Source organism: Trichosurus vulpecula, chromosome 2, assembly GCF_011100635.1.
Source record: "Trichosurus vulpecula isolate mTriVul1 chromosome 2, mTriVul1.pri, whole genome shotgun sequence".
In the NCBI taxonomy this organism is placed as follows: Eukaryota; Metazoa; Chordata; class Mammalia; order Diprotodontia; family Phalangeridae; genus Trichosurus; species Trichosurus vulpecula.
Window position 1 is genome coordinate 1,108,950 of NC_050574.1, and position 69,718 is coordinate 1,178,667.

The 69,718-nt window shown below is 51.1% G+C and overlaps 3 protein-coding genes across 3 annotated transcripts in view; all 3 read left to right on the top strand.

Annotated features, from left to right (window-relative positions):
- Nucleotides 1-6,850, top strand: part of LOC118835900 (NACHT, LRR and PYD domains-containing protein 3-like) — a 17,975-nt gene extending 11,125 nt beyond the window's left edge. The window contains exons 5-9 of the mRNA XM_036743195.1: nt 672-842; nt 1,499-1,669; nt 2,121-2,291; nt 5,918-6,088; nt 6,236-6,850. Coding sequence (XP_036599090.1) covers nt 672-842; nt 1,499-1,669; nt 2,121-2,291; nt 5,918-6,088; nt 6,236-6,362 — 811 coding nt within the window. The 3' untranslated portion in view covers nt 6,363-6,850. The remainder of the gene's footprint in view (nt 1-671; nt 843-1,498; nt 1,670-2,120; nt 2,292-5,917; nt 6,089-6,235) is intronic.
- A 14,277-nt stretch (nt 6,851-21,127) lies between these two features.
- LOC118835922 (zinc finger protein 850-like) lies at nt 21,128-39,030 on the top strand. The gene is made up of 3 exons (XM_036743218.1): nt 21,128-21,171; nt 27,974-29,406; nt 38,053-39,030. Exons 2-3 carry the CDS (start codon nt 28,139-28,141, stop codon nt 38,822-38,824), a joined length of 2,040 nt encoding a protein of 679 aa, XP_036599113.1. The 5' UTR covers nt 21,128-21,171; nt 27,974-28,138; the 3' UTR covers nt 38,825-39,030.
- Nucleotides 39,031-45,104: 6,074 nt separating this feature from the next.
- On the top strand, nt 45,105-46,448 carry LOC118835247 (zinc finger protein 501-like). The gene has a single exon (XM_036742443.1). It carries the CDS (start codon nt 45,105-45,107, stop codon nt 46,314-46,316), a length of 1,212 nt encoding a protein of 403 aa, XP_036598338.1. The 3' UTR covers nt 46,317-46,448.
- Nucleotides 46,449-69,718: the final 23,270 nt, after the last annotated feature.

Consider the following 69,718-nt stretch of genomic DNA (forward strand, 5'->3'; position numbering starts at 1 on the left):
TTTTATAGACGAGGAAGAAGAAGGGACCAGTGCAAATGTGTCATACAGTGAGTCTCTCAGCTTTGGAACTCAAACCTCTTGTCTGCGCCCCTTTGGCACTGAGTTTCTGGGCTCTGCCTCCCAGCAGGATCTTGGCACTGGACACATTCAGGCCTCCAATGGCAAGAAAGCTTTCCTCTATTCCGGAGTTCTTAAGACCATGTTTCTTGCTGTGCAGAAATCAACAGCAGCCTGAAATGGCATTGGAGTCACAACCAGAACCTGAGACACCCATGGCCTCTAGAGCCTCTGGACTTCAGCCTAGTAGGGACCAGGAACACCCAAGAGCGGACTTTCCCTGGCTGAAAAGGAGCTGTCGAGAAGCAGCCAGTTGGCTCGATGGGCAACTCACTCACCTGAGAGTGGGAAGAGAGCTGAGTTCAAACCTACCTCAGACAATTCTGAGCTGTATAACCCTGGACAAGTCCTTTACTTATCTTTTTGGTCTCAGTGTTCTCACCTGTAAAATGGAGGTGATAATGCTAGCACTCACTTCGAGGGTTGTTGTGAAGCCCAAATGAGACATGAGCAATGCGCTTAGCAGACCTGAGAATCCTGTTTAATTGTAGCAGCGGCTGCTGCTGCAAAATGATGAACGTTTGTTCCTCGTTTTTTGTGCGTCTGTCTCCTAGTCTGAAGAAATGCCACCTCAGCGAGGAGTCATGTGAGGGACTTGGTTCTGTCCTGGGCATCAGCCAGACCCTGCAGTGGCTGGACCTGAGCTTTAATGCTCTGGGAGACCAAGGCGTCGGGCTGCTGTGTTGGGGCCTGCGGCAGGCCAGCTGCCAACTGCAGACACTCAGGTTAGTCTGTGGAAGCCATTCCTTTGCCCAGGGCCCCTATCAGGGGGTCCTACCTGGCATGGAGGCTTGTTGGCAAGTGGCATGGTAAGAGTGAGTTCCCCAACCCTAGAAGTATCCCAACCCAGGTTGGAAGGTCCCTCTCCTGACTCCTGGGATGGGGGGCTTCTGCAGAGAGCAGGAACCACTGTAGTTACTTCCAGGTCTGAGGTGATGGACATGAGGACCTAGAAGCTTCAGCAGGTGGAGGATTTCCTTTCTTAGGAGGTCTTGGGTGGGCTGGCTTCTTCATTAAGTTGTTTGGTGATTTCTTTGGGGAAAGAGCACCCCTAGGAAATACACTCTCTCCACCTGCTCTGCACCCGAGGACCTTGGAGAGGGAAAGTCAGTGTACCAGGGTCCTCTAGCCAGTGGAAGTCAGAGGTGGGACTTGGGCTTCCTGACTCAGAGGCTAGGGCTCTAAGCACCGAACCACACTGTCTTTCACTCTAGCAGCTTCAGCTCAATGGAGTGATTTCCCCATCCCAGCCCTGCTGGGTGGCTAGCAAGGTGGTGAAGGGTTATGAGAAAACTCTTCTGCCTTGGCCTCTGACCTGGGGTGGGAGGTGGGGAGGGCCCAGGCAGAAACCCCCAGGGACCCCTGGCAGTTCCCTGTGTAGGTTGGGAAATTGCAGCCTCACTGGCCAATGCTGCCTTGACCTGGCCTCGGTGCTCAGCCTGGGACCCAAGCTGCTCTGGCTCCACCTGAAGAACAATGCCCTCGGAGACTCGGGCTTGCAGTGGCTGTGCCAAGGCCTCAGGGCCCCCCACTGCAGGCTGAGGAAACTCAAGTAAGATGAGCCCCCCTCCCTCTTTTCTTCCCTCTGCCAAGGGGCAGTCTTGGGCACCTGGAGAGGGAAGGAAGGGGCTGGGATGTGTGACTGCCTATGGGAGGGGGAGGAGAGGGGAGGGGAAGGGAGGAGGGGGCTGGAGCCCATGTGACTGCCCATGGGAGTGGGGGATTTGGAAGGGGCCCTGGGCCAGTTGGCCAGGATCCCTGCGATTGGGAGCAGAAGCAGCCTCTGGCATGGTGCCTTGGAGTGGGAGTGGAGGATGTCCAGGGCATTTGAGTCCCCGCAGGCTGCTTGATGCCCTTCCTGCCCCTCACTCTGAGGGCTGAATGGTCCTAAGACCATCACTCAATGCCAGCATGGAAGAGATGGGGTGAGGGGGGGGAAAGGGGCATCCCTCTGCTCTGCCCCTCCCGCCCCCACTCCAGCACTTGTTCACCCCCTCCCCCAGCCTGGTCAACTGCCGCCTCACCGCTGCCTGCAGCCCCAGCATCTCCTCTGTCCTCAGTGTTCCCAACAGCATTGAGTTCCTCCTCCTCAGTGGCAATGACTTGGAAGACATGGGGATTCGGGAGCTGTGTCAGGGCCTGAGGCACCCCAACTGTAGAGTGTGGGAGCTGAAGTAAGTGATCTCCATCTTCCTCAGGTGGAATGTGCCCAGCTTCTTCCTCTGAGGCTCCTCTGACAAAGACTTGAGGTCCCTCTCTCCACCTGCCTTCCTCTAGACTCATCAGTGAGGCTCATGGACAGAATGTAGATTCAAAAGACCTGGCTATCAGACACTGGCCCTAGGCAGGTCAGACCCAGGCGGCTCTGGGCCTGAGTGTCCCCATCTGTAAAATGGGCTGTGTCTGTGTAGGGCTTTGCAAACCTGGCAGTGCTGTGTCCTGGCTGTTGGGACCATTCTTTCTCTGCCTCTGTGAGGTTCTGCCCATTCTTGGTGCTGGATGTTCTGAGGCATCTCTACAGACAAGCTGCATAGGGAGGGCCTTTGGACTTCAGTCTGGGATGGTAGCGGTGTGCTAGGCTCCATCTAGAGGTGGCCTACCTTCAGTTACAATGACCAGATCCAGTGGTGTAGCCCTATTACCCTTTTCTGTGGCTCCATGAAAGGATGTCTCTAGTTTAAGAGGGATCCTGTGAATGGTCTGCTCATGTTTTCTCTTCAATGCTCTTCCTTGTTTTTGGTGAGGAAGGTTCATCTTTCCAGAGATGCCAGAGGGTCATGTCTTCTGGGCTTCATTGACATTGCAGGGGCCAAATCTATTACAATCCGTGTTACAGTTCTGAGAGTGGTCACCTAGACTGAGATGGCATAGGAGCTAATTACTTCTAACACACTTTTGCTGTTTAGATTTCAGGATGCCACTGAATCACTGGACATAGGCCGCCCCAGTTTGGTCCTTGATGTGGCTTGTTTAGGGGATACCAAGGGTTTGTAGTAATCTCCTTCATCTCTGAATCGATAAGTCTTTCCATGGTGGGTGTTCAGAATTTTGCTTTTCCCTGGTTGTGCCAAAGACTTTATGGTACTATGAGGTAGAGGAGCTGCTTCTGGCAGGGACCAGACCTCTCATGCTGTCCCTGAGCCTTCAGGACTTTATAGGACAGGCGGACATGCCATACTCAGTTCTATTCACCTGTGGTGACCATAGATTTAGTGCTGAGCAAAACCACCCTAGTCTCCATCCCTCCTTCCCTTCTCCTCTCTCTCCTCTGTCTTTTTGTCTTTGTCTCTCAATTTGTCTTTCCCTATTCTCTGTCTCTCCTCTCTCTCTCTCTCTCTCTCTCTCTCTCTCTCTCTCTCTCTCTCTCTCTCTCTCTCTCTTCCTCCCTCCCTCCCCTTTCTCTGTCTCTGTGTCTGTCTGTCTCTCTCCTCTCCTCTATCTGTCTCCCTCTTTCTGTCTCTCTCTTTGTGTCTCCTAATTTCTTAATTTCTCATGCCCCTTCAGGACAGTTTGTGAGCAAAGATGAATTGCTTATTTTGTATTTTGTGCTCTGTTGACTCCCCCTATCACCCTAACCTTTTGGCTTCTCCTCTGGGAGGCTGAGGATTGGTATTTCAGGGGATTTGATCTGGTACGTCATGCCTTCATCTGAGCACAATGAGGCACCCCTGAAGCCCCACACCACCCTATTTCAGTCAGTCCCCTCTTTATCAAGGGCTTACTATGTGCCAGGCACTGAATGCTGAGGACAAAGAAAGGTTAAAAAATCGCAAACAAATAGGGGCAGCTAGGTGGCGCCTGGAGTCAGGAGGACCTGAGTTCAAATGTGACCTCAGACACTTGACACACTTACTAGCTGTGTGACCTTGGGCAGGTCACTTAACTCCAATTGCCCTGCCTTCCCCCTTGCAAAAAAAACCAAACAAACCCCAAAACAAATAAACCATTGTCCCTGCCCCCAGGGAGCTCACAGTCTAGTGAGGGAGACAATATATAAATAATGAGGTGCATAGGACATACATTTAGATGTGATTTTAGCTGAGTCTAGAAGGAAGTCTGGGAAACAAAGAGGTGGTGATGGGGAAGGAGAGCATTACAGGCATGGAGGCAGCCAGTGGGGAGATGGTATGCACTGAACAAGGAAGAAGAGCACGCCCAGAGGAATAAGGTGTAAGAAACCTGGAAAGGGAGAAGAGGGTTAGGTTTGAAGAGTGTTGAATGTCAAGCAGAGTGTTTTATGTTGGATCCTGGAGGCCATAGGGAGCCACTGGAGTATACTAAGTGGAGGGAAGTATGTGTGACATGATCAGACCTGTGTTTTAGGAAAATCACTTTGGTGACTAGAGGATGGATTAGAATGGAGAGATACCTGAGGCAGACAGACTCCCCACCTTCCTCCCAGCAGCTATTACAGTAATCCAGGTGTGGGGTGATGAGGGCCTGCACCAGGGTGGAGCAGTGTCAGAGGGGACAAGGGGGCCTATTAGAGAGATGCTGCAGAGGTGAAATCGGCCAGAGGTGATGCAGAGGTGAAATGGACCAGAGATGTTGCAGAGATAAAATGGATCAGAGATGGTGCAGAGGTGAAAGTGACCAGGGATGCTACAGAGGTGAAATGGGCCAGAGGTGATGCAGAGGTGAAATGGACTAGAGATGCTAAGGAGGTGAAATCGACAGTCATTAGCAACATATTGGATGGGGGTGGGGTGGGGCGGTGAGAGTGAAGAGTCCAAAAGGACTCCTAAGTTGGGAGCCTAAGGCACCGGGAGGATGGGGGTGCCCTCCACAGCAATAGGGAAAATAGGAGGAGGGAGGATTTGGGGAAGAGATGAGTTTTATTTTGGACATAGTAAGTTTAAGATTTCTATTGGACATCATTCAGTTCTAGATCTGAACACAGTTCTTCCTGTTCAAAGCTTAATTAGCACCTTTGCTGCCTCTAGGCATATGTCTTACTTGCATTTGCTGGTGTGAGTGAATAATTTTATAATTTTATTTGCTTTTTTTTTGGTGGGGGGAGGGTTTAGGACTATGACTTGCTAAGTATGTATGGAGATCTCCCACAGAGATCTGTGGGAAGAGTCTATGTTGCTTCTAAAAACTTTTGCCTTCACAGTTCAACGTTTAGGCCTTTTAAGCCATTAGACTTTGACTGAAGTCTCCCTGCCTTCCCCACCCACCCACTACACACACACACACCCCTTCTCCTCCACCCCAAATGACGAGCAGGGAGAGAGGTGCTGTTATCATCCCAGTCTTACAGATAGGATTCTGAGACCCAGAGGCATGACAGACTCCTGGGTGTCTCCTAGCTGGGAAGGGAAGTCAGGTACTCCTGTCTCCCAGCCTGGCACTCCAGTTACTGCCCTAATCCCCACCTTCTTCTTAGGGTCAGATAGCTTCACCAAGAAAAGGAACCTGATGGCCCAGGACGGGGGAGGAGGGCAAGAGTCTGGAACCAGGATGGGAAGACACGAGGGTTGGGGCATTTAATAGAAGAAGTCTAAGGATGCTTCAGATTCATTTCATAACCCTAGACAGGTTCTTTGTGGCTGTCTCCAGTAACCTCCTCCAGGACAGGAGGGCCCTTCTAGTTCTGCTGTGTCCAGAGGTTGGACATTCCTTCTTTCCCTACCTTGCCCCAAATTCCTCTCTTATACCCCCTCCCTTAAGCTCCTCCTTTCCCCTGGGTCCCCATCCATCCACCCATCCTTCTCTCCCCCATGCTGCCCCCTCTGTCCCTCCCCCCAACCCCAGCCTCCCAGCTCTGCCCCCAGTAGCCCTCTCCTTGCCCCTGCAGGGTCCAGATGTGTGGGCTCACCTGGATGGGCTGTGAGGCCCTGGCCTCCACGCTGTGCAGTTGCCCCAGCCTGAGACGTCTGGACCTCAGTGACAGCTCCCTGGGGGAGGAAGGCACGAAGTGGCTTTGCTGGGGCCTGAGGCAACCCAGCTGTCGGCTGCAAAGCCTCAGGTGGGTGTGGTGAGGGCGGCCTGCTGAGGTGGGAGTGCAAGGGGCACAGCGGGTGGGACTGGGGGTGCCCATTGGGAAGTCCAGAGTCCGGGGACTTGGTTTTTCACCTGAGGCTCTCCCTCTGATGCTGGCTCTGAATCTCGGCAGGTTGTTCAGGTCGGTCCTGAGCGAGGCAGCCAAGGCTGAGCTGGAAGCTGTGGCCAGAGCCAAGGTTGGCATGGAGATCTCCTACCAGAGTAGCGGTTGGAGTGGGTTACACTTCATGGAGTGCTGAGCCTCCTCTGATCAGGGGCTGAGCAGACGGAGCAGGAGGAGGTGGCCTTGCCTCTCCCCGCCCTGGGTGAATGGGTTTCGGTGTCTCTGAAGTTTGGACTCCTCTTGTTTGGCTCCCCGGGGTAGGATCTCAGAGCCCCCAGCTGCCTTTTGTTTCCCATCCCTCTCCAGGAGCTGTGGCTCCCTATTACCTCCAGGATAAAGCACAATGGCCAATGCAGATGGAGGTGAGCATTTGAACCCCAGAGGCATAGACCTAGGGTACCTCTACATCAGTGGACAAGAACCACCAACACAGCCCAGCTCCAAGGTGGAGGAGCCTGGCCCCACAGAAGAGATGGGACAAGCCACATACGTTGCTTCTTAGCAGAGGTGGAGGCCCATGTGTGTGAAACAGTGTATTCAACACCAGATTTTTTTTAATTATTTATCAGTCTGCTGAAAATATTTCCTACTTTTCAAAATTCCTTCTAGTAAGGAGTGGCTGTCTGGGAGGCGCAGAGTGGAAAATGTAGGCGATATAAAAATAAAACAGCAATAAACCTGATCTTTTGAAACAGGTCTAGAGTTCGGGCTACCCCAGTTTTTCACCCCCGAGATCTCTCCCAAGTAGACAAGGTGGGTGAAGAGAAGGCAACATGAGCCCCAGGGCAAGGACATGGGCTCTCACAGCCCCATTCCTGGTCCACCTGAGCCTGAAGGCTGCTTTGCCACAACCTCTTATCTGTAAAATAAGCCACTTTTTATGTATTTCCTTCCCTGGATCTCACAAGAAGCCTGGGAGGTGGGTACTTAGGGAGGGAGCTGAGGCCCACGGAAGGCAGGGTGGGGCTTGCCAGCTCTGCGGTCACCCTCTCTGTGGTAGGTGGGCTGGCCGCCCGGTCAGTCTACAAGCATCCTTCCAGATCGTTATGGGGCTTCCTTCTTCCTTCCACAGATTGCCAAGGGGAGAGGCAGTGGTGGGGGATCCTTAGGAGCCCCTTGGTCTCAGGTGGCAGAGTGCAGGGTGGGGTAGAGTAGGGCCCTAAGCCTCGACCTCAGGCCCCCAGCCCTGGCAGGGCCAGACCCTGCTCTGTGGGAGCAGAGACTGGGAGAAGGAGCCTTGGGCCCTAGTGCTGGGCCAGTCTCAAAGGAAGGCAGGCATCTCTCCCAGGGCCCTGCCTCCAGACAGCCTTACCCCTCTAAGGATGTCATCGTCTATCTGGGAAATGTGTCCAGGTCACTTTTGAGCCTTATGCTGGAGGACTTAACTCATTCATCTGTGCCACTGCCCTCCTGGGGCCCTACACACGGTAGAGGCTTAGTCACAGCTCACATGAGCTGCATATAATGTGCGCTGTGGGCTCCATGACTCTTCAAGTCTCTTTCTTGCTCTCAACATGTGATTCTGACCCACCATCATGTCCCATTTCCTTAACCCTGCTTCACGGAGGGGGGACCTATGTGCACACCCAGTGATGACCCAGATGTGGGGGCAAGGGAGATAACAGAGGAGAAACAGGTGGGCAGTCCCAGGGTGCCACTGGGAGCCTGGGCTTGGAAGCCTTGCTGGCCTCCAGCCTGGGGCAGGTCTGTGGAAGATGATACCAGAGAAGGCTGGAACCTGGGGAGGTGGCCTTAATGAGATTATAGGCTCTACAGAGGAGCGACAGGAGGTGGGGGTGGACAGGAGCGTGTGTGTGGAGGGAGCTGTTCAGTGAGGGAGATTTCCAGGACAGGAGCCTTTTCTGGGGGGCATCTCCCAATGATCCACACCCCACAGAGCTAACCTGGGGTCCCAGGGTATGGCACTGCCCCCAATGACTGATGGGCTGTCCAAGACACCAGGGGCCACAGTGTCGTCCAAGAGATCTGGGCCTCACCTCTCAGTGTTGGCCCTTTAGGAAGGACAGTGCTCATCTGGCAGACCCCAGAAGGCAGGTCCACCTTTTGGACTGGAGGGTACAAACCTCCAGGATGGCAGTCAAACCCTGAGCATCTAGGAAGCACTCGGGAAAAAGGCAGCTGGTGGGGCAGCAGATACAGCTCTGGCCCTGGAGTCAGGAAGACCTGAGTTCAAATCCAGCCTCAGATACTTGCTAGCTGTAGCACCCTGGCTAAGTCACTTAACCTTTGTCTGTCTCATTCTCCTCAATTGGCGATAATGATAGCATCTACCTCCCAAGGCTGTTGCGAGGATCAAATAAAATCTTTTTAGCTGCTTCTTTTTAGCCCAGCACGTTGTAGATGCTTGATAAATGCTCATTCCTTTCCCAAAAGGGGATTCACTGGAACGGCAAGGGGCTCCAGCTCCTTTGGAGAGTAGAGGAGAAGCTAATGGAGATTTGGGAGCTTTTTATGCTTCTGTATTTGGTTATAGGCTCTTGGGAGTCCCATACTCCTCCCACATATTCTGTGGTCCTCTGAGGAAAGACTGTCCTATACCTGTTTTGCATTTGCTAACGTTAGCGTTTATACAGGAACTAGAGGCTTTGTCAGTTTTTCTGGAGGAGCTCCAGGTGAGGACAGTAAGCCAAATAAAGAGATAATGAGTCCCTCTGGTGTCAGCTTGGTTTAAGTGAGCCCAGAGAATTTGGGAGTGTCCTGGGCCATGGATTAAATAATCGTCATGTGGGGGAAGACTACCTACTGGTGGAATTGAGAAGGTGGTGCTTGGGTTGAGCCTTGAAGGGGATGGAGGGATTGCAGGTCTGGGGTGGGGGGTGGCTGGTCCTAGTCATGCCTGTGCTAGAAAGCCTGAAGCAACATTGTATCAGCTCAAGCCTAGAGCGCCACCTGGTGGCAAAGGCAAAGACTGCATGTTCAGCAACATGCCACCTCACCTCATGAGAACTTGGCAATGATGACCTAGAGTATGTTCCATGAGTGGCTCCTAAAGAATCATGATCATCTCAGCCCCAGGGTAAGCATGCCATTCCACAGAAAGCACTACGTAAATGCTGAGTGATCATACGAATTGTGTTCATTTGCATACAGCATCCCAAGAACACATCACGAGATGGATGATAAGCAAAGACAGTGGCAGTGCCCCTGGCCCCCTCCCTGGAGATGCAGCCTCAAGCATGTGGGAGAGCTCATGGGATGGGATGGCCTTGAATTGTCCAGGATGGGGCTAGTGTGGACGGGTCATAATGGGCGTCCTTGGAGCGTGTTCCCTAACCCATGAAGTCACAGCTCCATTGGCGTATTGGGTGGGATATTTCTCACAGGGGCTGAGTCCCAGATTTGGCCATTTGGGGGCACTCAGGGCTCTGTGAACTTCCTTCATTTGTCTGTGACTCTCCATCTAAGGAGGGCAGACAGTAAAGACATAATGTCCTCCTTGCCCACAGGCTGTTTTAGTGACCCCACCATGTCCCAAGGAAACTCATCATTGGGAAATTCCATCCTCTAGCAAGAGCAATCAGCCTTGGTACTCTGGTCATCAGGATCTTCTCGACCTCTGATTGGAGGGGGGAGCTGTACCACTAATTAAGTTGGGACTTTCTTTTACTGTTTTCTCTTTTAGCACTTATTTCATCAAGTGCCCTTGAAGAGTCTGGCCTTTGTTTCTTTGATTAGATCAGGAGTCATTGACTTGTATATGGTGGTACTAGGGATCAACTTTCCCACATCCGAAATGGGATTTTTCACTGTTCTTTGTTTGAGTGCTTTTCAGCTCTGAGATAATCCAGTAACCCTGGGCTCCTGAGACTGGTATGTAAGATCCGAGGCTGGTGTTTGACTATTGGGGCTCTCACTTACTACAAGAGTGGCATGTGACTTGAAGAGACTCTGGGCAGCCATTAAGAGCCCCCCAGCTTGTAAACTCGGGTGTTGGGACTTTGTTAAACCCTGGTAACTACGCATTGAGATTTGAATCAGACAAGGTCTGTCTGTCGATGTTTGTAATTTATTTGTATTTGCCCTGAAGTTCAGGGTACTGGCTTTTCCTCCTGAGCTAAGTGAATGATATTTGTATGTTGGATTAAAGGGGGTTGTTAACCCCTCAAAGTTACTTTCCTTAGTGAAGCAGATCAAAGAACCTGTGTTAGTGGCCTTCTGTGTGCTGGCTGCTTTTGGTTTTACACAGCCACAGTGGCTGCTAGCCAGATTGTTGATACAGGAGCCATAAGAGATGGAGAGATGGGACAGATACCTCCTTATCCTTCCCATGCCTATAGGCTGCACTCATCCATGCCCCCTTGATGGGTATCCTTCTTCCCCACCCCTCTACCTCAACTGTTTTCATAGTTGTGATCCACATTAGCTTGTTTGGTTGTTTCAATCATGTCTGATTCTTCATGACCTCACTTGGGGTTTTCTTGGTGAAGGTACTGGAGCGGTTTGCCATTTCCTTCTCCAGCTTAGTTTACAGATGAGGAAACTGAGGTAAACAGGGTTAAGTGACTTGCCCAGGGTCACACAACTAATAAGTGTCTGATGCCAGATTTGAACTCAGGAAGATGAGTCTTCCTGGTTCCAAACCTAGTGCTCTCTCTCTCTCTCTCTCTCTCTCCATATATATATATATATATATATGTATAGTGATGACACCACCTAGCTGCCCTAGCTAGCACACAGTAGGCATTTAATAAATGCTTACTACTGACTCTTGTAGTTTTTAAAAATGAAAAGACAACATTAATGTTTTCAGCTTCTCATGGTAAGTTTCAAAAGTATTCTCTGAAAACTCGTGGAGAACAGTAATATTAAGAAGGCTCCTTAACAGCAAGGCTAAGCCAGTTTCTCTTCGGGGTCTAGAGAGGAGCGCTTTAAAGGCAGTCTGCAGCCTTTGGTCCAGGCTTCTGGGCTGGGGTAAGACTAAGGAGGGTGAGAAAATCCACCTAGAAGGGACCTGGCCTGGGTCAGCAAGAGACCAAACAAAGTCCTTTGCAGAGGCTTCAGAAGCAAGCTAGGGACCAGTGAAGAGGGAGGAAGGGAGGACATCCCCCAGCCTTTATAAAGGCTATGGCTGGAAGGACTGGAATCAGGAAGGACTTTCACTTGTTGGGTGGCTCAGCTTGTATCAATTGTTGGAGCTATCTTCCCCCTCCAGGTGCTGAGAGCAGCTGCTGGCATCAGAGACAGGGGCTCATCAGGTGGAATAGCAACAGCTCCCCCCACCAAAGTCTGGAAGGCAGGCAAGGGCTGGGGAGAGCCCCTCTTCAAATCAAGAGGTCCTTGGTTACCCAGGGCTCCACACAACCCTGCCTTATTCTGCTCCCCACTTTGTGGTTTGTCTCTCACAGGGCTAAGCTCCAACTAAAATGACCCACCCCCCACTCCCCCCAGGGCGCCTCCTGAGCCTGATTCTATGTAAAAAACTAGAACCTGGTGGGCTTTCAAGTGGAGCCAGTGCAAGCCAGCATGCTGCATCCTAGCCCAAGGCAGTCCTGCTTTGTGGTTTGACGTTCCCTTGGTCCACGAGCCGAGTCAGCATCAGATTGAATTCACACTGCTTACTTGTACTTCTCGGTGCCGGTAGTAGTAGTACTAATAGTGGTAGTAGTGGTTACAAGCAACATCAGCCATTAACAGTATTAGTAGTAGTAGCAGCAGCAGTAACAACAAGAGCATGGGCTTCCACCAAGCACTCTGGTCACCTTTCAGTGGGGAGCGTAAATATGTCTAAAACGGCGCTCGTTTATGTAGCAGCTTTGAAAAGTGCGTTACAATTCTCATCTCCTTTGACCTGGCAGGGGCGGGCCATTATTATCCCCACCTTATAGGTGAAGGCTTGCCCAGGGTCATACAGTTACTGAGCGTCTGAGACGGGGCTGGAACTCCGGTCCTGCTGACCCCAGGCCTCATGCTCTGGAAGTATAAATAACAAGGAATGAAGGCGCTTGAATTTCAGGAAGGAAAGACATTTGGAAGTGTACCAGGCTCTGGGCAGCCCGTCCTGCCTCCTGCCTTGCAGCATTTGGGGTAGCAGATCCTGACAACAGCGAAGGGGCAGAGAACCAGCTAGTTAAAAGAAAACTCAGCTTCCTGCTCAGTCTCTCTGGCTTCTGTTCTCTAGGTTACCAGTTGTAAGGAGGAGTGGAGGAGGGCTGGCCTCTCTCTAACTCAGCATCGTGGCAACTGCCTCTTTCCCCTCCGTGGGGAGTGGGGAACTTAGGGGAATTTAAGTATAGGTCCCTGAAGGGCATATCCAGGCTTGGAGGTGGCCTTGTGAGCTCTCAGGTCTGAAGTTCTGGGTCTCTCTGGGTTGGAGCCAATTGGCAGCAAGGGAGGATTCAGCACCAACTATCTCGGCAGGCAGATGAGGATGACGATGAAGGGCTCAGGCCGCGTCCTACTGGTGGAGTTGTTTGGACAGTGCAGAGCCAAGGTGAAATGGTCCTGAGGGCTTCATGCTCCCCATCGGCCTCAATGCCAATGGTTCTAAGTGACTGAATCATGTTATGAATTGTTCCATTGACGCCTGTTGTGACTCTTAGGGTTGGCATGTCTTTTGTGTGTTGTAACAAGGCCAATGGCACATCTCTGTATCTGTCTCCCTCTCCCCTCCCATCCTTTCCCCCTCTTTATTCCTCATTCTCTTTTCTCTCCTCCCTCTTTCCCCTCCCCCATCCTTTCCCCCTCTTTATTCCCCATCCCCTTTTCTCTCCTCCCTCTCTCCCCTCCCCCAATCCTTTCTCCCTCTTTATTCCCCATCCCCTTTTCTCTCCTCCCTCTCTCCCCTCCCCCAATCCTTTCTCCCTCTTTATTCCCCATCCCCTTTTCTCTCCTCCCTCTCTCCCCTCCCCCATCCTTTCCCCCTCTTTATTCCCCATCCCCTTTTCTCTCCTCCCTCTCTCCCCACCCTCCTCCCCCGCTCCAGTCCATTCTCCATTCAGGGATTAAAGTGATTTTCCTAAAGTACAGCGTTGACTCCCCTAGTCTATAGGCTGCACTGCCCCCTCCAGAATCTGTTTCTTCTCTAAGCCCTTCCTTAGGGGGCCATTTAGTTTCTTCCCTTTTGCTTCTCCCACTTTACACCCCCCAGGCTTTCACCCAGGTGCCACCCCCCCTCATCTCCAGGCACTTTCTCTGACCATCCTGCAGGCCTGGAGCCCTCTCCCTTCTCCTCTCTGACCACTGACCTCCCTGGCTCCAATCCCCTCTCCAGCAGGAAGCCCTCCCCTCCCCCTGCTAATTCCAATGCAGTCACTGTTCTTATCCATCCTGCAGGGAGTGTGTTTGTACTGATTTGCATAACAGAAAAGGCCCCAAGTGTCCAGAGGGGCCCACAGTGGTGAGGACACTGTTCTCGTGTGGCTGGGAGGGGAATACGAGAGGCATCTCCAGCCTCCTCCCCCCTCACCCTTCTCCAGGGGAGACCTTCATTCCTGCCATCAAGGCAGGAGGTTGGGGCAGGAAGCTGCTGTGCCCTTCGGAGGGGGGGGCGGGTCCCAGGCTGCTCCCTTAAATATGAGGGATATGATCAGGCTACATGTGACTTCTGATTGCTTTGTCATTTCTGGGGAGAGGGGACCCCAAGCTCTGTATCCAAAGCTTGGCCCTTCCCCACCTAAGACCAGCTCCACAGTGAACATACATAGAGAATAACAAAGAAGCCCACTGATACAAATCAGCCCAACAGATTGGAGAAGGTCCTTAGCAGGAGCTCCCCCAGACCACCCGGAGGGAAGGAGCTGTCCCATTGGGAGTGAGATGGCTCAGAGGTCCAGCCCAGAGAGGGGCCTGGGACTCTCCCCAAGGCTCTAGAGTAGCAAGCTGGGACTTCTGGCTCCTCTCATGGCGGCTGACTCGTCCCTCGAAGCTGGAAGCTGGGAGCACAGAAGCTCTGGAGGCTTGAAGAGTCCCCTAGAAGGCCAAGTCAGTCCGGCAGAAGCTCTTAGCCCCACCCAAGGTGGGGCTCCATCTCCTGCAGTAAGCCCAGAGGCCAGACCCTGGGCTTTGGGGTGGGGCCACACCTGTGTGCTTGTTGCCTCCTCCCCACCATTAGATGCAAACTTCTGGCACAGTCTTCGGCCTCTTTGTATGTGTAGCACTTGGCATGGTGCCTGGCACAGAGTGGAGCTTAAGACATGTTGATCGATTCACATCCAGCCATGGACATTTGCTAGATGTAGGACCCTGGGCAAGGCACTTGACCTGTTTCCTCCACCATGAAAGGGGGATCACATTCAGATTCCATCCCCATCAATAGCACCAATAGCCCAGCACCGCTGGGTCTGTCTTCAGGATCCGGTGAGATACTGTTCAGCATTTGGGCCAGGGCCTGGCATGTGGGGGGCACTGTAGAAATAATTATTCCCTTTTCTTCCTCCTCAGTACCCTGGGAATTGACTGTCCACTCCAGATTCTGTGGGTCCTGGGGATCTTCCGCCTATGAAGGTAAATTCTGGGAGCTCAGGGGACCCTGCGTCCTTGGCATCATCTCTGCACACTGCCTGGCCCACAGTAAATACTCAGAGAAAGTTGGTTCCCTTCCCCCTTTTCCCCCATTCATTTTCTGAGCTCCCAACCACAGGCACTGGGGTGGGGGGGGTGGGAGGTGCCCAGTTGAGGCACTCCACAATACCCCTGCCCCACCCACCTGGGTTAAGGAGGCCTTGAACTTCAAGAGGAAGCTTTTCTGCCATCCAACTAAGGCATTGAAAACTTCCAAGGCTGGATCCCTCCTTTTCATTCCATTTAACTAGACTTTGGAGAGTCCCTTGGACAGCAAGATCAAATTATCCAATAAAGTCCTTAATTCAGGTTAGTCACTGGAAGGTCACATACTGAAGCTGAAGCTTGAAGGCTCTGGCCACTTCATGAGAAGACTGCATTCATTGGAAAAGAGCCTGATGTTGGAAGAGATTAAAGGCAGAAGGAGAGCAGGGCGACAGAAGCTGAGATAGAGAGTGACATGGAAGTGATGGGAGCTAGTGGGTAGATGGGCCTGGCCTGCTATAGTGCATGGGGTCACCAAGAGTTGGACACCACTAACCACAGCCCAGAGAAAATGAAACCCAGTGGCTGGCCTTGGGCAACTTCCATTCTAAGGACTCAGCTCCAGCTCCGCTGAGGTGTGGCCCTGGAGCCCTGCAGGACCCTCCCCAGCATGAGGGAGAGGGAGGGGTGGATCAGATGGGGCTGGGCATGGGGGCAGGGTCTACTATAAATTAAGGAGTGGCCATACTACTTAGGTCACACCTTTCCCCAATTCCTGCCAGCTTCCGTGTTCCTGCCTAGGTGAGTCCAATCTGCTCGAGAGCTTGGCTCTTCTCTGGGTGGATGTCTGAGCCAGGTGCCTGCCCCAGCCCCGCCAGGGCCACTTGGCCACCTTGGCTCTGGGCTTGGGTGCCTGCCTAGGGAATAGGCCAGGAGAACTTGGACCCACATGAGGCTGGAGCCCTTCCCTTCCCTGCCCTCTGTCTGGGCCTACTGGGGCTGGCCTGTGATATTGCTTCCCCAGGCCTCTTGGACAACCTGTCCACCTGCCTGAGTCCGGCTGTCAGGCCCTGCTAGGCCCCCAGTCAGGACTGGCTAGAGGGGACCCAGACTCTTGCAGCCCAACCCACCCCCATTTCAGGGAGAAAGCCCAGATCAAGAAAAGGAGTTGCCCAGGAGTTAGCCAGCCATGTCTCCCAGGCAGTGAGAGGCTGAGCTGGGACCTCAGGTCTCTAGGGAACTTTCCATTCTGGTTTAGCAGAGACTTGGGATCAGCCCTTCTTCCAAAGCTCTGAGGTTAGGTGACTGGTACAGTCATTGGTCAACAAGCACTTATTAGGCGCCTACTGTGTGCCATAGAACAGAGCTAAGCACTGCTGTTACAAAGCGCTGTAAATACAGGGTCCTGTTCTGGACTTTACAGTCTAGTGGGGGAGAGAAAATGCAAACTACCATGTACAAGCAGGCTCCACTGGACAGGATTAACTGGGGTTGGGGGCCAGTAGAAAAGACCTTAGAGAAGATGAGGTTCTGGCTGGGACAGAGAAGGGAGAGCATTCCTAGCCTGGGGGACACCAGAAAGAATGCTGGGAGCTGAGAAATGGACACAGCCAGGAGAGCAGAGGCCTGGAGAACAGCAGGTGGTGAGGGCACTGGAAGGCTGAGGGTGGCTGGGGGCTGCTGATGAAGGGCTTTGAATGCAAAGCACAGGGTTTTGTACTTGATGTCGAGAAAATAGGGAGCCACTGGAGGTTATTGGTGGGGGGTGACTCCTAGGTTGGGAGCCTGAAGAACCTGGAAGAGGGAGGACAGAGGAGGGGGGATAGAGGCGCTCTCTGGTAATGGGGAGGTAGAGCAGTGGGGAGGGCTTGGGGGAAAGAGAATCAATTTTGTTTTGGACACTTTGAGTATGTCTACTGGACATCCAGTTGGAGATGTCTGAAAGGCTGTTGGAGATAGGAGAGTGGAGGTCAGCAGAGAGGCCTTGCCATCTATCCACCCAGCCTTCCATCCACTCATCCTTCCCTGCTTCTTTCCTTCCTTCCATCTGCCCATCTTTTCTTCCCTCCTTCCTTCCCTCCCTCTTTCCTTTCCTCCTTCCTTCCTTCCCTCCTTCCATCCATCTATCCCTCTGCTCAGCTCAATCACAGTCTCACATCATCATCCTTGACTCCTCCCTCTCTCCCACACCCATTCTGCTTCTCAGCTCAGTCCTTCCTTCTACCTTCACAACAGCACCTCTTACCTAGATTCCCATATCTCCCTACTCCCACATGATACCCTGGACTGCCATCCGCCCTCCACTCGCTGGGCTGCCAAAGCCTGACCATGGCTCTCCCTTGATCAGTCTAGTCCAGTGGCTCCCTATTTCCTTTATGGTCCAGATAAACTGGGGAGCATTAAAAGCCCTGCACAAACTGGCCTTCCCAGACTCAGTGGTTCAGATGGACACTGGCTAACTTGCTGTTCCTCATATATATCTGTGCACTGGGACACCAGCTGCCTACTAGTCAGACTGGAAGCCCTCGGAGGGCAGGTAAGATTTGGCTTTTGTGGTTATGCCCCATCCTCCTAGGTGGTGAACACCCAGGAGGTTCTTGATGCGGTACTCACTAAGTATGGAAGGGCTTGGAGGACAGGGAATGGCTTACAGCTAACCTTTGTTTGATGGTGGACCTTTAGGGTTGGCCAAGTACATGGAATCCATGACCTCCTGTAGTCCCTGCAACAGCCCCAAGAGGGAGGTGCCATGATCATGACCCCCATTTTACAGATGGGGGAACTGAGGCTGAGTGCACCACCCCAGGTTACACTAGGAAATTGCCGAAGGCACAAATCCCTACTCCCCTGCTCCTCCACAAAGCAGATGCTTCCACTCTCCTTATGCTTGCTTAGGACAAATTCAAGATGGCAGTCATTCATGGCCCCAAGCCTCTGTGCTAACCCTAAAGGTTGTTGTCCTCTGTTCTTCGTTTTCCAAGAGGACCAATGACCCCACGGGATGATGTCTTGACTCATCGGTAAATTGAATTTCAGGGAGCTGCACAAAGTTGTCAGGGTTAGGGTTAGGGTTGGGGGGGGTTAGTCAAGCCATTGCCTGGGGGTCTACTCTGGCTGCTGGGTCCCTGCTCTCAGGGAGCCCCCCTTTTAATGAGGGAGCCCCAGAATTCTGGTTAGCAGCCCCAACGGCAGAGCCAGGTGCCCTGGGAGCAAGTTGCAAGGTGGCCAACTTAGGCTTAAAGTTAGGGTAAACTTCCTACCTGATGTCTCTCCCCAAGTGCCTTGGGTTCCCAGGTTACCCCTTGGAGGGCTTGAAGGCTGTGGGGCTGTGGGGATGATGGGGCTGTAGGCTGTCCTGTGGTCCTCCCCTAGCTGTGGCCTGAGGGACTGGGGCTCCCTGCTCTAGTCCACAACCGGGCTGGGTGCTCTCAGCCCTCCCCAGCCCCGGTCCAGGCTAGCTCCTGTCCCACTGGGAGCCTGTCTGCTAGTGTGGCTGGCTTCCTCCCAAGGTTAGGGGCTGGCTTGCCAGCCGGGACAGAAGACCAGGGCCCAGGTTCCCCACCCTGACCCCGCCCCTGGCCCCCATCCCCTCTTTTCTTCTCGCAGAAGCCATGGACATCGCCCTAGTGATAAGGTCCTTGGAGAAGGAGCTCATCTGCCCCGTCTGCAGTAACTTCTTCCAGGACCCAGTCACCGGCCCCTGCGGCAACACCTGGTGCCGGCTCTGCTTCCCGGGGGGAGCCCCCAGGGAGCTCCGGACCAGCCTGGGCCTGGACCGAGTAGGGGCCCTGCTGAGGCAGCTACAGCACCTCCAGCCCGAGGAGCTCCCCCAGGACCACTGCGTCCAGCACTCAGAGCCCTTCACACTTTTTTGCTGTCAGCACCGAGAGCCTGTGTGTGCGGTGTGCAAACACTCCCTGGAACACGTGGGGCACCACTTGGTCCCCTTGGGCCCCAGAGCCCCTGGAAGTGAGTGAGCCTGGGGTGGGGGCGGGGTGGCTTGGGGCACGCTGCATCTCCAGCCTCCCGGCCTTTGCCCACCGCAAGGGAGGAGGTGGGGGATGCACTGCACTGCCCGGGGGTGGCCTCCCCACCTTTGCCGGCAGGTTGTTGGCCCCGTATTTGCTCTCCTGCCGAGCTCCCCGTTTCTCCCCACAGGACGTCGCTCTGGAAGCAGCTCCCAGGGCCAGCCCCGCTCCTGAGGGAGGCGTGTACGAGTGGATGGATGGGTGGATGGACAGCGCTCTGTAATGATAATAAAGAATAGCTAACGTTTGTATAGTGCCTACTATGTGCCTGGCACGGGGCTAAGCGCTTCATAGTTATTGGCTGCTTATGAGGCGGGTGCTGCTATGCCCCCATTTTACAGGTGAGGAAACAGGCGGGCAGAGGTGAAGCGGTCTGCCCAGGGTCACTGGAAGGTTGGATTTGAACCGGCGTCTGCAGGACTCTCCAGACCGCTGTGCTCTGTCGCGCCCCCTGGCGGCCAATAAAGCCGGGCACCTGGGGCAGGAGGCGCCGGGAGGAGAGCGGAGCCACCCCCGCGCGAGGCACCGCGGGGTAGGGAAGACGCACGCGCGTCTGCTCGGCACCAAGGCAGGGAGGGGGAGAGCGCACCGTGCGAGTCTGCACCCGCGCGCAGCAGAAGCCAGGGGGCGTGGCGGAGAGGGAAGAGGTAGTGGAAAGACTCCTTGGCGTTGTCTGCGCCTGCGCGCCACCGCCCCTGGGCATGTTGGGAGATGTAGTTCAAGCGGGACGCGCGGCTGCGTGCGCATTGGCGTCATGGGCCGCGGCGGGAGTGGGGTTGAAGGGGGGGGAGGGGGGAGGGGGGAGGGAGGGAAGGAGAGGGAGGGTGGGGAGAGAGAGAGACTTCCCCATAGGCCCGCCCCTGTGACGTCACTCCAGCCAGCGGGTCCTGCCTCCCTCCCCTGGTGTTCCAAGAGTGATGTCATCACCCTGTTTTTAAGGCTGACACCCCCATGGAAAGGTTGGGCCTCCAAGAGGCAGGCAAGATCAAAGTGTGGGAAGCACAGCCCGCTCCATTGGTCAGGTGGACCTGCCCATGCCAAGTAGGCTCTGGCCAGGGAAGATGGGCACACCGGCCTGGGCATGGGAAGGGTTCCCAGAGAACCGCAGAACTGAGAGACTGGCAGGCTCCCCGAGGGCATTCTGAGGCAGCCCTGTGCCTCTTGGCCCCCATGCCACAGTCGGAGGTGGGCGGTGGCCTCGCTCACTCTCCATCTGCAGGAAGCATGCCTTCCCCACGCTCCTGGAGATGCGCGCTCAGGGCCAAAGACTCCGTCCCCAGCTGAACCAGGAGAGGAAGAGCCAGCTTCTGGAAGTCTTGGAAGGGAAAGGCCAATTCTGCCCTTTCCTAAGAATGGGGCTTCGGCCTCTGGGGACCCTCTGTTGGCATCCCTCCTGGCCCACATCTTTGGGTCCTGGCTGGTGACTGGCATGGATCCTGACACGGGTGTTTCCGGGCTGTCTTCGTAGGGAGGACGACCTTCAGCCGGCACGTGCTGCCCGGTTGGGGTTCAGCCTCCTGGGGATCGAGGGTGGCCACTGACCCCAGTGAGTCTGTCTTTGTGTCCTAGGCATCCCTTCCATTTGGGGGTGGGGAAAATCAACAGCAGTCCCATCCGCTGCGCATCAACAGAGAAGACAGATGGGACGTGAGGCTCCCTCCAGGGACAAAAAGGAGTGAGAGGGGAGAGATGTTGGGTGGCCCTCATGGAAGGGGAGGGCCTGGGCTCCCAGGGACCGCCACCCAGCCTGGGGTCCACATGTGAAGGAGCCCAGGGCTGGGATCCTCTCCCTACCCCCGGCCCAGGGGCATTCAGAAACATATGAAGAGTGCGCCATGCCAGTGAAGGTGTGTGCATTTATTTAGTGCCACTGCGTGCTGGTCACTATGATTTCATTTGGGGCTGGATTTGAACCCAGGCCTTCCTGTCTTCAGTCCCACAATCTATGCCCTGGGGTGCCCCCTAGCTACCTCAGGAATGGTCCCTGACCTCCAGGAGTATATATTCGAGACCTGGGCCTGGGCCTTCTTATCAAGTCCCAATGCCCAGTATTCAGTCCTCTTGGGGGGCTGAGGAGGACCACATGGGGGCGCAGAAGAGGCGCTTGCCAATGGTCCCGCCCTGTTACTATGGAGACCAGAGCCCGCTGCCCTGTGCAGGCAGCAACCCTCCGTTCGCAGGACTCCATTTCCCAGCAGCCTTTAGAACCTCTCGGGAAGTGATGTCACCCAGCAGGGTTTGTTTTTTTGGGGGGGGGCGCGAGGTGGCGGGGGGCTGTCTCCTATGGCCGCTAGTGCGCAAGGGTGGGCCCGGGGGCTGCTGGGGATCGTAGTCCGTGCCTCCCTGGGCGCAGGCGCAGTGCGTTGGGAGGCCTGGCGCTGTCCGCTTTGTCCAGCTCCGGGCTGGCTGGGGGTGAGTCTGGACCTCGCACCGAGGTCCAGGGGGTGGGAGGCGGGGAATGAGGGCTGAGGGAGGTCACCTTGCCCGGCGTCCCCCCAGCATACTAAGCAAGAGAGATCCCGGGGTGGCGGGCGGCCCCTTCCCCCGACACCTCCCCTCTTTCTCCATCCCCTCTCTCCATGTCCCCCCCGCCCCAACTGTCTCCTAAGTGCCTGTCTCAACATTTATTAAATGCCAGCTGTGTGCCAGGCTCTGGGGATACCCTCGGGAAGCTCCCAGTGGGGGGGGGATAAGCTTCCCCCCCTCCCCCCCCCCTCCCGTGCCTGGGACGCTCCCTCTTACAGGGAACCTTCCCTGATCGCCTTGGTTGATGGTGCCCTTCCTCCCTTCCCTTTTAAGTCTCTCCCATCTTTAGACTGGGAGCTCCCCGAGGACAGGGACTGCCTTGTGCCTTTTTCTGCAGAGAAGCAGAAGAAAGGAAGGAAAATAATTAAGCACCTACTATGTGCTAGGCACTGTCCTAAGCTGGGACAGAAGGGCTATTATAACCCCCATCTTACAGATGAGGAAACTGAGGCAGGCTGAGGTGAAGGGACTTGCTCAGGGTCACCCAGCTAGCATGTGTCTGAGTTTGGATTTGAACTCAGGTCTTCTAGGCCCAGGGCACCCCCTTGGGGCCAACACAAGTGCTCCTGGACTGACTGGGCAGCCATAGGAGATACTGAGAGATGCTGGGGTCCCACAGTCACTGACTTCAGAGATGGGGCATGCTTCGAGATCCTGGGAGGATGGGGTGGATCCCAAGCCTTTGAGAGGTACAGAGATATCCCCTTCCTGAGCCTTCCTCTGCCCTCTTAGGACTCACGCTGAGCTGCAGGCCCTGGAGCAGGAAGGGCTGTTCCAGGTAAGTCCTCTCCACTCTGTAGGGGGTGCCCCAGTCATTGCAGGAAGGGGCCCCCTGATGGAGGAGGGGATGGCTCTTGGGCCTCCTGGGCCTTCATTTTACTTTTTAGCTCAGAGCCCAGGCTTTTCTCCCCTCTCATTCTGTCTTTTTGGAGTCTGTTTGTGACAAGGTCCAGCAACCTCTGTTGTCTTTTGGGAGCTCCTCTCGCTTGAGGGGATCAGATCTGGGCCCCCAGGCTCCCCCTTTGTCTTGGGCCTAGTCTGACTTTCTCATTTGTTTGTTTTTGCAGTCCTGGCTGCCAGGCCTCCTCCCAGGACCCCAGGCCCTGCCCCTCCTGAGGCCCAGTCCTCTAAGGGCTTGGGTCCAAGGAAGAGCACAGGGGGCTGTCCCCTCCCAGTGCAGCCCATGATCCTGTGAACTTTTTTGGTGGCGACCACTCAGAACCCTATGTCCTCTTCTGACCTGGTTTGGTCTCATGACCTTTGGCCCAATGTTATGAGAGCCCTTTAGGGGCCTGACTGTGCCTTGTGTCACTTTGGGTCTGAGGAACCGACTAAGCCTCCACCCTGGTCACTTATGAACATGGGAAATCATGCAGGGTCAACGCAGATCCCTAGAGCCCTCCCCGTTTGCAGCTTCTCTGGACAGTTAGTCGACTGCTAGGAGGACCCGAATTCAAGCCCTTCTCCTCTCCTTCTGCCTCTGTATCCTCATCTGTAAATTGGGGCTCATGTCAGCCCTGACCTCCCAGGTGGAGATCAGGTTTGTAAAGTGCTTCGAGTGAGGTCTGGCACACAGTAGGTACTTGTGATTCTAATCATTACTGCCATGACAATCACTCTCAGTTCAGAATCCACTTCTCCCCACCCTCCCCAACTTTGTCACCCTCTGATCTCTCATGACAGTCATTGATCTGTGAGGGTCTCCAGGGCTGCTGGTGCTATGTGCTTCTGACCTTCCCATGATGGATCACAGTCCACAAGCATTTATTCAGCACCTGTGGTGTGCTGGGGTCATGAGACAGAGGGAGCAGCCCCCACTCTCTGTTCTGCTGGGGGCAGCATGCTTGTCTAGTGTGTATGGTACAGATGTTTGGCTATTGGCAGGGTACCTGAGCTGAGCCTAAGGGGAAGAAGGAAGGCATGCCAGGCTGGAGGCCAGGCTGGCCAAAGGAGTGGAGGTGGTAGATGAAATGCCCGTTCAGGGGCTCGCAGTGCCTATTTTGCCCAGAAGGCATGAAGGGGAGCAGTGGTCAGTCAGGCTGGACCAGGATCCTGGAGCCCATAGGAAACCAATAATGCTTCTTGAGGAGGGGTGCAGCCTGGTCAGGTTGGTGCCCGAGGACTTCAGTGTTACTGCAGTTGTGCAGGGGATGACTGGGAGAGAGGAGAGTTGGAGGCTGCTAGAGGCAAGAGGGGATGGCCAGGTCCTGGCACTGACCCTTAGGAACCTTCCCCTCTCTGGGCCTCAATCTCCTTCCCTGGAAAAAGGGGAGCTCTTGGGAGGACAGAATATTCCTGAAATGGGGGTGACTCATGTTGTTGAGAAGTTTATGCAGAGATGGGAAGGGATCCTGGAGGCAGGGTCCTGGAGAGTGTGCGGAGGATGTGGGGAAGGACATGGAGTGCCTGCCCAGAAGGACCTTGGCATCCCTTCGTTCAGTACTGACCAGGCCCTTGGGAACCAGGTGCGTTCCCAGGCCTGGGCCAGGGGAGGGGTTACTGAAGCAGGCCAGGAACATCCGAGTCCTGAGTGGAAGGGGTTAGATCTGAGCCTTGTTGGTCCTGGAGGGTGAGAGCTCTGGAAAGCCAAAGGTAGATTCTGCACTGATCGATTCCTCAGGCAACGTGCCCAAGGAGGAGCGATGGCCCATTCAGAAGCCTTCGGGCTAATGGTGACAACACCATGTATCTCTTCAGTCAACACAGTATAACTGGGGTGGGAGGTGGACCTAGGGCATGAGGCTAATGGTGACAACACAATGTATCACTTCAGTTGCTACAGTATAAGGGGGCGGGGGGCACCTAGGGCATCAGGAAAGGTCTGTGGAGGATATTCCCTGAGCTGACCTTTGAAGGGAGGTATTAGCAGAATCTTGTTGGTCTCTAACCCGGGAATGGGGTGATGGTGGTGGTGGTGGTGGTGAAAACAGGCCTGGTCAGAGGCAAGCTACCAGAAATCTAGCAATGGTTTGATTAATCCATTTCAGAGTGAGGAATGGGGTTCTCCTGAGAAGCAGTAGCATCCTGCTGTGGTGAAGACAAAGATCATACACATAAATCAAAGGTGGGGGCAGGGCAGGGGAGGTGGATTACGGCACAGTCATTTCTGGGGCTTGAGAGGCGTCCCTGCAGCAAACCCACCAGCGCAAGGCAATCCAGTTGTTTTCCAGCATTGTCTCAAACTTTGGGGGTCATGATTACTTGGGTTCAGGGTCAGAGCTCTGTGCCGAGAACAGGTTTTACAGTCTTTGATCCTTCACTTAAGGTACACAAGAACAAGAATGTAGTGACGGTCAGAAGGACTGATAACTCTAAGCCGCAGTGTGAGTCTCTGACACCCAAGCCAGGATTTCTTGGGGAAACAGGAGCTCTGGAAAATCTGAATTGTTAGTACATTCATTGTATATATCATCGATTAATATGAAAATCATCAATCCCTTTAGAGAGGCAAAGGTTTGGAGAACCAGAGGTGAAGAGAGAGCGCGCCAGGCCAGAGGCACTGACTGGGCAAAAGCATGGAAGTGGGAGCTGACTTGAGAAACATCAAGGGAGGGGTGTAATGGGAACTCAGTCTAGAAAGGGAATGTGGGGGCAGGTTGTAAAGGACTTTGAATGCCAAAGAACATTTTGTATTTAAGCCGCTATGGATTGTTGAGTGGGGTGCAGGGAGTCACATGGTAGTCTAGGAAAATCACTTTGGTGAATGAGTCTCAGAGGATGAGCTGAAAGGCCCCCAGCAGCTGCTGAGGAGGGTCTTTGCTAAGGTGGGGGCTATTGGAGAAGAGGAGGGGCATATGGGAGAGATGCTGTAGGCATCTCCCCAACAGGACTTGGCACTGGCTTGGTGAAAACAAACTAGAGGGAATTAGGATTTGGGAGAGAATGATTAATGACTGGGAGAGGCCCCTGGCTGACAGGACTGGGTCATCCCCGGCGCTCGGGGGCAAGTGGGGGGCCATCAGATATCGGGTCTCTGTCCACTGTTTTCTCCTCTGTTTTGGGGGCTTAAGACTCTTTTGCTGGAAATTCACAGGTGCCTTGGCCTCTTTGTCTTACAGAGATATTTGGAACCATTTAGACGTCCTGGAATCCATCTTCCTTTCTGTTAGTAATATCTTCCCTGTTGGTTTCTCTTTTTAATGGTGTTTTCCTCCTGACAACTTTGGTCTTTTCCCCTTATATTCCCTTCTTGCTTACTTTCTGGTTTCTTCCCACAAGGGACAGATCTCAAAGTTGTCTCAGCCCTCCCATCCCTGTGCTGAGAATTCACTTTTCTTTTTTTTTTTTCTTTTTGTTGAGGCAATCCTGGTTAAGTGACTTGCCCAGGGTCATAGAACTAATAAGTGTTAAGTGTCTGAGACTGGATTTGAACTCAGTCCTCCTGACTCCAGGGCCTGGGGCTCTATCCACTGTGCCACCTGGCTGCCCTGAGAATTCACCTTTCACAGGCCTTAGATTCTGCCCCAAGTGGCTTCTGGGGGGACAGAATCAGCCTCAGCAGGGTACCAGTCCCCTCTCCTTCAGACACACCATGGTGTTCTACCATAGCTCCCTCTGTTGAGGATGGCTGGGGAGGGGGACAGAGCTGAGTTCTGTTGTTTGTTCCCCGTGGACCACTGGAGCCCTGGGCCTGGGGTTGAGGAGGGGCACTCAGGTATGAGCATTTGCTGCCCGACAGCGCCATGAGGAGGATGAGAGAAAGTCTGTACCTCTCTCTGCCTCCCCACCTAATTGGTAACTGACTTTGGGGTCCACAGCTCTGCATATGAGTAGCTGGGCATTGGGGTGCCTTGGAGGATGGGGCACCAGGAAGTGCTTAATGAACTGAGGGTTTCCAGGAGCCCAGAGTGTTCCTTTTGCTGGGGCATATTTGTCTAGGTGGAGGAAGGGGTGGGGAAAGCTTGGCTGTGAGGGGTCAGGGCTCCATGTATCCAGACCACCAGACTGGGTTTGGGGGACAAGGATGCATCTGGCAGATCTGGCTCACTTTTACAGCAAGTAGTGTGGGGCCAGGCTCAGGGAGGCCTGGGAGGAGGCCAGAAAACCAGTGCTTAGTGGGAGGATCCAGCCCCCAAGGACAGATAGAGGAGGTCCAGGACAGGTGCTGGGAGCTGGCAGCAGCCACCCCTTTGAACTAGGTGTGGGGGCCAAAGTCATCCTGGTTGATTGGGGGAGGGGCAACAAGTGGAAGGAGTGATGGGGGCAGGGCTGGGGAGAGGCTGCCTGGATGACAGCAGCAGAGAGGGGAGCAGGAGGAGAGCCTCTCTCCACACAACAGGTACATAATAATGCCCATTGACTGAGGAGCAACCTCATTTTCCACCAGAAGGAAGATTCCTCATAGATATCTGACCTACTTGAAGTCCTTTGGGGAAAGGAATCCACATTTATATAGTACCTACTATGTGCCAGGCACTGTGCTAAAAGCTTTACACATATCTCATTTGATCCTTGCAAGGTGTTCTTGTAACCTCCATTTTACAGTTGTAGAAACTGAGGCAGGCAGAAGTTCAGTGACCTGCCTGGGGTCCCACAGCTAGAGAGTATCTGAGGCCACATTTGAACTCAGGTCTTCCTGACTCCAGGCCTATGCACTGCAGCATGAGTTGTCTCAAAGATCTAGACAGGCCCACTCCCCCGACTCCACCAACTTCAGGGCTCCTGATTTAACCACAGCCTGATTCCAAGTTCCCAGAAGAGTATCCCTGGCTAGGACGTTGTGGTCCAGCCACAATGGAGAGGAAAGGCAGGTCCCTTTCTCCCTGGGGTCCCTGAAGGCTTTCACTACCTGTTCAAGCTTGGCCCACCTATCCCCTCATGGCCCAGGCCAGCCCTTCCCCTTGTTCCTGCTCACACTAGCTCCAGAGTCCTGGTCCTCCCTTCCCCATCATTAGGACCCCCAGGCTCCCAGGGAGGAGACAGTGGTGAAGAACTCTCCAGCCCCAGGTCCTGAGACCCTCAGGGAGAGAGAGTAAATCAATTAAGAGGCAAGGTTGGAAGAGAGAATGTGTAATTAGCACCAGCTGATGGGCATTTGGGCTGAATGGAGAGAGACACATACAGCAGGTTTTACCCAAGTTAAGGCAGGTGGCAGTGAGGCTGCTCATCCACCTTCCTTGTTGGGGAGGTTGAGTCATGGGAACAGATTTCAGGTGAGGGGAATGGCGGGGAATGTCTTAACTTTAGGAGTAACCTTGGTGCCTCCCAAGATTCAGTCTATCCCCTTAGGGGTGTCTTCCTCCAGTTAATAATGCCCAGGATCAGGTCTATCCTCAGCAGTACCAATACAAGGCAGAAGAATCTTGATTCTTGGCCTCCAAGGGGAGAAGGCAGGTGGGGAAGTGGAGAGGAGGTGACCCCATGGGGCAGGAGAATGAAGTTGAAAAGGTGAGGGACAGCTGGGGGCCCCTTCCTAGCCAGGGAGAAGGCAAGGGTGGGACATCCCCAGTGTGGTTTGGACAGCAGGGCAGGTGGGCTCCCCCAGCAGCCTCACCTCTGGCCACCGCCTCCCACTTCTCATCAGTTGGGTGCATGGGCAATAGCTGCCCCAGCTTTATCCCCTGGGCTTCCTGTGCCGATTGGGGGCCACTCTGCCCTGTCACTTCGTGGGATGCCTGCCTACATTGTTACATGCTTTTCCTTAATTCCTACCAGCCCAGGGAACATGTGCGGTCTTTATGTCTTTCAGACTGTCCCAAGGAGACGACCCAACCACAGGCCATTTCTAAAGACCCAAAGACTCAGAGGGATATTCTCCAAGGCCCTACACTTGGAAAAGCCTGTAGTGAGAACACAGTGCTGGGACAGGATTGAAAGTCTCAACTACTCAGAGGGAACCCATTGCCTAGGACTCATGTCCAGCCCTTGCCAGGACACCCCAGCTGGGGAGAGAGAGGAATTTGGGAGAAGCTCAAACCTTGTTAACCAGAAGAAGGTACCTGTAGGAGAGGGGCCCCAGCCCATGGTACCATGTGAGAACTCCATGCTAAGTCCACATCCAGTGGAGCATGAGGTAACTGGTGTAAAGAAAACTGCCTGTAAGCATGAGGAGTGTGGAAAAGACTTGAAGCTGCCCTCAGCCCTCATCCAATCCCAGAGAGTTCACACTGGAGAGAAGCCCTATACATGTGGTCAGTGTCAGAAAGTGTTCAGGTGTAGGTCAAATCTCATCGAACACCAGAGAATTCACACTGGAGAGAAGCCCTATGAATGTAATGAATGTGGGAAAGTTTTCATTCAGAATTCAACTCTTATGTTGCACCAGAGAACTCACACTGGAGAGAAGCCCTATACATGCAGAGAATGTGGCAAAGCCTTCAGGGGGAGCTCAGACTTGAGAAAACACCAGAGGATTCACACTGGAGAGAAGCCCTATGAATGTAGTGAATGTGGGAAGACCTTCAGGTGGAGCTCCCCCCTTATCAGACATCAGCGAACACACAGCGGAGAAAGGCCTTATCAGTGCAGTGAGTGTGGCAAAGCCTTTGGCCAGAGCTCATCCCTCATTGAGCACCACAAGGTCCACACTGGTGAGAAACCCTATGAGTGTTCTGAGTGTGGGAAGGCCTTCAAGGGGAGCTCAGACCTGAGCCAACACCGGAGGGTTCACACTGGTGAGAAGCCCTATGAGTGTGAAGAATGTGGGAGAGCCTTCATGTGGAAGACAGCCCTCATCACTCACCAGAGAAGCCACAGTGGGGAGAAGCCTTATGAGTGCCCTGAATGTGGGAAGGCTTTTGTCCAAAGCTCACAGCTAACCCAGCACCAGAGAATTCACACTGGGGAGAAGCTGTATGAATGCAGTGTCTGTGGAAAAGCCTTCAGTGTGAGCTCCTACCTTATTGAGCATCAGAGGATTCACACTGGAGAGAAGCCCTATGAATGCAGTGTCTGTGGGAAAGCCTTCATCCAAAGATCACACTTGACCCAACACCAGAGGATTCACACTGGAGAGAAGCCTTATGAATGTAATGAATGTGGGAAAGCCTTTAGTGTGAGCTCCTACCTTATTGAGCATCAGAGGACTCACACTGGAGAGAAGTCCTATGAATGCAGTGTCTGTGGGAAAGCCTTTTGCTATAGCTCCTACCTTATTCTGCACCAGAAACTTCATACCAGCGAGTAGCTATGGTATGAGAATGTCCTCATCACCCTTGGTAGCCAGCCTGGCAGCCCCCTCCTTCCTTCTCTTGTCTCTCTTTCCCTCCTAACTCAGCCAGGAGTTGCCTGTCCTCTTTTCCAAAGGTGCCCCTTCACATGTCCTCTGCCTAGGATTTAGGTGACCCAATGGTTCGAGCACTGGGCCTGGAATCAGGAAGACCTGAGTTCAAATCCAATATCAGACATTTACTAGCTTTGTAACCATGGACAAGTCACTATACCCTTGCCTCAGTTTCCCTCAACTGTAAAATAGGGATCGCAACAGCCCCTCCCTCTCAGGGTGTTGTGAAGATCAAGTGAGGTAATATTTGTAAAGGGCTTAGTTCAGTGACTGGCACACAGTAGGCACTTAATACTTGTTCTCCTTCATTCTCTTCCCACTCCCTCACCCCCCAGTTTGAACAGATCTCCTGCAACCTGGAAGATGTTTCATCTCTTTCACCATGATCTAGGTTCTCTGATCCCTGGCTCTGCCAATGGTCTCATGCCCTGGCTGCACCAGGCCCAGCCCTAGAATGGCCTCCTCCTCCTCCACGTCCTCTGCAGCTTTTGCCCTGCTCTCCCCCTCCCTTGATCCCTGTGAGGCCACACTGTTTTGATCTGCCTCCATGCTGGCCCCTTTTGGAGTTGGGCTGGGCCTGGTTCTGGGGTCAGCCGCCATGGCCTGGATTCTAGCCAGGTGTTCCTTGGTTATTCAATTCTAGGCAAAGCTGGAACTGAAGTCACCCCCTTGTTCCCTGTCCATCTTCCATGTTCTGTTCATGGTGCTGACCCTTCTCCCACCAAGCCTAGTACTTGGCAGTCACCACAGTGGGTGAGAGAGAGAGCCTGGTGTGGACAGGAAGGAGGGAGCTATGAGGTACAGGAATCCTTTGTCAGGGGATTTGGGGCGGCCCAGTGAGAAACAAAGTGATTCATGAGAAATAGATCCCTGTGGTGGGCTCTGGCACCAAGGCTTCAGTGAATGTGGGACCCTTGATAATATTAGGTGTTCTGAGGGCACACACAGTCATTGTATTCCAACCCAGGCCATCCCACACGTGAACCTTGATGCTCATGTATTGGAGCAGCTGTCCTGTGCCTGATCAGTCTGAAATGACCAAGGCCTCTGGGCTTGGTAAGCGGCCAAGCTGCTTAGCACTGAGAGGCAGAGAAGTCAAATCTTATCTGGAGTACTGGGCCCTGTTCAAGAGTGGCCTTGCTGACTGGACGGCATTGCAGGGTATGTGGGGGATTTCCAGTTCAAGGAACAGGACTTGTTTAGACTGCAAAAGACAAGAGTCAGGGGAGATGAAAGAGCTGTCTTTGAGTATCTGAAGGGTGGTCACTTGGGGAGGGCTCAGACTCCAGAGACAGAAGAAGGAGCCAAGGCAGGAAGAGGGCAATTGAGGCTTCAGCCAGCCCCTAATGCTAGAGCCGTCCTAGTTTGGAAGGGGTGTCCTGGGGGGAAGGGTGGTAGCCTTCCTATCCTTGAAGGCCTTCAAGCAGGAATGCTTATTGAGGAAGTTAGAATGAGGATTTGCGTGTGTGTGTGTGTGTGTGTGTGTGTGTGTGTGTGTGTGTGTGTGACTGTGTGACTAGGGCCTGAGACTGCTGAGGTCCCTCCCAATTCCTAGGAACCTTTAAAAAAAATAATTATTTTTCCATGAGAAAACATTTATTTCCTCTCCTTCCATGAAAGTGATGCAGAAAAGACATGGGCAACCCTAGAGAAATGTGCTTGTGTCTCAGAAGGCTGCCATGGCTAGGCAGATAAACCAGGTCCAGCTCAGTCCATGTGGCTCACCCCAAGGAGGGGCTTCCAACTCGAGGGCTAAGCCAAAGAGTGAGTCAGAGGGTAGACGTGCACAAAGAGCCAAATGAGCTCCAAGATTCCATATTTGTAAGAAAATTATTTTTCCCATTGAGAAAGAAAGACAAAACCCTGTTTTAACCATGTAGAGTCAAGTCATTGGCCATGTCAAAGAAGAAAAAAATAAGCCTGCATTCTGGCTGTGCACCAGGAGGTGGGCAGTGCCTGCGCCCCAGCCCCTCAAAGTCCTAGCTGCTCCCCAGGCTGCTCAGATTTCTTTGGTCTTTCCAAGGGTTTGTCTATTGTTGTCAATAGTTCTTCTGGTTCTGCTCACTTCCCTCTGCAAAGTCTTTCCAGGTTTCTTGGAAGCATTCCCTTCTTTACCTCCCTTCTGTTTCCCTCCTGAATGAAATGTGTTTCTGTCCAATTGTGTGTGAGTTCTTCTCCCCATCTCCTCCCCCTTGTTTGTGTGCCCTAATTCTGTGAGATCATTTTCTACATCCTTCCTCTTCTTTTCTTTTCCCAATGTATTCCTCTTTCCTCTCTTTCCATTCTTCTTTTAAGACCATCAAGATATAAAAGAACCATTCCCAGGCCTTATGTCTAATGAGAGTCTGTGTGTGACCCTTGATATTGTTTGGTCTTCTGAGGGCACACACAGATCATTTATCCATGTCACAATGTAGCAGTTTAGTCTTCATTTGTTCCATTATGATCATTCATTTATATGTTTCTCTTGACTCCTGTGTTTGCATTTCAAAATTTCTCTGCATCCCTGGTCTCTGTCAGAAATGCTTGGAAGTCTATTGCTTTGAAGATCCATTTTTCTCCTTGTAGGGTTATACTTAATTTTGCTGGGCAAGTTACTTTTGGTTGTAAACCTAGACCTATTGCCTTCTGGAGTATCATATTTGAAACTCTCCATTTCTTTATAGTTGTGGCTGATAAATCATGTGTGATCTTGACTGGGGCACTTTCATACTGGAGTTCTTTCTAGCTTTTAGCAGTGATTTTTTTTTTCCTTTTGACCTGGGAGCTCTGAATTTCGGCTGTAATACTCCTGGGAAATTTGATTTTGGGGTTTCTTTCAGGAAGGGGCTGGGGGAATTCTTTAAATACTTTGCTCTCTGATTCCAAGAGATTTGGGCAGTTTTATGATTTCTTGAAATATGCTGTCTGGATTCTTTTGTTCATGGTTTTTACACAGTCCAATTACTCTTAAATAATCCCTCCTCAATCTCTTAAATTATCTCCAGGTTTTTCTTTGAGATGCTTTACATTTTCTTCTTATTTTTTTTCTTTGCTTTAACACTTCTTGTTGTCTCATGGAGTCATTGGCTTCTATTTGGTCCATTCTAACTTTCAGGGAATTTGTTGCTTGGTCAAGATTTTGTACCTCTTAAGCCAAGCAGTTAAATTATTTTCCACTTCTTTCTTCCATATCTCTTGTTTCTTTCCTTTTCTCCCTTTGGCACCCTCATTTCATTTATTTAAAAAAAAACTTTCTTACTTTAAAAAAAATTCTTGCTTCATCTCTTCTAGGAATTTTAGTTGAATTTGTGCATAAGCTGCATTTTTTCTTTGAAGCTTTGCTTGTAGATGTTTTGGAATCATTCTTTTCTTCTGGGTTTGTGCTTTGAATGTCCCACACCTTTTTATGGTGAGGCTCTCTTTTTGTTTGTGATGTTAGGACTGAGCTGACCTTTCTGTTGATTTCTTGGGATACCGAGTCTTGTGTTATTCCAGGATCTCAGGAATAGCTCAGGCTGGGGACCTGCAGGAATTCATTGTTCACAAGGTGGTCTGATCCAGGGCAAAGTTGGATTTCTGTTCTGGTCTGAGCTCAGCAATTTCCTGACCCAGGTTTGGGTTTGAGCCACACGTCTATGGGCCCATCCCTGTTGGAGTTTGAGTAGACACAGGTCCTCTACTCAGTCTGCCCTAGATCTATGACCCAGAACTGGGCTGTGAGCACAGAGCTACCAGTTGGCACCTGTCCCTGCACCATATATGAACTTTGACCCCTCTGTTCCACCTGGGCCAGTATCCCAAGGTGGCCCCTTCCTCCCTGCTGGGAGAGGAGAGAAAAGTCATTCCACCAGCTCTTCCCACTGGTTCCCTCACCTGAGCTACCTAACACCCTAAGAAGGCTCCACCTGCAGGCTAAGCCCCTAGAGACTTTGATAAGTCACGTGCACTCATTCACCAGTGATTAAAAAAAACTCCCACTGGTCCTATCCTCACCATCAACCTCATTCTCCATTTCCCTCTGCCTCTTTCCCCCAATCCAATCATCTACTGCCACACTCAGCCCCTTCTCCAGTGCCCTCCAGAATGCTTGCTCCATAGGTAATGCACTGGCTTTAATCTTGAATCTTTTCATCTCCCCCTCCTTCCATCTACTAGGTCTAAATGAAGGCTAGCTGCCTCTACATGACCCAGCCTCTGTCTCCAGTCCAAGCTCCCCCTTCACTCACTCTCCTCAGCTTACTGGTCAAGGTGAGGGAGTTGGAATCCTTCTTGCTCCTCAAAGTTCTCTCCCTCAATCACTCAGTGACTTCTCCTTGAGGTTCATGCTGTTCACATCTAACCCTCAATCAAAATCCTGGTGGACTTTGTCTATTGACACACCTGCCCCCCCCCCATTTCTTTTCCTTCCTCAATGAGATCAGGACATGGCTCCCAATTGTAGTCCCCCCCGCCACAGCTTCTGGTCTCCTACCTGAGGACTCTCACATAGACACTGACATTCCCTCAGACACCCAAACCTCTCAATTCCTCCCCCCTTGGCCACACCCTGGATCTTGGCATCACCCACAAATGTAGGACCTCCATGGCTACTCACCTCCATGGTCCAGAATTCTGGAATCCCCTTATCTGACCATGATGTACTGGCTTTCCCCCTCTCCCTGTGGCTCCCCTTACATACCCCTCCTCTCCCTGACCCCTCAGCCTTCCCTGCACCAGCTGTCCCCTCCTCTTCTCCCCATCTAGACCCCTTGGGGAACTAGCTCAGCACTACATGGTCCTCCTCTCATGAATCCCTTGACCTCTTATATTCCCCCAGGCACCCCAAACCTCAGCCTTGGCTCACTCCACCATTTACCTCCTTCACACATACACACATGATGGTGAATGAAGGTGGAGAAAGCCGGGCTCTGACACCCACCACTGGGACCTCCTTGCTGCCAGGCAATCCCACACTACCTCCCTCATCAGCTCCCTCTTCTCCTCCCCCCACTCTCAGATGAAACCCTGCCTCCTAAATGGAGGCCATTCACCATGAGCCCCCTCTCCTCTCCTCTTCCTCCCCTCCTATCACTCAAGTACCTTCTATCCCTCTCCTCATTCCCCATCTCCCATGATGAGCAGGGCTGACCCCTGACCAAGGCCAACCCCTCCACCTGCCCAAATGACCCCCTTCCATCCTGTCTCCTCTAACAGATGCCCCCCGTGACCCCCCTCTCTTATCTTTAATCTCTCCCAGCCTACAAACATGCCTGTGCCTCCTCCATCCTGTAAAAACCCTCTGTTGACCCTCCCATCCCTGATGACTGTCTTCCTATGTCTCTTCTGCCCTTTGTGGCTAAACTCCAAAAGGCCGTCTACTATGGTGTCTCCACTTCCTCTCTCACTTCTTAACCCTTTAGAATCTGGCTTCTGACCTCATCATTCCACCCAAACTGCCTTCTCCAAAGTGACCAGTGGTCTCTTAGTGGCCAAATCCAATGGCCTTTCCTCAGTCCTCAGTCTCCTAGCTCTGCCACCAAAGTGATTTATCTAAAATGCAGGTGTGATCATGTGACCTCCCTCCACCACCCACACTCAGTTATCTCCAGTGGATTCCATCACCTCCAGGAGTAAACACATAATTCTCTATTTGGCATTCAAAGCCCTTCCTGATCCAGCCCAGGCTTCTTACACCTCACTCCCCCATACTTCCTCTGGGACCCTGTGCCCCCAGCTTCCTGGCCATTCTGCTAACAAGACCCTCTATCTCCTTCTCTCTGGCTGAAATCCCTCAGGCCTGGGACACTCTGACCATTGACCTGCCCAGCTTCCCTTAAGTCCCAGAAAAATTCTCACCTGTGACAGGAAGCCTTTTCTTGTTCTTTGACTTTATGCTCTCCCTCTGCTGAACATTTCCTATTTATTCCGTATGTAGTGTTTGTTTGCCCCTGCCCCTGCCCCTGCCCCCACCCCCACTATTGAGTTGTGAGCTCCTTGAGGGCAGGCCCTGGCTTTTGCCTCTGTATCCCCTGTGCCCTGCACAGTGCCTGGCACAGAGCAGGCACTTAATAAATGCTTACTGTCTGACTGGTCCTCTGTGCTGGACTGGGCACAGCCCATTTCTGGACAGACACCCCATCCACAGTGACCAAAGACCTCTCTCTCCCAATGCTGACTTGGCCTGGAAAAATGATTGCATTTTTTAAAGTTCCAGATCAGGATTTGGTCTGGTGTCTTTTCTCTATCTGTTTGGAGGAATCAGGAGGGGAGAGGGTTGAATCTGCCTCCCCAGCATTTCAGATGCTGAGAGAAGACTGAATCAGGTGGGAGAGTGGCAGGGCTTGGCTTTGAATCCCTCTGTTGAGGGAGCTGAGACCTCGACCTCCCCTTCTGAAGGTGGGTGATAGAAGGTGATACACACTGTGGACTTGGGTCAGCCACTGATGGCGCCACGTGTGGATAGTCAGCTGAGATCCTGGATGCAGTGCCACTGAAGTGTAGGCTCCTGAAGGGATCTCTAGTGGGAAGTGGACAAGACCCACCCCCAGCCTGCCCTCCAGAAGCATGAGGGAGCAAGCTGTCCAGGAGGGGGACCCTGCATGGGCACACATGAGGCAGGTGGGAGAGGCTGAGGGTTCCCTGGACAAAAGATTGAGGACAGCTGGAGACAATGGCAGGAGTGGGGGGTTAGTGGTGGCTCATCCCCTGTAGTCCTTCCTCAAATCCTGGGCCTGCACTCAGCCCAAGAGGCCCAGGAGAGCCTGGGTCAGCAGCAGACCTGGCCAGTGTTCTGAGGAAGGCAGGGGCAGAGGGAGAGGACCCTGACCTCTGGTCTCCTGGATCCTAGTTGGGGCATTGGGCCAGGTCTCAGTCCCAGCCTTCCTTGCAATCAGCTGCTCTGGGGGTGTACAGGGCCCGGCTGACTCTCAATAGCTCACATACATGGGGAGAAACTGAGGTCCAGAGAGGAGCCAGTGCCCACCAGACTCGCCTCCTGCCCTGTCCTTTCAATCACACCACCTTACAGAAACCCTGGGGCTAGGGGCTTATCGGCCCATTTCTTGGAGGAGGATGGTGAGGGCTGGTATTGGCTTTTCAGAAAGGGGGCTTTGTTTCTAGTCCAGGCTGGTCACCATGTTGGCATTCTCCATGACATTTCCTGGGGAGTTCTTGATACCTTTCTGCTTCAGTGGGTACTCAGAGATCACTGAAGCCAACCCCTAATTTCACAAAAGGGGAAACTGAGGAAACCTGGAGGTTACCAGGCAGGATTCACACCTAGGACTTCTGGCCCCCTGACCTTCTGCCTGGGTAACCTGTTTCCTTCTCAGTAAAATGAATCTGTCCCCCCTCCATCCCCCAGCTCTGTGAGGAAGGGTCTGAGCACCAAGGAACTGGCCTTGACCTCTGACCCAGCCATATGTCCCTGTGTGGTTCTGGGCACCTCAGTTTCCCCTCTAAAATGAGGGACTCAGAGCCCTTCCTAGCTCTGACAGTCCTGCCTGCATTCCCTGTCTCCTGTCCAGTGAATCCCGCAGGAGCCCAAGCTCAGGGAGCAGGACGCCATGTGTGGGGAGCCAAGGTAGGCTGAGATCTGAAAAGGGCTGCTTGCAGAGAGACCTTTTTCCCATTGGGAGGTAGCACTTCAGTCTGCACCCACAGGGGTGGTGCCTCCCCTCCCCTCACTGTGAGCCCCCACTCTGAGGTATCTGGAAAGGCAGCCTGCCACTCATAGCAAGAAGACTACAGCCTGACCTGAGACCAAGAAGACGGCTTCCACACTCAGCCTAGCCGCCCACTATCCTGGTGCCAGGGCAGTCACTTGAACCCCCTCGGAGAGTCAATTTCCTCGTCTGTCAAATGCAAACAATAGAACCCCTGAATCCCATAGGTAGCTAGCTGTCTTAGAATGCCCAACAAGGGAGGGGATGCTTCTGCCTCTGTTTGGAGATCTCCCTGGACCGGAGCTCCCCCCACCCTCCCTGAAACACTGAGAAGTGACGTCTTTGTTGCCATCATCCCCTCCAGCACAACCATTGGGCCTGGGCCTGCTCAAGGCCAGGCCCTCAGAGAGTCTTCTGCGCTCTGGGACAGGTGGTGCCCATTCTTTGGCCAGGCCCTGCCTAGCTCTGCCCCCGCTCCCATCGCCAGCTCCTAAACCCTCTGAGCTACTTGAATTGCCCTCCCTCCCTCTTCTCGGCCCACCGGAAACGGTGACATGTACATTTTCGATCTTTTTCAGACTGGGAGGCTAGGACTGAGACCAAGGCATCTACTTTACAAGAAGACATCTCTGAAGACCCAGGGACAGGAATGGAAAGACTAGAGGGGAGTGGGCCCCTGGGCCCAGTATTTGCTGAAGATGCACTAGGGAGGCAGAGGGAAGGCTCTGTTGGGGAGACTCCAAGGTCCCCCGGTCCCAAGTGCGCAGCATGGCCACCCTCAGCATCCTTCTCCCCCGGAAAAAGCCCCAGTGGGGAGGAAGGCAGCTTGGGTCGGAGCTCACACCCTCCGGGGGAGAGAGGCCTTAGCCCAGAGGATGCCCGAGGGGAGAGGCAGAGTCTGCCCTCAGGGATCCAGCAAAGCCCTGCTGGTGAGAAGCCCTATGAGTGTGGTGAGTGTGGGAAAGCCTTCATGCAGAATTCAGCTCTTACCCTGCACCAGAGAGTTCACACTGGAGAGAAGCCTTACAAATGCCAAGAGTGTGGCAAAGCCTTCAGGTGGAGCTCAGACCTCAGAAAACACCAGAGGATTCACAGCGGAGAGAAGCCCTATCAGTGCAGAGAGTGTGGCAAAGCTTTTGGGCGGAGCTCATCCCTCATTGAGCACCACAAGGTCCACACTGGTGAGAAGCCCTATGAGTGTACTGAGTGTGGAAAGGCCTTCAAGGGGAGCTCAGACCTGAGCCAACACCGGAGGGTTCACACTGGTGAGAAGCCCTATGAGTGTGAAGAATGTGGGAGAGCCTTCATGTGGAAGACAGCACTCATCACTCACCAGAGAAGCCACAGTGGGGAGAAGCCTTATGAGTGCCCTGAATGTGGGAAGGCTTTTGTCCAGAGCTCACACCTCACTCAGCACCAGAGAATTCACACTGGGGAGAAGCTGTATGAATGCAGTGTCTGTGGAAAAGCCTTCAGCGTGAGCTCCTACCTCATTGAACACCAGAGGACTCACACTGGAGAGAAGCCCTATGAATGCAGTGTCTGTGGGAAAGCCTTCATCCAAAGATCACACTTGACCCAACACCAGAGGATTCACACTGGAGAGAAGCCTTATGAATGCAATCATTGTGGGAAAGCCTTCCGCTATAGCTCAGACCTGATCCAGCATCACAAGCTTCATACTAGAGAATAGTTGGCAGAGTATCATTGTCTCACTGAAAGCTAGTCTCATGTCTCCAGTCTCCCCCTCCCCACTGCCTCTTTGTCTTCTTTTCCAAACATAGCCGGATCTCCCCAATCTGAGAGAGCAAAGGTTCAGACTTGTTACTACCTCAAGCTCTACTCCTCCTTCCCTCTCTCCCTCCCTCCTTCCTCCCTCTTTGTTCCTCCCCTCCCCCCTTCTCTCACTCTCCCTTCCTCCCTCCCCCTCTTTATCTTCCTTCTCCCTTTCTCCTTCTTTCCTCCCTCTCTCGTCCTATCCTCTCCTTCCTCTCTTCCTTTACTCCTCCATCTCTCCTTCCTCCCTCATTCTCTTCCTCCTCCCTGCAACCTGCTCTCCTTTCCTCCCCCTTTCCCTTCCTCTCTTCCTCCTCCCTCCCTCCCCCTCTTTATCTTCCTTCTCCCTTTCTCCTTCTTTCCTCCCTCTCTCGTCCTATCCTCTCCTTCCTTTCTTCCTTTACTCCTCCATCTCTCCTCCCTCCCTCATTCTCTTCCTCCTCCCTCCAACCTGTTCTCCTTTCCTTTCCTCCATTTCTCCCTCCTCCCTCTTTCTCCTCCTCCCTTTCTCTCTCCCTTCCTCTTCCCTGTCATATCTCCCACCTTCCTTTCCTTTGCTGACATTCTTTGGTGCTTGCCTTGTGTTTCCTTGTGGCCCACCCCTTCTCTAACCCCTCTGGCCTGGGCAGCTTTGGGCTGCTGCCCCCACTCCTTGCATTTGCTCTTCTCTTGCCTCATTACTTGGAGGCTGGGCCACTCTGGCCTTTCTCTTGACTGCTCGGCTGTGTCCTGGTCTTGCTGCCTACCTAACAAGTCCTAGGGTCCTGTCTCTGGCCCACTCCTGCCTTGAATTCTGTCCATGGTCCCAGCTTCCTTGGTCCATTTGGGCCCAAAAGTGTGGGCCAGGCTGGAGCTCCAGACTCCTGCTTGTGACCGCTGATGTCACTGAATCCTTGTGCTTCCCTCCACCTCCCCTCTTGTGCCCCCGTCATTCTCTCTCCCCCAAACGCTGGAGTGTGTCTCACTTCCTTTGAGTTCTGAGGAAATCAAGTCATTTCCTGTGCCCTTCCCTGGAGGGTGAGTGTATATGTGCTTCTGGAGCCTTCCATGAGGAGGCAGGGACTGGACTGCCCATTTTCAGGGATGCCTGCAAGGGGTTCCTGCTCAGGGCTGGGCTGGGCTAGCTGACAGCTGCAGTCCCCAGCTGTCCTGAGATTCTTCAAAGATCCTGCTGGACTGGCCCTGCTGGACTGTGCGGTCACCTAGAGGGCAACGCACGGATGGGTGGTCAGCACCTGTGTGTGCAGACCACTTTGGGGACCTACATGGCTTCAGCCAAGGCAAATGGGGAGTTTATTGATCCTCACACTTCCAATGCAGGGGCCAAGGACTAGAAGCTGCCTCTTGAGGTGGCCCATCTGACACTGAGCCCAAAGGGGCTCTGCCACCCCCCTCCATTGCTCTGGCCCCAGCCCTGACCTCCAGATACTCGAAGAAGATTCTCCTGTGTCCTCTGAGTCTTGTTTTCTCCAGCCTAAACATGCCCAGCTCCTTCTGTGTCTTCAGGTGCCGTGTGCACCAAGCCCTGCCCATCATGGCTGTCCTTCCTGAAAGGGGATGCAAGAGATGACCTCCACTCTGGATGTGGACAGCCTCTCCCCTCTCTGAGCCCAGAACCATGGTGCCCAGCTCTGGGACCTCTCCTGTTCCACATACTAAAACTGAGGCCCGAGGAGTTGAAGGGACTGCAGAGGTACAGAGCTGCTTGGCTCAGCATCAATGGCACTGAGCACAGTATCTGACATACAGTTAGCGCTTAATAAATGCTTAGTTTATCTCGGCTGCTGGATATCATTCTAGAGTGAAGCATTTCTCATCCCTCCTCTGGGAATTAGGATGAGAGGTTAGGTTCCTTCCCTTCTCTCTTTTGGCTCTCTTCCCTCTCCTATCCTTTTTTTTTTTTTAAAAAAAGATTATTTAGTATTTTATTTTTCCCCAGTTACATGTAAAACCAATTTTTTAACACTCATTTTAAAAACTTTGAGTTCCAAATTGTCTCCCTTCCTCCCTCTTCCCCTGTCCCCATTGAGAAGGCAGCAGTTTGATATAGGTTATACATGTGTAGTCAAGCAAAACATTTCCATAATAGTCATGTTGTGAAAGAAGACGTAGACACCCCCCAAAAACCCTTAAGAAAAATAAAGTTCAAAAAGTCTGCTTCAATCTGTATTCAGACACCATGGGTTCTTTGTCTGGGGATGGACAGCGTTTGTTATCCTACATCCTTCAGAGTTGTCTTGGATCATTATATTACCGAGAATAGCCAAGTCATTCTCAGCTGATCATCTTACAATGCTGCTACTTTGTACCTAGTACATTTCACTTTGCATCAGTCCATGCAAGTCTTTGCAGGTTTTTCTGAGGGCGTCCTGCTCCTCATTTCTTATGCTACAGAGTATTCCATCATTATCACATACTGTAGTATGTGTAGTAGATCAACTTGTTCAGCCATTCCCCAAATGATGGGTACCCCCTCAATTTCCAATTCTTTACTCCCACAAAAGAGCTGCTAGAAATATTTTTGTACATATAGGACCTTTTCCTTTTTGGTTTTTTTTTAATCTCTTTTGCCTTCTGTCCTTTCTTCTGACTCTTCCTTCTCTCCTTTCTTCTCTTCTTCCCTCCCCTCTTTACCTTTCACCTCCCTCCCCTCTTCTTGATCTCTTCTCTCTGATCCACTCTCCTCGCCTTCACTCCCTCCTGTCTTCTGTCTCTCTCTTTCTTCTCTCCCTTCTATCTCTCCCCTTCCTCTTGTTATCATTATTTTAACTGTAGTCCAGATAGGACTGGTCCCTAACCTGGGAATAGCTAGTCCCATAAAGTAGGCCAGAGCCTGGAGTGCCAGGAAACAAGTTGTGGTTTAATGAATTACTTTCAGCGTGAGGAATTGGTCTGCAGACCTTGAGAAGTTCTCCTAAGGAGACCTCCACATGCCAGAGGAAAGGCACAGTTTATATTTGTTTTTCAGAGCAGGAAAAGGGAACTGGGGAGGTCCACACACAATCATTACAACACAATCTTCCCAGGGCCTGAGTGGTTTCCCCTGACAAGCCCACGAGTGCAGGACAAATACAGATGTTCTAGAACCCTGTGGGAACATTTCTCAAGTTGATTGTTTCAAGTCTTGGGGGTCATTACTTAGTGGGGTGCAGGTCCAGAGTTTTGTGATGGGAACAGGTTCTACAATCTTTGATTCATTTTGATTAAGGTACACAGGCACAGGAATATAGTGATTATGAGAGCGTTGTCAAGGGTTTGATCATTTCAACCTACATTGTGAGTTTCTGACTCCCAAGCTAGAAAAGGCAGCTCTGAGAAATCTGAATTATTAGTATATTCATTATACTTACATAGGCTAATATAAAAATCATAGTTCCCTTCACACTCTTCTCCACTCCCCTCCTTTCTCTTCTCTTTCCCCTCTCTCCTCTCCTTCCCTTCCTCCTCTCTTCTGTCTCCCTCCCTCCTCTCCTCTCTAGCTCTTCCCTCCATCTTTTTCCTCTCTTCTGTCTCCCTTCCCTTATCTCCCCTCTCTCCCCATCATCTTCCTCCCTTACTTCTATTTCTCTTCCTTCTTTCTCCTCTCTCTCTCTCTCTCTTCTCCTCCTCTCCCTTTCTCTTCTCTTCTCTCCCCTTTATCTCTTCCCTCTCTCTCCTCTTCCCTCCCTCCTCTCTTCTGTCTCCCTCTCTCTTCTCCACTCTCTCTTTCCCCTTCCTCTTTTCCTGTCCTCTTCCTCTCTTTTCCTTCTCCCTCCTCTATCTTTTCCGGGTCCTTAGGCTATCCAGGTTCATAACTAGTCTGGGGTGGGGGGGTGGCATTCAGCAAGTGGCCACAGGGGGAAGGGGGAGCTCATAGCTGTGATTGGAGCCAAGCATCATTGCAAGAGTAGGGAAGACTGGAAGCCAGCCACATCAGCAGCATAGTCCCCTGGTGCCCCAGAATTCCCCTCCTTGGGTGCCTGGTCTCCTTAGGGACACCCAGGGTTTAGTGACCCGATCCACGTGGTCTGAGTGTGGCCTGGCTTGGGCTGAGACTGTTTCCCCAGAACATGGTCCCACCCCCACTCCCTCACCTCAGGTACCGCCCCCCCCCCCCCCCCCAGGCTTCAGGCACTTTACAATTATAATCTCATTTCATTCCCACCGGGACCGTGGGAGGGAGGTGCTCTTATGATCCCATTTTACAGATAAGGAAATTGAGGCAGGCAAAAGTGAAGTGGCTTACCCAAGGTCACACAGCTAGTGTATGCCTGTGGCTGAATTTAAACTCAGGTCTTCCTGACTCCAGGCCCAGAGCTCTGTCCCCTGCATCACCCAGCTAGATGTCAGAGGATGAGGTGTGTGTGCCTGCTCTCTGGGGCAGCTCTGGTGACCTCCCCCTGGCCTGACGCTGAGGCCAGGGACATCTCTGACTCTGACCCCTCCTCCCATCTGCAGAGTGAGGGCGGTCTGATCCACTTCTGCTATTAGGGGATTCTAAACCTCTTCCTCTCCTTGGGACTCATTTTCTCCCTTCAGTGAGCTGAGCAGGGAGGGTGGACTAAATGGTCTCTAAGAATCCTGGGATTGCTGTGTGACTTTGGGGGAAAACTCCTGCCCTCTCTGAGCTTCTTCAGTTGCCTCCTCTGTAAAATGGGAGGGTTGGATTTGACTGAGTGGAAAGGGGATGAACAAGGAACTCTGAATTCAAGTCCTGACTGTTATCTGTGGGACTCTGCACCTCAGTGTCTACCTCTGTCCAGTAAAGGGCTTGGCCTGGATGGCCTCTCAGTGCCTCCTAGCTTCCATCCTGAGTCTCTCCTCTCTACCACCCTATCAATGGGGGAGGGGAACCTAAGACTCCAGTTCCCAGAATCCTTTCTGTGGCTCCTGGAACCCCAAGAGCAGAGGAGGCCAAGGGGCCGAGGCACCTCCAGCAGTTCCCCAGCCTGTTCCCTCTGTCCCTCATCCTAGTGGCTGTGCACTTGTGTGGGCCTCCGTCCTCCCTGGGGAAGCTGGGCTGGACTCCCACTCCCTTCCTGTTCCCCCTCCCCCTTTTCTCTGGGGCCCTCTCGGTCTTTTCTGTAGCCCTACAGTGAGCAAAAGAGCCGGGTGTAACAGGAATGAATGCTGGGTCTGGCCACTTCCCTCACCCTTCTCAGGGCTGCCTCTGTTGGAGGCCTTCCCAAGTCTTGATGCTATGATTCAGGCCCAGCTTGGTAGACTCCGCGGCCAGGGAGATGGGTGGGGGAGTGATCTCTCACCAACAAGGTTTCTCCCCACCCACCCCCAACTGCCCACCTTCTGGGTTCAGCCCTCCTCATTTCTTTACTCTTTGCTCTCAAATTCATCCCCCCAGGCTCTAAATCTTAGTCTTGGAAGGGACCTGAAGGCAAGTATTCCCACCCCTCCCCAAACAGGTATCTGCCCTCTGGACCCAGGCCTGACAGACTGTGGTGGACAGGGCCTCCATCTACTCTGAGGCATGCAGGTTTCCTCTTGGCAGCTTCCTGCCCAGGGCTCCTGGTCCCTCTCGGGCCAAGCAGGATAAGCCTGACCCCATGCTCACAGGACAGCCCTCCAGAAAGGGTCTTTTAGAGTTACTCCAGTATTTTCTCCTCATCTGCTCTTCCTGGACCCTCAGCTTGGTTCCTAGTTAGCCATCCCACTCTACTGTTGGCCTCTCTGAGTTAGGAAGGGCCCAAGGCTGGAGGGTTAGCCACTGAGAGATGAATGCAAGGAGGTAAAGGTATAGAGGAGGACAGCAATCTGCAATGGCAGAGGGATAAGACCACACTTAGGTCTGACATTATCTGTGTCCTTGGATAAGTTTCAGTCTCTCTCTGAACTGCCTCAGTTTCTTTCTCTGTAAAATGAGGAGGTGAAGGGTCAGCTAGGTGGCACAATGGATAGAGCACCAGCTCTGAAGTCAGGAGGACTTGAGTTCAAATCCAGCCTCAGACATTTACTAGCTGTGTGACCCTGGACAAGTCACTTAACCCTGATTACCTCAAAAAAAAGAGGAGGGAATCTCTGAGGTGCCTTGTAGCCTGAAGATGTGATATCCTAAGAACGGACAATGATGAAACGGAGGGCCCCTGAGAGAGTGGGACCCAGGTCATTTAGGACAATAAGCAGGCCTCAGCCTCCATCAGCCTCGTCCCAGTGATATGTGCCTTTCTCCACTTTTTTTTTCAGACTAGGAGGCTGAGAACGAAATGTTGCGTCCCCGGCAAGACCTTCCTAAAACTGCCAGAACAGGAATAAAAAGACCCCAGGAGGACAGTCTCCAGGACCCTGGAGCCAGTGAGGGTCTCAAGCACATATTAGGGAAGCACAAGGAAAATCCCTCCAGGGAGCCCCATAGGCAAGGCATCCCCCAGAGAACAAGTGTCCAGTGCATGTCCAGCATTTCCCACAGGGAAGAGGACACTCGGGAGAGAGATCAGAGGCATGCAGACATTGGGAGAACCTCTTGCCTGGGCTCCAACCTTGTAACTCATGAGAGCCTTTGGGAAGAGGAGAGATCACCACAAGATTTTGGTGTGGCTGGAGAGAGCCTGTATCCCAAGCCAAGTGCCCAGGGGAGTGTCTATGCCAGGAAGAACACTACTGGCCAAGATAGCAATGTCCTGGGGAAAGAGACCTTCAAGCAGCTGAGAGCTCACACCAGAGGGAAGACTTATATGTGCAGTGAATGCGAGAGAGGGTTCCGGTGTCGGTCAAACCTCCTTGAGCACCAGAGGATTCACACTGGAGATAAGCCCTACACATGCCAGGAATGTGGGAAAGCATTCATCCAGAGCTCCACTCTTACTAAACACCAAAGAATTCACACTGGTGAGAGACCCTATGCATGCAGGGAGTGTGGGAAAGCCTTCAGGGGAAGTTCAGACCTTCGGAAGCACCAGAGAATTCACACTGGAGAGAAGCCCTATACGTGCCATGAATGCGGAAGGACCTTCACATGGAGCTCAGCCCTGGTCACACATGAGAGAACTCATAGTGGGGAGAAGCCCTACAAGTGCCTTCACTGTGGGAAAGCTTTTGCTCGGATCTCATCCCTGACTGAGCACCAAAAAATCCACACTGGAGAGAAGCCCTATGAGTGTAATGAATGTGGAAAAGCCTTCAAGGGGAGCTCAGACCTCAGTCAGCACCAGAGGGTTCACACTGGTGAGAAGCCTTATGGATGCAAGGAATGTGGGAGGTCTTTCATGTGGAGGACAGCCCTCATTACTCACTGGAGAACTCACAGTGGGGAGAAGCCCTATGAATGCCAGGAGTGTGGGAAGACCTTCAGCCAGAGCTCCTCTCTTACTCAGCACCAGAGAATTCACACTGGTGAGAAGCTCTATGAATGCAGTCAGTGTGGGAAGACATTTAGATATAGCTCCTACCTTGTCCAGCATCAGAAGCTTCACACCTGAGATCTTCTTTGAGGATACTTTGTGCTCAACAATGAAAATCAAGGTTCCCCTAGGCTTCTGTCCTCTCTACCTCACAGTGCCCCTTCTTTTATTCCTTTTCCCTGCTTCAGAGAAGGCAGAAGACCCCTTGCCAAGGCTCAACCACCTGTCTCTTGTCACTCTGGCCCATCTCTCCTCTTTCTGACCTTTCCAAACCCCTCTTTTCCGGCTCCTTTCCCTCTGCCTACAAACCTGCCTGAGTCTCCCATTTCCTGAACACTGATCCTTTGAGCTGTCCAGGTCATTGTGCAGCCCCCAGCCCCATATTTAGACCCTGTCCTCACTCCTAGAAGGCCCACCCAAACCATCCAGTCGAATGCTGTTGTCCTCTCTCTCTGTGTCTGTCTGTCTCTGTCCTTTGGGCCTGAGGTCATTAGTGACCTCCCCTGTATGAGAGAGTCACCTGTTCTCAGGCTTCACCCTTGACCTCTTGGTATTGAAAGGCTCATGGCCATGCCACATTGCATGGACTCCTTCCGTGGTCTGCCCCCACCCCCAGCCCCTCGGATGTCTTGCTTATCCTTGGTCTTCTCACCCTGCCTTTGTCTTCTGTGGCCTCTTGTCCCTGTTCTCCTCTCCCTCAGAGAGCATTGCACATAGCTCCATCTCAAGGTACATCCTCTCTCTCAGAAAGACATCAATCTGTCCAGCCCAAGTAGTCTAGCCACAGCGGGATACTCTGTACTCAGCACCCACTGGACCAAGCATGGGCTTGTGAATACCCAGCAGGATGTGGTCCAGCCTCTGCCTGTGCCCTCTCTAAGACAGCTCTCATTGGAAACCCTGAGGGTCTGGCCCTGCAGGGGCTGAGCTGGGATAGTACTCCCTCCTGTGATCCCTGAAGGCAGCTCTCCCTCTGAGCCTTCTCTGCTTCTGTGTCCATGGCCCATAACTCCCCTGCTCTCCTTCCTTTGGAGGCTGGGCAATTTGTTCACACTCTCCCTCCCTGGCAGCCCAGAAGCAAATGCATGCCTCCAGATGTGGCTCAGTTGAAGCAGACTGGAATGGGCACTTCCTGCTTGTGCAGCCTGAGAACCCACTGGCTCTTGTGACTACTTCAATGTGGCCCCTGACTCCTCTCACGTCAGCCAGGACTCCTGGGTCTTTTGGAGGGAATTCTTTTCACTTGGATATTTATGATGCACGCTCATCATAGGGAGGCTCCCAATGCCCTTGGATGGGTTCCCTGCCCTTAATCCCTGTTTTTGATGACTGCTCCATCCTGCCAAGGACTCTGCTCAGCCTGGTCATTCCTGGGGAAGGCTCTGGCTCTGTAACTCATGATGGAGTTCATGACTTGCTGTCCTGGGGAGGGGAGAGGCTGGAGAAGTGACTGGCCCTTCACCTACCAGGCCAGTCTCGAGACTTCTCCAAGGATAGTGACCAGCCCCCCTCCCCATGTTCCTGGTTCTACACTGGGGGTGGGGTGGGGGCAAGGCAAGCAGAACAAGACTAACCCCCCACCCCTACCCCTTGAATGCTTGAACATAGCTCTCCTATTCTCCCTGAATCTCCTCTAGGTTAAACAGACCCAATTTTGCCAGCCCCCAATTCCCCATCATGGTCCTCCCATTTGTTACTGTGCCTGTTGAGAGGCTGCCTCCTCCACATGGGGGGGGGGGGTAATGGGATAGACTGGCTCTGGTTCTCCAACATCCTATAGCTGCCTCCTCCCCTTCCAGCCTGATCTGTTCTATCTGTGTGATTCCAGGCCTGGAGGCTGGAGGCTGCAGGAGGCCATACAGATCACCATTTTACAGAGGAAGAAACAAGTAGCTAGCTCAGAGGATGGAATTGCTCCTGGGCACACAGGGAACGAGGGACCCAGACAGAAATAGAACCCAAGTCTTCTATAGGCCTGAAGAGGAGGGGAGCTGGCTGGGCTATGGAAAATGGATGGAAAAGGCTGTCAGTGGGGGCTAGCCCAGTCCTGCCTGTGTCCTGGGAAGCTCTCCCTGGGAGCTCCTGCCCCTCTTTGAAGGGACCCTGTGTAAGAGACAATGAGGGGGTGGTTGGAGGGAGGGAGAGAGGAAGGAGATGCAGGGAGGGGCAGTCAAGTTCAGCAGTTAGGGCTCCTGGCTGAGATGGGCTCACAGGAGGGTCCAGGGTGGAATAAGGATCAAGCAGTACAAGGAACTAGGGATGTTAGTCTTGGAGAAGAGAAGGCTAAGAGTGGGGTCCACGAGACAACTGCCTCTATATTAGGTCCTACTCTAGAGGGCTGAACCAGAACCAGGAGCATGGGGGCAGATTTAGGCAGAAATTACAGCCTTTCCCCCATGGGCTGTCTCAGATGGCCCCAGGCCCAGTCATGACCTTGAGCCTCCTGCCCCCTGGTCACCACTGGCAGACTACTCTGTGGCTCCAAGCTGGAGAGGGATGGAGTGCCAGCCCCTAGTGGATGTGGGTGGGGGTGGTCAGGGACTAATTGCAGTGGGCCTTGAATGCCAAAGCCAGGCCAGGGAACAGCCTTGGCCTTAGTGTCAGAGGAGTTATGTGACTCAGGGTCAGTCCCTTGCCTTCCTCTGGCTTTCCTCAGTTTCTCTTTCTGTAAAACACCACCTCCCACAAGCTATCTAGTCCTGGCCTCCCTGCTGTAGGCCAAAAGGGGCATGCCCTGCACCCAGGCAGGTGAGGCAGGGGGGAGGAGAGCAGGGCAGGGCTGTAGGAACAGAGTCCTGCCTTTCCCCACATAGGTGCCTGACCATAGATGAGTGTCCTTGTGTGGAGGAGGTGGGAGGGATCTGGTCTGCTGCATGTGGCCATGTAGGGGTTTGAGCCTTTGGGCGTGGGCTGCCTGGGCATGCGAAGGGGACTGGGAGAGAAGGGGACCCAGCTAAACTGAGGCTGACTGCTAAGTAGTCCCCTGCCATGGGCAGGAATGGTTATCCCGACCCTGCTTGAAGGCCTTCAGTGAATGGGTGCACTTGCTAGCACACTGCAGCCTCCAGCCATTCAGCTGCTGGACAGCTCTCATGATCCTCCCTGGGCTCAAGGGAGAAAGTGTAGCTGGGCACCTGTGCTAGGGAAAGGAGGGGGAAGTGCTGGAGATGGGCAGGAGGCAGGAGGCTCTTCTAGCTGGCCTCTCCTCCCTTCCTCTGAGCCATTTGAAGGGACCTTCCCCAAGTGCTGCTCTGCTGTCATCACCAAATCCAGTGGTTTCCTAGCACCTCCAGGATGAAGCATAAAAGCCTGCTTGGGTTCCCAGCCTCTCCAGTCTTCCTACACCTTCCTTCCCATCACAATGCCCCCTTCTCTAGACTCCACACCTTGTACTGGCTGTGCCCCCTCCCTGTGATGCCTCCCTCCTCACCTCTGCCTTCGTGCTTCTTGGCCTCTTTCAAGACTGCTCAAACTCCCCTATCTGCACGAGGCCTTTGGGTCCCCTTCAGCTAGTGCCTTCCCTCTGAGGTCATCTCCTGTTTGTCCTCTATATGTCTATCTATATGTGGTAGCCTCCATTAGGCTGTGAACTCCCTGAGGGCAGGGACCCTGGTTTGGCCTTTCTTTGTATGCCCAACCCTTAGCTCAGTGACTGGCACAAGTGAGTGCCCAATAAATGTGTGTGGACTGCCTGCCTGACTGAATCCAGGAGATGAAGATTTCGGGGAGCCGCTGAGATCTCTTTTGCTCAACCAGTCCAGTTCTTTGGAGCCTTACTTGGAAGGGGCCCAAGGGGTCAGGACACTTCAGAGATGTGTCTAAGGTGGGAGGTACAGCAGGCAGGTCCAAGAAGGATGGACTTCCTGGAGGTATCTCAAACATGTCCTAAACAGATCTCATTATCTTTTCCCCCAAAGCTTTTACCTTCCCTATCACTACCGAGGGCACACCCATCCTCCCAGTCCCTTGGGCTCCTAACCTGGGAGTCAACCTGGACTTCTCATTATCTCTCACCCCCTAGATCCAATATGGTGCCAAAAACGTTCAATTTCACTTCTGCCCCATTTCTGATCCATTTCACCTCTGCATCATCTCTGGTCCATTTCACCTCTGCCCCAGTCCATTTCACCTCTGCAGCATCTCTGGTTGATTTCACCTCTGAACAATCTCCCCAATATGCCCCTTTCTCTCCTCTGACATGGTCCCTATCGTGTCCAGGCCCTCATCACCTCACACCTACACTATTGCAAGAACTGTTGTGGGGGAGGGAGTCTGCCTGTCTACCTCAGGTCTCTCTCTGCTCCAGTCCATCCTCCCTTCAGCCACTAAAGTGATTTTCCTGAAACTCAGATCTGACCATGTCACCGCCCTCTCCACTCCAGTGGCTCCCTATTTCCTCATCTTGACACCACCCTGTTCCTCCCTTTCCTCCTTCCCCTCCCACACACTTAGAAATCTGCACTGGCTTCCTCTTATCTTTAGGATAATATGCAAACTCTCCAGGCTGGCATTTAAAGCCTTCCCCAGCTTGGCTCCCCCCTGCTACTGCAGGCCTCCTTCATGTTGCATCCCTTCACATACTCTCTATTCCAACAACATAGCCTGCTGCCTGATCCTCTCACAAAGTATCCTCTTTCCTACTACCATGCCTTTGCATAGGCTGTCCCTTTTGCCTGAAATGTCCTCCCATTTCCTTTCTGCCTCATAGAATCCCAAGTTTTCTTCAAGTCTGCCTCCCACATAAGACTTCTCATGAACCCTCCCCACCCCCCAACCAGTCCCATTACTAGCAGTGTCTCTCTCTTGAAAGAATTTTCCATGTATTTTATATCAACTTATCTGTGTACCCTAGACTAGAACCTCCTTGAGGGCAGGGACTGTTCCCTCTTTCTTCTCTCCATCTCCAGTGCTGGATACAGTTCCTGACACATAGTAGGCACTTACATATTTGTTAAAATTGAACTGGACTGAATTGTCCTCTGCCCTCTTTGGGCTGACTCAGAGCCTCCTAAGACCCTTCTGATGGTTTCCATAACAATAACAGTAACCATCACTTGGTCCCTCCCACAGCCCAAGAGGCAGCTACCAGGTGGTGTTATCAGGATGATTCTTGCAATTGTTTTTTGGTTATTACCTCTGTTCTACAAAAGAGGAAACTGAGGCTGAGGGGAAGGGCTTTCATAGGTTCATAGACTTAGAGCTGAAAGGAGCCTCAGAGGAGAAAGTCTCAACTCCCTTCTCTACTTCCTAGGAGGCCTCCTGCCTCCGTTCTGCCTTGTCTCTCTCCCAGGCCCTTTGCCTAGCCTATTTTCTCTCCTTATCATCTTCCTTGGCATTGACTCAAGGTGTCCATCCAGTTCTTCTGTCCCGACATTCCTGCTAAACTGTGGGGAGCCAGCTATATCCTGTTTAGGCCTCTTAGACCTCTGCAAGGCAGGGTCAATTGAGAATGGGTCTATTCACAGCAAGGCCAGTTTTAGGATAAGAAGACTTGGCAAAGAAAACTGGCCTTTGTAGCTGATTATTTACATGGGAGATGACAGAAATGTTTCAGCCTGGTTATCTATATTCGAGAGAACATAGATGTTTCAATTTGGTTAGCCTTGAGTAAAAATAGTGTCTCGCTCCCAGGAACAAGGAGATAAAAAACTTAACTAATGTTTTATTGTACTCTTCTTTGAGGTCTGGATGACTCAGCACTTAACCTGTATAAAATACCGTCAGTAACTCCATTAAAATCAGTCTATAGCTTGACTATACGACTTGCCTAGCCCCATGTCTTTGTCTTTTTGTGTCAATTGCTTCATCATATATTCACACCACTGCGGGCACACAAAACCTTCTCTTCTCCACTCCAACCTCTCCCAAGATTCAGAGCTGCCCCTGGGAGCCCTCCCTCTGAACAATGACTCAGTATGGACTTCACTCAAGCTTAGGTTGGCAAAGCATTCTCTTCACAACCAAGAGGTTGGTTACACAAGGACCAATTTCTCCATTTTACAGATGAGGCATTTGAAGCTCAAAGATGGAGAGAAACTTCCTAAGGTTGCTGAATTAGTAAGTTGTGGGGCTAGGCCTGAAGCCCTGACTTCAAAGCCCGGGTCACTCCCAAGGCCACATCTCCCTTGAAGATGTGGAGATGCTCAGCTCTGGGGCCACATTCCTAGGATTTCAGCATAGGGAACATCTATGTGCTTTCTTTCTTTCAGTTGGGAGCCTCAGAGGCCTGATATGAAGGGGGCCATTCCAAAGAAGGACATTCTGGAAGAAGAGCCACCAGAGGAGACAACAGAAAAACTCCCAAGGGACAGTGTTGGGCAGAGCATTGAAATTCTGGGATGGGGGGAAGCTTTGGGTTGAATGGCTCTGGGAGAGATTTCTGTTTGGATCCAAGTGATTGCATGGTTCCAGGTAAGAAAAAGGTGCCAAGATGGCCCCACTAATAGCTGAACACAAGGGGTGTTCACACCAGATGTAAGCCTCACCATTCAGAAAGTTGTGGGAGGCCTTTGGCCTTAGCTTGTCTTTTATCAAACACCAGAGAATTAATTCACACTTTGGAGAAACTCTACATATGTAATGAGGTAGGAAAATATTCAGGGAGAACCCATGCCTTGTTATACATATGCATGAGAAGTCATTCAGGAGAGAAAACTTACAAATTCAAGAATGAATGTGAATAAGTTTTCAGCCAAAGTACTCAAACAACACCGGAGAGTTTATACCAGAGGGAAATCCTATGAATGTAATCAACATAGGAGAGCCTTCAATGGGAACTCATCCCTTGTCAAACACCAGGGAATTCATACTAGAGAAACCCTAGCATCATAAAAACATTCAAATTGTGTGTCACTTGTGTGGAAAAGCCTTTAATCAGGGCACACACTTAACCCCAAAACATTTACACTGGAGAAAAACCCCATGAATGGAATTGTTGAGGTAAAACCTTCAGCAGTTCTTTAGCCTTTATTATAAATCAAAGAAATCATAAAGGAGAAAGGCTCTATGAATGTGATGTATGTGGGAGGGCCTTCAACCAGACATCATCCCATATGTATCCCTATACCAGAGAATTCGCACTGGAGAGAAACCCTATGAAGATGATAAATGTGGGAAGAGCTTTGGCTGGAATACACACCTTACTCAATGCCAGATAATTAATAAAACACTATGTATGTAATGAATGTAAGAAAGCACTGACTGTTCATACCTTATGGTACATCAGAGGCTTTGCACTAGAGAGAAATCCCAAGAATGTGATGAATGTGGGAAGACCTTTAGCCAGAGCTCACTTCTTACTAAATATCTAAGGATCTATACTGGATAAAAACCTTATAAATGTAATGAATATGGGAAAATATGCAATCAGAACTCATCCCTCATTAAGTATCAGTGAATTCATACTGGAGAGAAGCCCTGTAAATATAATAAGTATGAAGAAAGCCTTCAGCCAGACAGAGCTCATCACTTAACCAACATCAGAGAATTCATACTGAAGAGAAACCCTATGAATGTAACGCATTTGGGAAAACCTTTGGTGACTCTTCAATCCTTAATTTGTTGTTGTTGTTCAGTCATTTTCAGTCATGTCTTCTGGGGTTTTCTTGGAGGAGTTTGTCACTTGGTTCTCCAGCTCATTTTACAGCTGAGGATACTGAGGCAAACAGGGTTAAGTGACTTGCCCAGGGTCTGAAGTGTCTGAAGCTATATTTGAACTCAAGTATTCCCGACTCTTCCTGGTACTCTATCCACTGTACCACCTCGCTGCCCCTCAATCCTTAATGTGAATCATCAGATTCCCACTGGAGAGAAGCCCTATGAGTGTACCGAGTGTGGAAAAGCCTTTGACCAGAGCTTGTCCCTTAATCATCCCTTTGTTCAGTCACTTTTTAGTCATGTTTGACTCTTTATGACTCCATTTGGTGTTTTCTTGGCAAAGATCCAGGAGTGATTGGCCACTTCTTTCTCCAGCTCATTTTCTAGCTGAGGAAACCGAGGCAAACAGGCTTAAGTGATTTGCCCAGGGTCACACAGTTAGTAAGTGTCTGAGGCCAGATTTGAATTCAAAGTCCTAAATCAAAGTCCAGCACACTGTGCCACCTACCTACCCCACAGTGCCTAGCACAGAATGCTACATAAATGCTAGCTATTATTAATTATTATACCAAAGAGAAACCCTATGAATGTTATGAATGTGGGAAAGCTTTCATAAAGATCGCTCCCCACATTACATCAAAGAATTCATGCTAGAGAGAAATCCTATGAATGTAATGAATATAGAAATCCTCCACACAGATGTCACATTTCCCTGACCGTTAGAGATCTCCTGCTGGAGAAAACCCCCACCAATGTAATGAATGTGGGAAAGCCTTTGTAGGGGCTACAGACACCTAATCTCCTACTTTGAATGTTTTTAGGATGTCTAGCATTTTTTTTAGTACGAATTCCTAGGTGTTTGACAAGGGATGAGCTCCCATTGAAGGCTCTCCTAGGATGATGACATTCATAGGGTTTCTCTCTGGTATAAACTCTCTGGTGTTGTTTGAAGTGAGTACTTTGGGTGAAAACTTATTCATGTAGTTCAAATTATTCACAGTCCTGTAGGGAATCCTCCAGGGATTACTCAGCTCCTATTGTCTGGAAGAAAATTTCTACTCTCAGTGGAGCAGAAAGTGAATTTGAGTCAGCAGTGTGATATGGTGGCCATAGCCTGCTCAGTGTGCAGAGGAGGGCAGCCAGGAGGATGAAGGGGATAGAGATGGTGCCATGGAACCATTGGCTGAAGAGACATGGGATGAAGAGCCACTTCAGAAGAGAACCTTCAGGGAGGATATGATAGCTGCCTTGGAATGGAGGGAGGGTCATGTCTACCTCATAGGATCTTCAAGGCTGGCAGGTCACCATTTGTTTGGACTAGACAGCTGCTGAGGTCCCTCTCAGCTCTTAGGACACCGACATTTTGTGTTTCTCTGATTCTGGAAAGAAATTCTCTGAACTAAATGAGTAAGAGAAAAACTGAAATTGGTCGAAATAATCCAAAGCGATTGGACGTCAGTGTCACTTGTATGGAAAAGCCTTTAATCAGGTCACACACTTAACTCAACACCAAAACATTTACACTGGAGAGAAACCCCATGAATGGAATTGATGAGGTAAAACCTTCAGCAGTTCTTTGTGTCACCCTCCCAGGAACTGTTTGAGAGCATAATGACCACCTTGGAATGGGCAGACATCCTCTCCTGTCTGGCTGCCACAAATCCCTGACAGCATCACTCAGGGCTGACCATAATAGGTCAGGACCAATAGGGCTGCTTTAGAGTGTCAGGACAAGGCTGAGAGATTAAGCCTACTTGGGTTATCATCCCCATTTTACAGAAGAAGAGGCTCAGAGAGCAGCCTCTTTGTAGGAGTTCATGGTCACTTGGCTATTTTTATCTGACATGAAATTTGAATCTAGATCTTCCTATGCTACACTACCATGTGTTGTTGTCAGAATTTGACTGTATCCTAACTCACCAGCCAGCTGTGAAATAAAGAATTGTCACAGTGAATGGGGACTCCAAAGGGCTGAAAGAAACTTCCAGACTTTGTTCCAGGCTAGACAGAAATAAGAGAGGTGTGGCTGTGGCTGGGAGTGGGTGGGGGGCAGACAATCTCTGGGTGAGTCCATGTGGTTTTGTGTCCTCAGCAGGAGCTAGAGCCAATGGACTTAGTTGGAGGAGGTGCTGACACCCTCCCTGATGGGGCCCCTAGCTCATGTTCCAGATTAACCTAGCTTTACTGCTTCTTCCAAGAAAGGAGGGTCAGGTCCCAAATGGAGGGCTTGGCCTGCCTTTTCTTGCCTCCTGATGGGCATCATGCATGTTTTTCTCTATTCTGTGTTCTTTTCTTGGTATCATTTGGTACGAGTCTTCCCACATTCTTCTGAATTCCTTGGATTTGTCCTTTTTCTCAGGGCAATAATATCCCATTCCATAAATATTCTACAGCTGTTCAATCATCAGCTGCATTCATTTATTTCCAGATTTTTGCTGTCACAAATTATGTTGCTCTGCTTCTACCTAGGGATCTCATCAGCTTCCACAGATTTAATGACCATCTTTAAGCAAACTCTCTGTTGACCTCTGATAATCATTAAGATTAAGATCATTTGAACCTCAATAAGGGCCAGCGCCTGAACTAATTAACCAGAAGAAGCACCTCAGCTTAACAGATTTCCTTCTTTGTTCTCTGAGTAAACCCAGATAATGCCTCTTCCTGTGTCAGCAACTATAGGATCAGATGAGATTGACCAGAAGCATTCTTCCTGTTTGTAACCACTAAAGGACAGAACCAGACAGTCTTGAATAGTGGGACGTTTCTTATCTTGGGATCCTATGGACATATGCTATACAGGGGAAACACAGATATCCTGGTATTGGAATTTCAATTGACACTTTGTCGATTGTCTTGTCTTATTGTATTTACAACTTATTCAACTAAGAAACTTCCTTTCTCATGCTCTGGTTAAATACATTTGAGATCATTAATTTGAGTAACATAGACATCCTGAGTTGGGATTGTTTTAAAATGTATTTAAAACTTCTCATTCTTTAATCAGGCAGTGAGAATCTATGTTTTTGGCTTGGTGTACATGTATCTACTAGCTTTAAGGGAAAAAATTATGAATTTATATATCACCTGTTTGCCTCTTTTAACCAAACCTTCGGGTTGACACCTCCAATCTCCCATCTCCAAATGCCTTTATGATGTTTCTAACTGGATATCCAACAGACAGCTTAAACTCACTATCTCCCATTAACTTAAACTTGTTATCTTTCCCCCAAAACATCTTCCCTCTCCTACCTTCCCTATTACTGTAGAGGGCACCTCCATCCTCCCAGTCTCTCATACTCCTAACCTGTGTGTCATCATCGACTTCTCACTCTCTCTCACCCCCTAGATCCAATATGGTGCCAAGGTCTGTTGATTTCACCTCTGTAGCATCTCTCCAATATGACCCCTTCTCTCCTCTGACATTGCCACCCACCTGGTGCAAGCCATCATCACCTATGGCATGTGGACTATGGCGATAGCAGCTGGGGTCAAGGGGAGAGGGTCTGTCTGCCTGTCCAGTCCATTCTTCATTCCACCACTAAAATGATTTTCCTAAAGCCCCATTCTGATGTCCCCTCCCCCTCACTCAATAAATTCAAGTGGCTCCCTATTGTCTCCAGGAGTAAGTGTATAGTGCTCTGTTTACTGAAAGCCCTTCATGACCCAGCCCAGTGTGTTTTTAAACCTTGCTCTCCAACAGTACTCTTCAATCCAGTGACACCAGCCTTCTGGCTGTCACATGAACTCCACTCTCCAGCTCTGGGCTCTGTGCCCCATACTTGGAATGCTTTCTCTGCCACTCTGACTACTGAACTCCCTGGCTTCCTTTAAGTCCTAATTAAACTCTCAGTTCCTACAGGAAGCCTTCCAGGACTTTCTCTGTGTTAATGACCCTATTATACTGTAGATTACTTGTTTATACCTATTTATTTGCTGGTTATCTCTCTGATTAGACTCCTTCAGAGCAGGGACCATCTTTTGCCTCTTTTGCATCCCTAGCATTTAGCATAGCCATTTGCACATAGTAAGTAATTAATAAATGTTTACTGATTAATGATTGCTCTAAGTATTTGGGTACATATTGTTGGCTTATGGTAGCAGTTTGGGGATACTAATACTTTCTTTTATTTTGATACTGATACTTTCACGAAGAGTCAGACCATGCAGGAGGCTTTAGGGGACCCCCTAGGGCAGAAACCACTGGTCTGGAGGCCACCAAAAGAAGAGAAAGAGATTGTTCCTAGGTAGCTCTCATCTTTGTAACAGTTTCTACTCGTCCTCAATTTGGACCTGGGGCACTGGTTGATCTCCATGACCAGGAACAAGATGACCCCTGAGCTGGCCCCTCCAGCCTGTGCAATGTGGCAGCTATGGAAGGTGGGGTAGGACAGGCTCTCTGGCAGCAGTGTCTAATTGGTTGCCCATCCCTGGTGTCACAAAGAGGAGATGCCAGGGAGTGGCCAGTGGGGCCTAGTAGAGAACAGCCCTGCCTCAAGGAAGGTTCTGTGAATAATCCAGGGAATGACAGCCAGTTGCACAAAGATGCCCAAGAGGCCAGACTTGAATACTCTAGAACCTTTCTGTCCTTGGTTCCCTTGGAGGATCTTGGTCATATCAATCACTGGGAATTGATCCATCTATCTGGCCCCTATTGGTGTTTTCACCCTCAGCATGATTTTGGGGGACAATAGGGTGCTGAAGTTAGAGGGGACCTTATAGAAGATTGGTCCTATTCCTTCCCACTCCAGATGAGAAGTTGGGCCCAAAGAAGGGACATGACAATCAATAAGTAGAAGTATTGTGGTTTGGGGTGCTGGGAAGCCTGAAATGTAAGAGTGGGGGGGGGTCTGCCCAGAAAGAATTCAGTCACTCAAGCCTTCTTTCAGTCAAAGTGGCAGTTTATTGTAACACCAGTATGGCAGGCAGATTCCTAGTAAATATTCAGTATTGTAACACCAATAGGAATAGGTAGAATTCCTAGTGAATCTGAATAATTTAATGGGGATAAGATGGATACTTACATACTGTTATGCCCTGCCCCTCCACTCTCCAGTTTCTCCTTCTTGCCCCAGCTCACCCCACTGTTTGTACTCCCATCTCCACAGACCCCACTGTTTGCATTCCCTTCTCCATGGAAATAATCCTGCTTCAGCTTGTCCCACTGTTTGTGTCCCCATCTCCACAGAAATCTAATTGTGTTCTTTCCCTTTAAATACTCTTTCTCTTCCCCAACTCAGGGCTGTTCGATTTGAGTAATTACTCCGAATAGTTGCACACTTCAATAAATCCACATCCAAATTTATGTCTGGGTCTCGCTCACTTTTTTTCAGCACAACATTTCTGGAAGCCCCAGAGAGATTTGGGGGTGGCCTGTGGCAACCCCCCGAGCCCTGGGGCAGGTAGGGTCTCATCCTAGGGTAGTGGGCGTCTCCTCATCCCGACCTCTAGGGAAGCCAGCCTCTGAGACATTAATAATTGGCTTTTAGGCCAGATGTCCCAGAGCCCCGGAGCTCGAGAGGGAGGAGAACTAACCCACCCCCTGACGCCGACCTGCCCTCTATTCGGACTTTTGTGGATCCAGATCTCTAGGGGAACCAATCTCTGAGATGTTCCAGAGCCCCAGAGGGTAAGTTGAGTCAGGTTTCTGTTTTCTGGTTTCTGGTGGGAATTCCCTTCCTGTTCTGGTGGAGACTCGGGGCAGGATGCGGCTGAATAAGCACCAATCTCCCAGGCATGCTGGAGATGGTCTAGCCTCTGCCCGTTCTGGTTTCTGGTATCTGTCCCGGGGTGTCTCTTCATTTTATGTTTGTGTGTTTTTGTCTGCCTGTTTGTGCCTGTGTGTGTGTGTGTCTGTGAATGAGTGAGAGTAGCCTGTCAGCAGCTGCAGCAGCGGGCAGTAAACTCCCCGCTTGCCCCTCCCTATCACACTGGCATTTCTGAGGAGGGAGCAGAGCAGGCTATGTGTCCGTAGTCTGGTTAAAGTTTAACACTGTAAGGAGAAATACCCATAAGTTAAAGTCAAGTTGTGGGGGGAGATTGATTTATGTTGAAGATGGGAGAAAACAGGGTATGTGAGAAAAGAAAGCCTGAGAAGTGTTAAGACTGAGTTCTCAGGGCTCTGGCATAACTTCTGCTCAAAAGACAGAGTTGTCTGAGCAGAAAGACTTAAAGGTAACCACTCAGAAGTTAAACTTAAAGGTACATGGGAAAAGTTCCTTTGAACTTCTCTGCTAAAAACTAAAAAAGTTTCAAGATAAGGAAGGGTTAACTCCTCCCTAAGATCAAAAAGAGAAACAGCTAGAGAAGTATTTTAACCCTTTTTCTGCCTACATAAAGGAGAAAAAGTTTTTGTGTAATGGGACCCAACCAGAAAAGAAGTGAAAAGTGAAAAGTGAAGATGTGTCATTCCTAATTTAATGCTTAAGATAAATTAGAGTTCATTTTACTGCTTGTCACTAAAGTTTACAGGAAAAGGAAAAGAGAGACTGTGATAAAAGTGGACGATTAGTAAATTAAAATCTTGAGCAAGCAGCTTAGAGTAAAAGGCTTGACAGCCTGAGTTAAAAACCCAATAGATGAAGTTATAGAAAGATGGAAGGGATTATGTCCACCCACCCTTTGGACTAGATCTGTGAATAGGTTCTATTAAATTTAACATGAATATTGGTCCAGTATGTCAGTTTAAGCTGACTTGGTTATAACAGGTGATTCCAAATTGTAATAGTATTCTTAATTGTAAAAGTATTTAGTATATTGATTGGCAAAAACAAACATTCAAGTTAAATAGAATTGGTTCATATGTGAATTTTCTCAGATATAAAGTTTATGTAAATGGTGATAAGATGAAGGTGGAAATACATCCAGCCATATTGGTAATTAATTAATTATGACTTTAAAGGTTTACATCTGTTTATGGTATTGTTGTATTTCTAAAATTTTGTTATATTGCTTGGTAACAACTGAAGTTCATATTGCTTGGTTAACAACTGTTAGGTTCATCTGTGTTGTTAGAGAAACAATCTCTGCAAGTGTTGTTAGATTGACAATTGTACTGTTAAAACAATGAATGTATTAGGAAACTGTTAAGTCATTTCATATGATCATATCTTTTAAAGAAGTTTAATTTAAGAAGTTATAAACTTCCAGGTTTTGTAGCAGTAGTACTGGGATCCCTATTTGTACAGTAAGTTGGGAAAAGCCTGGAAGTGGAAGTTTTTTTTTACTGAAAGAAAGAGAACAGTGGAGTCAGAAACTAGCTGACCTCTGAACCTGTCTTTTAAAGTCAGTAGGACTAATTTTTAATAATTGGTTTTTAGGATATTTTTTTTAATTAAAATTTGATTGTGAGGTCCAGACAAAAACTTTAAAAAGAAAAGGTATTTGTCAGAAACTGCTATTATTGTCAAGTTGTGATACCTGAAGACCACGGTGAGTCAGCCTCCCTAGACCTAGCCCCCCCCCCCCACCATGCCCTCCCGTCCCAACCTGCCCTTCTTGTGCTGAGTTCCTGCTTCATGAGCCAACCGAGTCAGCTTCTGCCAGCCCCTGCCTGGACCACCTTTTTCCCTGGTCCCTGGGGTTTGGGCCAAATCTAACCCTCCTGGTTCCTAACAACAGCCTCTCTGGTTTCTATTCTTCAGTATCCCATGTCTTCTGAAGCCCACAGCCCATAGGTCTCTGCTTTTCTCTCCTCCAGTGGTCCTCCCCCAGGACCCAAAACTGCTTTTCTAGCCTCCAGACAGATTTGTTCTCTTTCCTCAGTAGTTCTCCATATTTCCCTCCTCAAGGAGGCTGGCATCCTTTCCCCGTGCCGGTCCCCCTGGAACACCCCTCTGCTTCCTGTTAGAAAGCCTGGAACTTCTGACTTTCAGCCAGTGCCATCCTTACACCCTCCTCAGCCTCTTGCTACCCACCCACACTGTGTACACTGTCTTGGACCTTAAGGACGCTTTCCTCTCCATTCCTTTGGCTCCTGCAAGTCAGCCCCTTTTCACTTTTACCTGAGTCAACTCTTCTTCAGGCTTCTCTGGCCAGCTGACCTGGATAAGGTTGCCTCAGGGTTTCAAAAAATTCCCTCACCCTCTTTGATGAAGAAACCCTCGCCGGAATCTCTTGCCTTTCTGGGAATCTAACCCTTCTTGCTCCCTCACTGAGTATGTTAATGATCTCTTGTTAGCTACATCCACTGAGGACCGTTGCTTTTAAGCCACTCACTCTCTCCTGTCTCTTTTAAATTCCCTCGGCTACCGAGCAGATCTGTTGCACCTCTGTTTCCTACATTGGGAACTGCCTTGAGGCCAGAAATCTCTCTCTCTCTCTCTCTCAAGCTCATATCCAGGCCATCCTAAACATTCCTGTTGCTACTACCAAGAAGCAGGTCCGTGAACTGCTGGATCTTTGGGTTTGCTGACCTTGCTAAACCCACTTTACTCTTCTACTGCTGGGTCTGGCCCTCTAGTCTGGACCCCGGCGGGACAAAACTCCCTTGACCCCCTAAAGAGGGCCCTCACCTCTGCCCCTGCATTTGCTCTGCCTGACATCACTAAGTCCTTTCATCTTTTTGTGGCAGATAAGCCCCTGCCCTACCCTTTCTAAGTCTTCTGCCTTTAACCCTGCCACACTCCTTTCTGACTCCCATGATTTTTCTGTCTATTTACAAAGAACAGGGCCCCCTCACATCTTCCAGTAGGACAGTCGGAGGCAGGGGGGGAGATCCTCGCCCTCCTAGACTCTGTCTCCCCTCTCAAGTTTCTCTTGTCCACTGCCTGGGCCATCAATGACTCCCCTGAAGCAATTGGCAACCGTGCAACAGATGCCACTGCCAGAGCAGCACCCTGCTTGGAAGCTGCCCCCCTTCTTCTTGTTTCAGACCCCCTCCCTTCTGCCACCCCTTCTCCCTTCTATGCATCCTCGGATGATTCCTTCGCAGCCAAAAGAAAAAAAAGAGGGGGAAGAAGGAGTCCGGGTGCTGGGTTTTGGGAGATGGCCAAATTTTTGTTCCTGAGGTCTTGGGGAGGGATTGGGTGGGAAGACTCCATCAGATTACACCCCTGGGGGGAGCTACTCAGGGACAGATATTACATCCCCTACCTAGACAATATCCTTACCAGCACAGTCACCAGATGCGCATCCTGCACCCAAGTGAGCGCAAAGCAGGCAGAGACAGCTCCACTGAGGGTGGGGTTGCCAGGGGCGCAAGCAGGGGCACATTGGGAAATGGATTTTACTGAAGTCAAACCACCAGCAGCAGGTTTTAAATGTCTTTTGGTCTTTGCTGAAGAAAGAGACAGCCCCGATGGTTGTAAAGAAACTCTTGAATGAATTGATCCCCCGTTTTGGACTTCCCCTTAGCATTGGCTCAGATAATGGCCCTAGCTTTGTTGCCAAAAATTTCTTGGGGTGTGCCCACAGCCCCAGAGCTCTGGTCAGGTTGAATGAGCAAACCACACCCTTAAAGAGTTTCAGGAGAACTGGGTCACTCCGCTCCCCCTGGCCCTGCTCCACAGCCAATGCACCCCTAATAAACTAGGTTTGACCCCTCTGAAATTCTTTTTGGGTGGCCCCCTCCTATTAATGCTTCCCTCATTAAGTTCCTACAGGGTCTGCAACACACCCAGTCTCAGCTTCATAAATCTGTCCGGGAAGCCCCGCCTACTCCAACTTCTGACCACCTCCACCGCTTCTAGTCTGGGGCCTCTGTCCTAGTCTGAAAACATACAGCCTCTGGTCTCGAGCCTAGGTGGAAAGGTCCTTAAACTGTTATCCTGACCACCCCATCTGCAATCAAGGTTAACTCCATTCCTGTCTGGCTCCACCACAGCCGTGTGAAAGCAGCTACATCTGCACAATGGAAGGCAGAACCCCTCGAGGATCCCCAGAGGCTAAGACTGTCCAACCCCCTTCTTGATCCTCCTATTAATCCCTGGTCGCTTTCAATCCCCATGCCCCTAAGCTAAGCTCTACTTGGGTAATGACTACAGGGAACAAACAGTCCTGGACTTTCCAAAGTCACAAAGACATATAACTGCCCCTAAATACCCTTTCTCCCCAGCCGAGTCCATTTGAGGCCCCACCAGCAGATGCAGACTACCTGCTCTGTTCTATTTCAGGATGCCCAACCACATGTGCCTGCCCTTGTATCACGGCCTACAACCTCCCCTCAACTGACCTTAGTGACTCCCTGTGTGTCCCAGCAGGCAGCATTAGGGGCTCGGACCAACCCTCAGACCCGTTACTCCGTATCTGTACAATCAGGTCAGACCCCTGGCACCCCAAACTCGATCTTATTGTCCTAAATCCTTTCGACGTGCCTGGAGAGGCCCGGTCTCTCAGGTACTGGGACTCATTATTATCCCTTGGGTGACCATGGGGTTGCCACACATGGGAGAGACAGTGACCATGACTGTGACCAAGAAGCCTTTACCAGGTCCCCATCCCATTGGCCCAATAGGGAACCTAGCCATCCCTGCCCCAACACCTATTACTCAGGAACCCCACATCTATCAGGTTTCCTTGCTTGTGCTTTTATCGGCAGTTCATATCACTTAACAGCTCTAACCACATACTGGGCAAAAAATTGTTGGATCTGTGTTAAGCCCCAGCCTCCTTACTATGTAGTGGTGGTACTAAATGCCTCCATCACCCCTACCTCCAACATGGAGAACTGCAAGGGGAACCAACCACGGCTCACCCTTGGGGATGTGCAGGGAACAGGCCTTTGCCTTACATCATCTAACACCACTTTATCCAGTTCTCAGTACGGCTCCATTTGCAGACAAACTCAGGAGATTCAGGTCTCCAGCTCATACTACTTCCCGGCCCCTCCAGGAGCCTGGTGGGCATGTCACAACGGCTTTACCCAGTGTGTCTCTGCTACTGTGTTCCTCAGACGCCAACAAAACCCGGAGGGCCCCCTGTGCATCTTGGGGGCCATAATTTCCCGGGTTTCCCTCCTCCCAGGTGAGGAAGGCTGGTGCTATTTTCCCCCCAAAGGGCAACCAAGTTACTGTCAAAGGCAAGCAATACCACTCCTCATCCCCATCTTAGTGGGCCTGGGGCTTGTGGGCTCCGCTGCCACTGGAATGGCAGCCCTAGTCAAAGGGGATCTCAACTATAAGGCCTTAAGTGCACAGGTAAACACTGACCTCTCCCACATAGAGCAGTCCATCTCAGTCCTAGAAAAACAAGTGGACTCGTTGGCGGAGGTGGCCCTCCAGAACCGCAGAAGCCTTGACCTTCTTTTTCTCAAGCAGGGTGTGGCCCTGGGAGAGGCTTGTTGTTTCTATGCTAACAATTCTGGGGTGGTGCAGGAAAGCCTGAGGTTGGTACGCCAAAATGTTGCCAGTAGACAGAAGGAGCTGGAAAACTCTGAGAACTGGTATCAGTCCCTGTTCTGTAGATCCCCTTGGCTCACTACCCTGGTGTCAGCCCTGGCTGGCCCCCTCCTCCTCTTCATTATAGCTCTGGTTGTGGGCCCCTGCCTCATTAATCGTTTTCTGCAATTTGTCAAGTCCTGCATAAACTCTGTTAAACTGCTATTGATTAGGGATCTCCATTACCGATTTGCAAATCCCAGTCCCCCTGATTCTTGTGACAGATCTCATGAGAATGTGTCAAAGAATTGACACACTTTGAAAAAAAAAAGTGGGGAATGTTATGCACTGCCCCTCCCCTCTCCAGTTTCTCCTTCTTGCCCTAGCTCACCCCACTGTTTTTACTCCCATCTCCAGAGACCCCACTGTTTGCATTCCCTTCTCCATGGAAATAATCCTGCCTCAGCTTGTCCCACTGTTTGTGTCCCCATCTCCACAGAAATCTAATTGTGTTCTTTCCCTTTAAATACTCTTTCTCTTCCCCAACTCGGGGCTGTTCTATTTGAGTAATTACTCTGAACAGTCACACGCTTCAATAAATCCACATCCAAATTTATATCCGGGTCTCGCTTGCTTTTTTTGGGCACAACAATACAAGAAAAGAGAGATCTGGAAAAGAGAGTGGAAAATAGCCTGAGGTGGCCTGGGGCAACAAATAAATGGTCTAGATGGGATTAAGGAGTATCAAGTAAGCTAATCAAGTAATCAAGGTGGGCTGGGGTGGGCCAGATGCTTTAGGCAAGATGCCAGTGATCTAGGCAGCTGAAAATGTATGGGAAAATTCAGGGTCCAGGTCCCATCATGCTATCAAAGGTACAGGGCAAGTCTGCCTGGAAAGAATTCGACCACTCAAGCCTTCTTTCAGTCAAAGTAGCAAGGTTTATTATAACCCCAATAGAAGTGGGCAGAGATTCCTAGTGAGTCTTCCAATCTGAATGAGGATGGGACCTTTTTTTGTTAAAACTGTGAGAAGATTTGGATGGAAGTAAGGAGTGGTAAATAGCCTGGGGGGCCCCAGGTGCAACAGTGAAAGGGGCTAGATGGGATTGTGGAGCGGTAAATGGCCTGGGGTAGGCCAGGTACAGACAATGAAGGGAGTTAAGTGGTTGGAGAGCTAAAGTGAAAGGGCTGTTAAAAGGGTTATTGAGTATCTAGGTGGGCTGAGGTGGGCTGGGCTGAGCCGAGCTGGGCCAGATGCCTGGGGCAAAATGCCAGTGATCTGGGCTGTGTGAAAATGTTTAGGGACCAGGCTACTTTCAAAGACATGGTCTTTTTCTTTTAGGGGTTCAGGTCCCATCACCCCATCGGAAGAGCCAGGATTTGAACCTGATGCTGACTTCAAATGCAGCTCAGCTTCTGTCATGCAGTCCTGCTTCTTCAGGAGGAAAACAAGCTCCTGCTTGTGAAGTGAGGAATAAAGGCACTGGTTTCAAGTGGAGGGAAGTGACCCTGTGACCTGGGATGGGTAAATATGGTCTGTATCTACCCTACAGTCTCATCTATCTAATGCTAGAAGATGGAGGGGGAGGGAAGCAGAAGGTATCAGAGAACTGGGAGGGAGGGAGGGAGGAAGAAAGCAAGCATTTATTAGGCACCTAGGTGTGAAAGGCAGTACACTAAGTACTTTACAAATATTATCACATTTGGATCTCACAACAACCCTGGGAGGTAGGTGCTGTTAACCAGAAGTTAAGCAATTTGCCCAGGGTTGCATAGCTAATAAGTAAGAATTGGAAGGGCTGTCATGTGGAAGAGGGTTAGACTTGTTGTTTGGTCTTAAAGGGCAGAATCAGGAGTTAAGTGGGCAAGTATTAATTGCCTACTATATGCAGATACTGTGCTTAGTGCTGGGGGTACAAAGAAAGGCAAAAAACCAGTCCTTGCCCCCAAGGAGCTCATTTACAATCTAATGAAGAGACAGTAAGCAAACAACTATATGCAAACAAGCTACATACAGGATAAATTGGAAATGATCAGTTGAGGGAAGACACCAGTGTCAGTGGATCAAGTAGTAAGGTGTGAGAAGACCAGAAAGATAAGAAAGGGCTGGTTATCAAGGGCTTTGAATGCCACACAGAGCATTTTGTATTTTCTCCTGGAGGCAACAGGGAGCCATGGGAGTTTATTGAGTGTGTGTTGGGGGGGGGGGGGGTGACATGGTTGGAAAATCACTTTAGTGGCTGAATGGAGCATAGATTGGAGGACAGACAGCCCAAACACCCCGAGGCCCCCCCTCCCCCAGCAGCTATTGCAATAGTCCAGGCCTGAGGTGATGAAGACCTATAATGGGATAGGACCCTGTCAGAGGTAAAAAACTGGCCTTACTCGAGAGATGTTGCAGAGGTGAAACTGACTAGATAAACTGCAAAGGTGAAATAGATCAGAGATGGGGCAGAGGTGAAATGGACCAGAGATGGGGCAGAGGTAGTGAAATCCACAGGCCTTGACAAGAGCTTGGGTGTGTGTGTGTGTGTGTGTGTGTGTGTGTGTGTGTGTGTGTGTACAAGCCCTTTTCAAAAAAGGCTTCAGTTGCTTTGGCCTTTGGATGGAGATAGAAGAGCCCCCAGCATGGAAAACCTGTCACACCCAGTGGGGGGGGCCATGGGTAAAACAACAAGCTAGATGCTGGCCAGGTGAGTGGTGTTTGTATCCAGCAGGGAATAGCTCTGAGGGGGTGCCACACCAAAAGATGGTACCCAGAACACAGCCCCACTCAGAGATGCCCAGGAGAGGCAGAGATATTTGTTGTGCCCTACATCAAGAGAAGTCCCAGGACCCCTGCCACAGGCCACCAATGTCCCTCACCTGCCTTCTTCCCCACTTAGCTAGAGAGAGGAGCTAATGGCAAGGCTGGAGACCTTGCCTCAAGCTTGGATGCCTTGGGTTTGGCTGCCCCCAGGGCCCTCATGCAAACGTTGACCAATGGGTGCAGGGAGCCTGGGAGCTGTGCCTCAGACCAGCTGTGGGACTTAAGGTGATTTGCTTCTCCCAGCTTCCTCAGTTTACTCATATGATCAGATGGTGGTCTTTTAGGATGCCTCTAGCTCTAAATCCCATGTCTCTAAGTTATTTCCCCTGCCTGGGCCATAGCATCCTCATCTGTGAAATAAGGATGATCTCTCAGGACACTTCCAGCTTCAACAAGTTGCTAACATAGCTCAAAGGAGTCTTTTGGAACTGGCTTCAATCCCTCCTAAAACCTTTTTCTTAATCCATCCCCTGCCATTTAGGTGCTAGGAAGGACATCCTAGAGCCCCCTCTTGCCCTGTGTGACCAGAACAAGCATGGGCCTAGGGAACCTCTCTTCAAACCGCAGTCCTGGTCACCAACAGGAAGTCATGATACATGGTTCAAATCTTGGCTCCAGACCTTCTGTCTGGGTGCCTCTGGGCATGTCACTTCCACTCTATAGGCCTGTTTCCTTTTTGGCAAGAGGTAGACAAGAAGCCTTGTAAGGCCCTTCTTCACACAGGGTCCTGGGAGGAAAGTGATTTACAATTCCTAAAACAAGATGGAAATGGAGGCCAGGATCAAAATGACTTGAAAGCTCCTGCAGGGGAAGATGAACTGTGGGAAGCATGGGTACTAGGGTACTCTGAGAAAGAGGGATGGAGAGATGGATGAGAAAAGAGACACACAGAGAGGGAGGAAATGGGGAAGAGATACAGAGAGAGGGAGAGGAGAGGGATATAGAGAGGGAGGGTGATGGAGAAGAGAGAGGGAGAGAGAGAGGTGACAGAGGGGAAGGGGATGGGGAGAGAAGAGAGGGAGGGAGACAGAAAGATAGAGAGGGAGAGAGCAAGAAAGGGAGAGAGATGAAGGGTAGAGAGGTGAGAAAGACAAAGGAAAGAAGAGAGACAGAGGGAAAAGACAAGTGTCAGGGGCCAGAAAGTGATCTATTTGTATGAGTGCTGACTGAAGGGAAGGAAAATCTTCCTAAGATCCTGGAATCCAAGGATTGGGTATTAGTGGTTGACTTTCTAGCCTGGGAATCAACATTGTATGGATGCTCCATGAGGGCAGGGACTGTTTCCTTTTGGTCACCATATCCCTTCTGGATCAGACAGTGGCTGATGCGTAGTAGGCGCCTGATAAATGTTTGTGACTGACACTTGACTGATTTCGTTAGGGAGGGGATCCTAAAGGAGATTGAGTCTAACCCTCTCATCGTATATGAGGAAACTGAGTCCCGGGGAAGGAAAGGTCTGCCAGAGTTCACCCAGCGTGTAAGGTTCTGAACTAGAATCCTCTCACAGCTTCGTTCAGTGAGGTTAAGTCAAATCAGTAACAGTTTATCAAGCACTTACTTTGTGCCAGGCACTGTGCTATTCACTGGGGATACACTGCTCACACTCTAATGGGTTAAGGAGTAGGAAGGGAGTGGGGTGTGGCAGTTGGGACCCTGATCTCAATCCCAACTCTGCCATTTAGTAGCTGTGGGAAGCCTCTTCTCCCCTCTGGGCCTGCTTTGTACCTCCCCCCTCCCCACCCCAGCCCCTGCAAAGTTTCAGG

Bases quoted from the DNA above. Each gene is read 5' to 3' on its own strand.
- LOC118835247 (XM_036742443.1), top strand. From the start codon at position 45,105: ATGTTGCGTCCCCGGCAAGACCTTCCTAAAACTGCCAGAACAGGAATA.
- LOC118835922 (XM_036743218.1), top strand. From the start codon at position 28,139: ATGTCCAGCCCTTGCCAGGACACCCCAGCTGGGGAGAGAGAGGAATTT. The intron at 29,407-38,052 runs GTAGCTATGGTA...GATCCAGCAAAG, and splicing joins CAGAAACTTCATACCAGCGA to CCCTGCTGGTGAGAAGCCCT.